Below are 72,089 nucleotides of genomic sequence, written 5' to 3'. Positions count from 1 at the left end.
AGTACGCCTCTTCAGTGATGCCTAGGCCATCTATGACAGCTGATGGCGGAACTGTTGAGGATCCAACCAGCCTTCGGGCTGAGGACTAAACATACATACATATAAGTATCTGCTAAGACCCCAACTAATAGTACAGTTCCAGTGTATGGGACCCTCAATAGAATTACTTGATTTTTAATAACTGGAAAATTTTCAAATAAAGCAGCTCGATTCGTTCCGAATGATTTCCGACAAAAGAGTAGCGTTACAAAAATGTTGCAAAGTTTAGGCCTGGAAGATTTGCTAGAAAGAAGACGAGCTGCTCGACTAAGTGGTATGTTCCGAGCTGTCGGTGAAGAGATGGCGTAGAATGACATAAGTACACGAATAATTTCGAGTGGTGTTTATAAAAGTAGGAAAGATCACAATATGAAGATGAAGTTGGAATTCGAGTGGACAAATTGGGGCATATATTCGTTCATAGGAAGAGGAGTTAGGGATTGGAATGATAATTTACCGAGGGAAATATACAATAAATATCCACATTTTTTGCAATTATCTCAGAATAGGTTAGGTAAACGACAGATAGAGAATCTGCTACCTGGGCGACTGTGCTAATTCCAGATCAGCGGTGATTGATTGATTGATTGATTGATTGATTGATTGATTGATTGATTGATTGATTGATTGATTGATTGATTGATTGAAATTACGACACTTGCTGTGAGGTCGTCGTGCTTCTCACGCACTAAGTTTCGTCTGTGTCACATTCACGTGAAATGTCTTTCAAATCGCGGTTTAGAGGTCTCAAACGAAAAGTCAATGAAAGGCTTTCCATGAAACATTTCAAGGTATTATAGCTCAAAATGTATCACATAACCGGGAATTTTTTGTATATTATTTGAAAGTAGAAAGATAGGTGTACAGGACGTGATAACCGTAGTTGACGTAATGCGTATCATGCCATCGTAATATGGCCGCCAAATTTAGGAATGTTTTTGACAGTCAAAGGTCAGTTAGTGTGCAATGTAACTTGGCATGTAGATGTACCAGTGGTGGTGGGCTCTCAGGAGTGCATTAGCATGAGAAGTTACATTTTATACTTCACCCCTATGAACCACCCCGTCTCCCCCGCTCTCCACCTCACCCCTAGGGCTGCAAGTGGTGTCTTCATCCCCACAGTATTTTTCTTCGGATAGTGAGCCATGTGTGTACTAAGTTTGGATTGAGGCTATGCTGCAACCTACACACACAGTTTGGACATATTAATCTCTTTTCAACCCTCATGATGATGGGGACTAAAACTATGGCTTCGACACTGATATCGGTCATTTTTCGATTATGTTTATATTTCATCACCTCCCCTCAAACGGTTGCTAAGGGTGTCTTACCTCCACAGTAATTTTCCCAGATAGTAAGTCATATATATACCAAATTTAGTTGAGATGTATGCTGGAACTTACACACATTCATCCGTAATCTCGGTCATTTTGGACAATTTTCACCCCACCCTCTCTCATCCCACGCCGATTTAGGCTGAATATTGACTTAAAAGTCATCCGGAGTGTCACTATGCATCTCAGCGACCCCGATAACTATGGGTTCTTCATGGTCGTTCACTATTATTATTTATTTCACCCCTTCCCATCACCTCCCTAAGAGGTGCACTTTCCCCCAACGTAATGTTTCGAGACAGTAAAATATATATGTATCAAGTTTGGTTAAGAGCTGTGATGGAACGTACATGCATTCATCCGTAATTTCGGTCATTTTGGACATTTTCTTTCTAACCCCTCCTAACCTTCGTTCCAATTGGGGTTGAACTTTGACTTACACGGCATCCAGAGTGTCACATTTCATATCAGCAACCCCGAAAACTGTGGATTCGACGCTAAAATCGGTCGTTTTCTATTATTTTTACATTTCAACACATACCTTCGGGTTGCTAGGGCTATCTTGCCCCAACAGTATTTTTCTCCAGATAATGTCTTATTTGTACCAACTAAGGACAAGAGGTATACTGGAATATATACATAAATAAATAAATAAATAAATAAATAAATAAATAAATACATACATACATACTTAATTACATAATTTCGGTCATTTTGGACATTCTCCTTCAATACTTCTCAACCTCCATTTCGACTGGGGCTGAACTATGACTTAAAAGGCATCCAGAGTGTCACAGTTCATCTCAGTGTCCCCTAAAACTATAGATTCGCCACTGATATCGGTCGTTTTCGATTATGATTATTATTATTATATTATTATTATTATTATTATTATTATTATTATTATTATTATTATTATTATTATTATTATATTTAATCCCATTCTCTGCGGGTGATAGAGGTGTCTCATCCACACAGTAATTTTTCCAGATAGTAAGTCAGTTGCTTTAACTTACAAGATTCATCCGTAAACTCAGTCATTTTGGACAATCCTTTTACCCCCCATCATCTCATGCCGATTGACGCTGAACATTGACTTAAAAGTCATCCAGAGTGTCACAGTTCATCTCAGCAACCTGATATCTGTGGGTTCTATATTAAAATTGGTCGTTTACTTTTATTAACTTATTTATTTATTTATTTATTTATTTATTTATTTATTTATTTATTTATTTATTTATTTATTTATTTATTTATTTATTTATTTATTTATTAATTTATTTATTTATTTATTTATTTATTTATTTATTGTTCAAAAGGTATTTCTGCCCACTTAAAGAACATTTCCGTTTCTTACTTCTAATTTTACAAATAATTTACAATAAAAATTAAAATATGAAACCTAATACTATACTTATGAACTATGGACAGTGGTAAGTGTGTGTTTCAAATTATTTTAATTCCTCCGAAATTATACATTGTTAATCTAAATTAATCTAAGGACTAAACTATTCATGGTACACAAGTATGACCCTCTATTTAATTTATGTCCTCTCTCTCTGTGTGAGTTCCCCTCTGACTGACCTTAACAAGACACTCTCCTCGTGAAATATATCCAAGTTTGACATTTTATTAATTGACTGACATATTCTGTTCAATGGTGAATTCATATGGTGATTTGTGTTTGACCTTTTAACAAAGAAAGTTTAAATTATTTCTATTACTTCCAAACGGTGCATACAGGTTTATTTGGTGGAGTAGCTCTCGGTCATATGCTTTACCTTTGAGAATTCTATGTAGGTATTTTACACTCGTTAATGTTCTCTTAATATGCAACTCATCTCTCCCAAAATTTGTTAATAAGTCAGTATATGCCACATATTTTAAACTATTTTTAGAAATACAAAAATACAGATTTCTTAGAAATTTAGCTTGAACATTTTCTGTTTCTTTTATACGTTTAATGCATGATGGATTCCAGATTATGGGTGCATATTCTATTACTGTTCTAATTAGTGAATTGTATACCTATATTATGGCTTTGATATTTTTGATTTTGTTTGTGTTTATAAATCCTAGGTTCCTATAGGCCTTATTTACGGCGTTATTTATGTGTATATTGAACTGAAGTTTACTATCAAATATTACTCCTAAATCCTTCTTTTCTTCAACTCGTTTTAGGCTGATACTGTTCATTTCATAAGAATAGATTTTTGGTTCTCTTTTTCTAGTTAAGATCATTGATTCACATTTTTTAACATTGAATTGAAAGGAATTGTGTTTTCCCCATTCAACCAGTGCTGGGAGGTCTTGTTGTAATTTTTCGTTATCCTTGTTTGAAGTAATCTGCCTGTAAATATTTATATCATCGGCATATAACTGAAATTTAGAATTCTTCAGTACAGAACAAATATAATTAACAAACAGACTGAACAACAGTGGACCTAATTTTGAACCTTGGTTTATGCCTGAAACTTATCCCTTTGAAAGTAACAAGCTGAAATCTATTCCTGAAGTAGGAGTTGAAGAATTCGACCAGTTCACGGCTAAAACCAAAACTGTGAAGCTTGTTTAGAAGTTTATGATGATCAATCCTATCGAATGCTTTTATCGTATCCGTGTATATGACACCCACTTGTCCTCCTTGATCTAAAATAGATGACACATAATTTGTAAAGTTTACTAAATTTGAACTTGCTGATTTCTCTTGCATAAAACTATGTTGCTCTATGATGGCTTTCTCAACCTGTTGATAGATATTGCAGTAACGCATCTCCTCAAACACGTTGCATAAGACTGATAGTATTGATACTGGTCTATAATTATGTATGTTTTCAATATTACCATCTTTGTGAATTGGACACACTCTTGCTATTTTCCACACATCAGGAAATATTTTTTTTGCAGAGATTTGCTGATAATTATACAAACTGGATATGCAAGAGCGTCTCCGCATCCTTTCACTACATATTGGGGTATATTATCTGGACCAGCACTCCTTTTAGATTGTAATCGTTTTATAGCACATTTAACATCATTAACAGATACCACTGAAATATTTAGCATGTCAAGCTCCTAATATTGCAGTTCCTCTAGAATATACTGCTCATTATTTACGGTGTTATATTTTGTGTATATACTTTTGAAGTAAGAGGCAAATCCATCAGCTATTTCTGTCTGAGAAATTAAGGTGATATCATTCAGTACATATCTGTGACATTCTTGATTATTGGTCCTCTTTTGCTTTAAAAAGTGCCAGAAGTTTTTGCTATTATTAGCTATACTACTTTCTATACCTTGAATGTATTCTTTATACGCTATTCTTATTTCCTTTTTTACGGATTGCTCTCTTTGTTTTGAACTCTGTCATACTATATTCACTACGATGTCTTCTTCTCCTATGATAGTCCTTATTTCGAATTAGACGTATTATTTCTTTATTATACCATATTGGATAAGATCTTTTACTATATTTAGTCAGAGGAAAGCAATAATCAATAATCTCATAGAACTTATTATAGAAGCAATCTAAAGCATTGTTAACGTCCACAACGTCATTCAATTCTGACGAATCACAAGTAAATGAAAATTAGCTCTATTATAATTATGATGCCTACAAGTTGATCTTCTGTCCAATGTACTAATTTTTATTAGATTAACTTCTATTGAGAGAATCAGTGCAGGATGATAGTCATCTTCAGGTGAAAAAAAAGGCTGGTCATCTCGCTGAATGTGAATTTGCTCTGTTGATGAGGCCAGAACTAAATCTAAACAGTATCCAAATTTATTCGTGACAGTATTTCTAGACGTTAGAATCATGAGATTTAGGAAGTTTTGAAGCTGCATTGCTGCCGATCTTGCTTCACTTGTACCAGCATCCTGATTTGTTTCTCTCAAATTGAAGTCTCCTACAATAAAAATAGGACTTTTATTTCCTGGATTAATTGCTGAATAAACCATTTTAAAAAATTCACAGTTTTGATCAAGGTTAGAATCTGGTATAAAATACACAACATCTATAAAATATGACCTACATATAAACTAAACTTCAACCATTACAAATTCGAATTCACGAGAGTAGGAAATAATCTGATGATGAGTTTTAAACATTTTATCAACGGCTATAACCACTCCACTATTATTATTTATTATTATTACTTATTATTATTTATTATTACTATTATTTACTTTTATTATTTATTTCATCCGTTTCCAACATTCTCCAAGGGGTGCCCCACACCCAAGTAACTTTTCCAGACAGTAAATCAGATATGTACCAAGTATGTTTAAGAGCTGTGCTGGAACGTACACACATTCATACGTAATTTCAGTCATTTTGGACATTTCCTTTTTAACCCCTTCTAAGCCCCATTCAAATTGAGGCTGAAATTTGACCTACACGGCATCCAGAGTGTCACATTTCATATTAGCGCTTTCGAAAACTATGGTTTGACGCTAATATCCTTCGTTTTCGATTATTTTTATATTTCCCTTCGGGGTGCTAGGGCTGCCTTGCACACGCAGTATTCTTTTTTCCAGATAGCAAGTCATATTTGTATCAAGTTTGGTTGAGAGCGATGCTGGACAAGATTTTTACCTGGAATGTAAGTTTCCCTTCGCGTGCGTGTGTGTGTCTCGCCATAAATTTCAGCTTCCTCAACTACCGTACTCTGTATGGAGGTTAGCGGTAGGTGGTGGATATTGGGACGAGTCTTCGTTGCAGTGTTGAAGGGAAAATCCCTCCCGAATCGAACTGGCACATTATCGTTTGTTAATTAGTGTTGTAGGGGGCGCTATTTAAAGTCTGCCCAGGGCGTCATAAACCTTAAATGGGGCCCTGGTTGGTGGCGATCTTTTTTTGAGGGCAAGTACACGAAAACAACCACGTCATCTTCTTAAGGCTAATCACCAGAGAAAAAGTAAGGGGTCCAATCCTCTGAGGATTAAAGATTTCGGCCGTGAAGCGCCTGAAGTTGAAAGAATCCGTAGGTCTAGCAAGGCTAAGGAGTTGGGTCACAAGAGAACAGAACTGATAAGGAAGATAAGGTAGGAAACTGAGAAATAAACAGCTCGGCACAACTAACTGGGAACAATAAAAGACGCGGCAATGTGGTGGTCATTATTGTTTCTTTACTTTTCCACGTCCAATTAACTCATATCGGTTGTCGACGACGAGGGGTGAGGACAGGGATAGGATTGGAAAAGAAGCGCTCGTGGTGTTACTTAAGGTACAGCTCCAGCATTTGCCTGGAGTGAAAATGGAAACCATGGAAAACCTTCTTTAGGATGCCAACGGTGGGAATCAAATTGACAATCTCCAGAATCCAAGCTGTCAGCTATATGGCTCGTACCACGCAGCCAGCTCGTTTGTGATTATTGTTTTAAGGGAAAGTATAAGTTGGCAACCATGCCTCTCAACTCCAAAACACAAGTGAAAGAGAAAGAAATCCAACTCTTCGAATTATGAAAAGTAGGAAGAAAAAGGGAGCGAAAGGCGATGTAGGGAGTAGAAATCAAACACATTCTTGGCCTCGTAACGTAATAATGTTGCGGTTAGAAGAGACAAGTATTGTCCAAGTGAGGTCGGACTGGAGTTTGAAGGTGTGAAGCCTGTCATAAGATAATGGAAACAAAGCATAACTCGGTTAGATAACCCGTGGTCGCTAACGCAGGCTCACAAGTTGAGAGTCTGAGAGTTACCCCTATTGATGTAGGAGGGTATTTTGATTATGAGTTAGATTTGAAGACGACTGGATTCAAATGGTGGAAAAGGAGAGCTTAGAACAGAGAGGATTGCTTTAGAAGGGGTGAAGGCTAAATTAAGAGTGTACAGCAATAGACAAGAAAGAGAAGTAGCGCTGATATGATAACTCCGTGATTCAGATGCGGCCTGTGTTGTGATTTCTTTACTCTGTACATGTAGCACGTTACGTGTCATCCACCTGGAGTAATATAAAAGTGCAGCGTGCCTGAGGCAAGGCATCTGTTTCTCGAAGAGATCAGCACCATGAACAGCTACAACCTAGCACTCCTCTTTGGCTGTGTGCTCTACCTGAGCACTGTAAGTAGCATATCTCTATATTTTTGAAATGCAACCATTAATTTACAATAGCTAGTAACTTAACTTCTCTTTCTTCTTGTGCAAATTCTCACAGTCAGCCTTCACCTTGTTGGTTTTATCGTATACATCATCCTCCTAGATGTGATTTATTCGACATCTTTCATTACACATTATTACTTCAAGTATTTGTAGGTAGTCTGAAAATTTACCTCATATATCGTTTCATCGTTCCAGTGATGTCAGGGATTTATTCAAATTATTAAAAGAATACTCTCTCTAAATTTCTTTGCTGGCCATAGCTAGTGTTTACAGTGCATTATGCCTCCTGGTATGGGCTAGAACAAATTTGATACTTTCATTGACCTGTCTCAGTCACTTCCTTGTCCTTTCAAGTACGGAAATGTCTGACATATGAGCGTTGACAGTAAAGCCACTTCGTAAGCAGACAGTCCTGTTAATGAATGCTGTAAAAATGCATTTCGACGGACTTGGCTCTAAAATGTACATAACAATTTCTGAGAGAGGAAAGCAACGGAAACTACCTTACTCCTTATTTCCCTTGTACGCCTCTTGAGTGATATCTTCGCCAACTATGGCTAGAGCCCTGCGCGGAAATATAAAATAATATCCGCATCAGCGCAGCATCCGCTTCGCACCCGCACGTCCTTCAAACACACCCGCATCCACGAATGGTTATCCTCATCCGCAAATAGTGATACGCAGATATTGTAAATATTTAACTATACTATATTACACTCAAGGTAATGAAACGGATAGATCTGTTAACATAATACAGTAGGCCTGACACCTAGTACCAGAACCCTTGCAATCACAGGTTATTGAGGGATTTTCTCTTGCGACCACTACCGACATATTGACATTCGTTCCTTCTTCCTTTACTTCTGGGCAGGGGCCAAGTAGGCTTAGGTCAGATTTATGGCTGTATTGTCTCGAGACTCCTTATATCTCACCATTCTCATAACCACAGATAAAAATAAGAGTATACGTTAGGGAAAAACCTAATTATTTAGAAATTATCAGCAAAATTATCTGCATTGACATAGAGTTTATATCCATCAAGACTCCAACTTCGGATCCGTGCAGGACTCTAGTTATAGCAGCTAATGAGGATCCAACCAGCTTTCAGGCCGAATATTGAACGTACCTACCTTCTTTCTAAACCCTACAACAACGCTCTATCTGTGGATAAGTGGTAGAGTAGCCATCTCCTTAGTATAACTGTTAGTGCTACAGGCAATTGTCCTCGGAGGTTCGCAATCGATTCCCGGTACCAGAAAATAATTAAATTGAAAAAAAAGTCGATATGTGGTTACAAAAGGTATATACAGCTCTTCTTCACAGGGGACGTGCCTGAAAATATCTGCACAACCTTGCGACCACTTTCTAGTGGTGGACTGTCGAGCTCTGAGCCGCACTATAACCGCTCCTGAAGAGGGGCGAAAACAAAAAATGAACAATTCGACACTGAACGTCGCAAGATTTCAAGCGTGTAGAAGGTCTATGGCGACACATTCTATCTTAATCCACCAACAATTTTTAAAAAGTGCAATAGGATGATAGCCTATGAATAACGGCTCCTCAGATCTATTAGTGTAAAATGGATGCCTATATTGATAAACACTTAGACCCGGCCAATCAAAATGCCCGGAATATAAAATTATTATTATTATTATTATTATTATTATTATTATTATTATTATTATTATTATTATGATTATTATTATGATTATTATTATTATTTCGAATGGGCCACCAGAGGACCACGTGCCAATTTCAATTCCTTCTTCTTTGTTGTTTCCTTTTCTTCCAGTACGCTTTCATCTGTTCACTATGTTTCTTCTTCCTGTCTTCAGACCACTTTGAACCAGTCTTTTTTACTTTCCTACCTTGGAATCCTCCTATTTTCAATACTTTTTCCCGAAAGCCTTCTCTATTATTTATTTCTGTTGTTATATTGTTTTTTTTTAATCCTTTCTTACTTCATTGACCCAGCTTGTCGTTGATTTATTACCCCACAAATATCTGAAAATCTTACTGGTTAATCTACTATCTTGCATTCGATATAAATGTCCAAAAAACATAAGTCTCCTTTTCCTCATTACATCTGATATATTTTCTATTTTTTGATATATTTCAGCATTACTTCGTAATTTCCAACCTTCTGCTGTGTTTTGTGGGCCTAATATTTTCCTCATGATTCGTCTTTCTAGTATTTCTAGTTTATCTAAATTATAGTTTAATGCCAGACATTCGCTTGCATATAGGCATTCTGGCTTCACTACTGTGTTGTAATGCCTTATTTTTGCATTTTTGGATAGGCATCTTTTATTGTAGATAGCTTTGGTGACACCATAAGCTCTCTCCATTTTATGTACCCTCTCCTCTACTGCAGATTTTTCTAAACCATTTTCTTGGAATATTTCCCCTAGATATTTGAATTTTTTTACCCTCTCTATTTGGCCAATATCTGTTTTCAGAAATTTTGGTGCATCCCAAATATTTGTTAAAAATTTTGTTTTTTCTGCAGAAATTCTTAAGCCAGTTCTGCTGGCGATTCTTTCCAAGACATTTACTTGGGTTATAGCAGATGTCACATTTTCAGAAAGTACTGAAAAGTATAAAATGGAGAGAGCTTATGGTGTCACCAAAGCTATCTACAATAAAAGATGAAATGTTGAGTTCAATAAGTTTTTCGTTCCAAATTCTCACTATTTTCTCTAGGACACAATTAAAAAGAATTGGGGATAGTCCGTTGCCTTGTCGTACGTACACCAGTTTTTATTTTGAAAGGCTGTGATATCTCTCCCAGCAATTTCACTTTAGAGACTGTGTCTGTAAGTGTTTCACGGATTAGATTTGCCAGTTTAGACTTTATGCCAAATTCTCGAATTATTTTATATATAGTTTCTCTGTCAACAGAATCAAAAGCCTTTTTGAAATCTACAAACATGACTACAATGTCCTTTGAATTAAGTAACCTGTGGCGAATTATTGACTTAAGATTAAATATTTGTTCTGAGCATGATCTTCCTTTCCTGAAACCATCTTGATATTCACCTAAATGATTGTCTAGTGTTGTTTCTACTCTGTTTAATAAAATCTTGGAAAATATTTTATATGCCACTGCTGATAAAAATATTCCTCTGTCGTTATTAACGTCCTGTTTATTACCTTTTTTGTGGAGTGGATGTTTCAAGGCTACTTTCCATTCCTCAGGAATCTTTTCAGTTTTCCAGATTTCTTCAAAGAGTAATTGTAGCTCATTTGCTATATTTGGCAAGGACCACTTCAAAAGTTCCGTTGTAATAGAATCTTCTCCGCTAGCTTTGTTGTTTTTGAGGGTTTTAATTACTTCTTCAATTTCTTTTATAGTTGGTGGTATGTCTTCTTCCAAATTTTCATCATTATCTTGAAATTCTAATTTATGACTTGGTTCAGGACAGTTCAAAAGTTGATCAAAATATCTTGCTAATATCTCACAATTTTCAGTATTGCTTAGTCCAATTCTGCCGTTTTCATCCTCAAAACTAACATTTGTAGTTTGGTACCCCTTTAATTCATTCTTAAAAGTCTGATAAAAGTCACGGGCGTTATTTTTTATAAAGTTTTTGTCCATTTCTATAAGTTTCTATTTTGAAAGGCTCGTTTAGTACTTCTGATTATCCTTGCTGTTTCCTTGCTTTGTTGTTTAAACTGATCAAAATATTCAATTTTCTTTGAGCATTTCCATTTTTTTCCATGTTTTAGCCCTCTCTGCTAAAGCTTCTTCACATATTTCATTCCACCATATTTTCCTTTTATTTTTTATTGGCCCAAATGTTTTCTGTGCTGCATAATTAATTGCTTTGGATATTTCTTGCCAGTTTCCTTGTTTAGCCACTTTAATTTCTTCTTGGTAGTTTTTAATTGATTCTTTTGTTATAGTAAGTCTGTCTACATTATATTTTATTAACCTCTGTGGCTTTCTTTGTTCTTTATTAGGTAGGAGTTTGGCTTTAATTTTAGAGAGAGAAAATGGTCAGAATCAAATTCACCATTCCTTACTACTTTCATATTCATAATTTCTTTTGTACTTTTTTTTTTGAAACAGCCACATCATCTAACTGAAATTCTCCTAACATTGGGTTTGGAGATATCCATGTTTTAGCTTTTCTGGGAAGTTTTCTAAAGAAGGTTGACATTAGTTTCAGGTGATAGCTTTGACACAAACTGATTAGCCTAATACCATTTGTATTTGTTCTTCTGTGGGCTGGGTAATGTCCTACTACATTTCTAAATTTATTTTCTCTACCTATTTGTGCATTCAAGTCACCTAATAGTAATATGGTGTTCATTTTCGGAATTTTGGATATTTCATTTTCCAAACGAACACAGAATTCCTCTGTTTTTTGAGGGTTTTTCCTATTGTCTTCATTTATTGGTGCATGGCAATTAACAAGTGTGTACGTTTTGTTTTTGCATTTAATTGATAGGAGAGATATTCTTTCTGAGTTGGATTTAAATTCTGTTACATTTCCTATTATACTTTTATGAATGTAGAAAGCTGTACCAAGTAGTGGCATCCCCTTCATAATTTTGATTGCTGGTTTGCCTTTAAAGATCCTGTAGTTACAAGTGTCTATCACATTTTCATCTAGGAATCTAGTTTCTTGAACTGCCAAAATTTGAATTTTGTTTTTCTCTAGAAGTATTTCTAGTTCTTTTTGTTTACCAGTCTTGAGTGGAGAATTTACATTTAAAGTGCCAAAAAATAATTCCTTTTTGAATTTTATTTTAGAAGGATTCCAAGGTTGCTCCGACTCAACCTTCTGATTGCAGTTGTTGGGACTCCCCAGAACCTTTAGTCCCAATGCATTGCGTGACGCAATGGTGGATTTCTCTTTCGAGTTACCACCTGGGGTAGTGCCTTCATTCAGCGGACTTTCCATACTGCAATTGAAATTGTATAAAATACAAAGTGAGGAATTAGATTCCAGGATAAGATCGGATTGTTAGTCCGAAATTTATTATTATTATTATTATTATTATTATTATTATTATTATTATTATTATTATTATTATTATTATTATTATTATTATTATTATTATAAACTTGATTTAATTCATCGATAGAGAATATTATTCAAAAAAATTGCTAGTATTTTGTTCCAGTGTGGTAATGTCATGATTGTAAAGTGCTGAAGAGCTTGAACACTTCCTTGATGTTATTAGTATTATTATTATTATTATTATTATTATTATTATTATTATTATTATTATTATTATTATTATTATTATTATTATCATTATTTATATTTATATTATATTATTTATAATTATTATTATTACGATTAGTAGTAGTAGTAGTAGTAGTAGTAGTAGTAGTAGTAGTAGTAGTAGTAGTAGTAGTAGTAGTAGTAGTAGTAGTAGAAGTATTCACATCTCATATTTCGTTATTCTCTTTAAGAGCGGCTTCAAGTAGGAGTCTTTGGATGCTCACGCCTTCTGTGAAGAGGATGGTAAAAGTTCACTGTGAGTCCTTACATGTGAGAGAGTGGCCTATCAGTAGGTTTACCAGCATGCGTAAATTGATATTTCAGCGTTTCTCCATTCATACAGTGATTTTGGATTGGAAAATTGTGACCTCTACATAAATTGACTTGAAAATTAATTTCTGCTTATTAGGCTGTGTTGAATTTGGGTGGAGTAGATATTGGTGGGAGAATGTGGGGAGGTCATGATTTCACAGGAATAATTGGATATACCTGTCTCAGTCTGGGTCTTGGTAACTTTGTATATGGTGGTCATGGCTTGGGAAGAGTTACCGGTTTTTCTGGTCTCGGTTCTTTGCTGACGAGATGTATAACAAAAATATATTACCGGATATCAGGTGGAACCGAGACCACAATCTTCATAAAGAGCAATTCATGCATGAGGTATTAAACGATTAGGGATATAATTATAACGCTATTACAGCTGTAAATCAGAACTGTTATTTCAGTAAGTTTACGACTCAAAGAACTGATATTATTCTTCTATATTTACAGGCTTCAGCAAATCCAGGAGTCGTCCACGCCCATGGTCATGGACCTAGCCTAGGAGGAGTTGTCAAAACCGTTGTTCCTGGCAAGGGTGTTCTAAGAGGAGTCACCCTAGGAGGAGTTGGCTTGGGAGGAATCATCGGAACTCACGGTTTTGGTGGAATCGGTATTGGTAAGGGCGTATTGGGAGGTTATGGCTTAGGAGGAAATGGCCTGGGAGGAATTGAGGAGCGTTTTTTCAAAACTCGACATTTGCAGCAAACATCATTTTTCAGGAAATGTGTTTCTTTATTTCCAATTAGAAGCATATACATGAAAAATTTCAAATTTTCGTCGATGTTCGTTCCAATAGAGACAAGCACGATGTCTGAATAGAACTTGTTGAAACTTAAGGCGGATGAGGTAAGATTAGAAGATAATTCTCTCAAGTTTTTTCAAAAGTCGATATATGCAAATATTCTGGTAAAATGGAACTTCACATTAATACCCTAACTGAATGATATACTTTTGTTTATGGAATTATTTACTTATTTTTATTTTTGTTATTTTGTGAATGATATTTTTTGAAAATTTATTTATATATTTTTGAGCTCCATTGTCATACATTTTTAATATAGGCTACTTGGTATTGTAAGCTTACATAATATTATTAGATTCTAATATACTGAGCATCAAGCAGTGTAACATAAAACAAAATAAGGTATTTATTGTAATGAACGAACACATTAATATCACACAGGTTAAATTAAAGTCTTACAAAATAAAGTCTACTCAATTAATATTTAAGAACTCATCAAAACACTTAGCCATCAGAAGGCTGTTACTTGTCTTCTAACACGACCCTGTAGAAATCCACAGCATCATCCGGTATTTCAAAAAACTTCAACAGAGCTTGAACATCCTTCTTCTTTTCTTTGCTCATCATATTTTTCTTTGGTAAAACAGAGGATTTTAGCAATACTTCATGGCTGGATTTCATTTTCAGAACTTCAACTTCCACTGGGTATGCGAAGTAGATATCCTGTAGCCTACTGATACGGAGACTCTTTTATGTCTCTTATTATATGTGATAACACGTTGACTATTCATTTTAAATGGCAACCTAGCTCGTAGTACCTTCTGTGAACTCTCTTTTAGATCTTTGATTTCCCAGTCCCTGCTCAGAATTTTAAGGGTGCCATGATTCCCTAAGATATCATAGTATTGTTTGGGAGACAGTATGTTTTCCTGTCTTCTGTAAGATTTCTCAATTCTACCGAACACTCTGTCTGGAGCCATGTAGCTGTGTCCTCGAATAGGGAAGAAATGTAGAATATTACTGAATTATGTGCTTTTTTCCAAGAAAGCAGTAGGTGTGCCCAGAATGACACTGTTTTTGTTTTGGCTGCTACAAGAGTCTGAGAATAAATGTATCGTGGTAGGGCTATTTTTGTGCAGTTTCTTTTCCAGGTTAAAAAGAAAGTCCAATAAAGCCGAAGCAACTTGGTTGAAACCTCTTGAAGATTCTGTTTCTAGCCAAGTATAGAATAATATGTCTTCCTTTCTCTGCTCCTTTGAGTGAATCATGATGCAGAGATTGTATAACTACACTTGTCTAGCATAAAAAAACCTCACTCACTGATAACTTTGGAATTGGTTGATTCTGTTGCATGTCAAAACATAACTTGATGACACCTGGGTTTTCTTCTTTCATTATTTGATAAAACCGCTTTGCACGAAGTTTATGCAATCTATAACTTGTCCTCAATTCATTCTTCTTCTCTAGGCATGTTTCTGTCTTTATTTTCACCAGACTAATTTTACAAGTGGAGCAGGTATCAGTGTGAGGAGTTTTGAATGACAGATTGAAATACTTATAGAATATATACTTGTATTTTGACAGCGAGCACAGTTTCAATACAGAACTTTTCCTTTCTTCGCAGAATGTCTTCCACATTTTATTGACTGAGAGATATGACGGTAAGTATCCTCTCTTGGACTTTCCTCTGCCATGATGGCTCTCTCTGCATTTATACATTTTGATGTGATTCTTAATGGCAACCGTTATGTCCTTGTGTTCCTTGCCTGTTCTGTCACCACTTCGATTTTCCTTAGGTAACTTCCCAGTATGATGAAACCTACTTTGACACTTTATCCTTTGACATCCCAGAAATTCCTTGAAAAGTTGCAGCACAGACAGGAAGTATTTCACCAGTTTTCTTCCTAATGCTGTACTTCACAGAAACAGTTTTCTTCTTCCTAGCACTTTCAATGGTCACTACCCTGCGCTGAGGTGTGGAAATGTGCATATACATCAAAAGAAACTTGTCTTGATCGATCTTGTTTAAAGAAGTCACATGATGATGGAATTCTGTGATATCTTCATAGCAGAGTTCAGCAGCTTTGCATTGTTTCCTCGTTTTAGCTTCTGTACTTGTGGGCAAGTCTTTAAGTCCATGAATGCATTTAATATTAGGTTAGCTTTTAGTTCTAGCCAACTTTCCAGGTACTCTCTTCTTGTATCTAGACTTTCTTCCACCGACACATTCCTGAACCGGCACGCCAGCTTCAGAATCTTCAGATTCATTATTCATACTGTTGTAAAGTGAAATAGTTCCTCACGCAGTAACTTGCTTAAAACTTCTCAAGAAGTGAGTTTTATTCTGTCGACGACAATGAGGGCTAATCACGGGAATATGTGGCATGCAGTTCCAAGAATATAGTACATCCTTTCAATAAAGGAGTCCGGCGTTTCATTGTTCCACACAATAACACTTCCGATTATCCATGAGAATGCCACGTGATTAATAGTTAACTGCATTTATCGAGTTTTGATTTAACTTTCCGAGAGCATATATCGACTTTTGCAAAAACCTAGTGATTTCAACCACTTCTATACACGGCAAATATCGACTTATGCAAATGATGATTGCACAGGATGGTGAGCAAGGTCGAACTGATAACATTAGCATGCATAACTCAATTTCGAAAATTTTTGCATTTATCGAGTCTTGAAAACAACGTTCCTCAATTGGGTCTGGAGGATTTGGCCACAGTGGAAACATGGGAAATCACGGTTTTGGTGGAATCGGTATTGGTAAGGGTGTAGTTTGAGGTCTTGGCTTGGGAGGAATTGGCCTAGGAGGAGTTGGCTCTGGAGGAGTTGGACTGGGTGGATTAATCGGAACTCATGGATTTGGTGGTATCGGTATTGGTAAGAGTGTATTGGGAGGTCATGGCTTCGGAGGTGTTGGACTAGGAGGACTTGGCCCGGGGAATCATGGATTTGGTGGAATTGGTATTGGTAAGGGTGTATGGGGTCATGGCTTCGGAGGAGTTGGTCTGGAAGGAGTTGGCTCTCGAGGAGTTGGAATCATCGGAACTCACGGTTTGGGTGGAGTCAGTTTTGGTACGGGTGTGTTGGGAGGCCTTGGCTTTGGAGGAGTTACAGGCTTTTCTGGTTTGGTCCTTAGGGAACTGTTGGTTCTGCAGGTATTGGAAAAGATCTCGTTGGTGTGGGACATCATTATTACCATTAGAGAGCTAAGAATTTATTGAAATGACTCATCGATTAAGTAACCTATTAATTGCAAACAGTGTTTCAAATGCAAATTTTTGTGTGATTTCTAACAAGGCTCGGACCTATGGGAGTAACGGAGTCCCACTCCCATTTGACAGGCGAGGGACTCCTTGGAAACAACTTGGCGAACGAGATGGAATTCGATTGGGAACTATCAATATTAATGGGGCGTATGGAAGAGAGAAAATAGAACTGGCTAAGTCAGCAAAGAGAATGCATCTGGATGTGCTAGGAATAAGTGATATTCGGGTAAGGGGAGATAACGAGGAAGAGATAGGAGATTATAAAGTGTACTTGACGGGTGTTAGAAAGGGAAGGGCAGAGTCTAGGGTAGGGCTCTTTATCAGGAATACCAATGCACGCAACATAGTTTCTGTTAGGCATGTAAATGAGCGAATGATGTGGGTAGATATGTTAGTTGGAGGAATTAGGACTAGAACTGTGTCCGTGTATTCACCATGTGAGGGTGCAGATGAGGATTAAGTTGACAAGTTTTATGAAGGATTGAGTGACATCGTGGTCAGGGTCAACAGGAAGGACAGAATAGTGCTAATGGGCGATTTCAATGCGAGAGTTGGGAACAGAACTGAAGGATACGAAAGGGTGATTGGTAAATGTGGGGAAGATATGGAAGCTAACGGGAATGGGAAGTGTTTGCTGGACTTCTGTGCTAGTATGGGTTTAGCTGTTACGAATATATTCTTCAAGCATAAGGCTATTCACCGCTACACATGGGAGGCTAGGGGTACCAGATCCATAATAGAATATATCTTAACAGACTTCGAATTCAGGAAATCTGATAGGAATATACGAGTTTGTCGGGGATTTTTCGATGATACAGACCACTATCTGATCTGTAGTGAACTAAGTATCTCTAGGCATAGGGTAGAGAAAGTAAAATCTGTCTGCAAACGAATAAGGGTAGAAAATCTCCAGGACGACGAAATTAGACAGAAGTACATGGATATGATTAGTGAGAAGTTTCGAACAATAGACAGTAAGCAGGTTCAGGATATAGAAAGAGAATGGGTGGCATACAGGGATGCTGTAGTAGAAACAGCAAGGGAATGCCTACGAATAACTGTGTGTAAAGTGGGAAAAGGCGAACATCGTGGTGGAATGATGAAGTGAGAGCAGCTTGTAAACGTAAAAAGAAGGCTTATCAGAGATGGCTCCAAACGAGGACCGAGGCAGACAGGGATTTGTATGTAGATGAAAGAAACAGAGCGAAACAAATAGTTGTTGAATCCAAAAAGAAGTCAAGGGAAGATTTTGGTAATAACTTGGAAAGGCTAGGTCAAGCAGCAGGGAAACCTTTCTGGACTGTAATAAAGAATCTTAGGAAGGGAGGGAAAAAGGAAATGAACAGTGTTTTGAGTAATTCAGGTGAACTCATAATAGATCCCAGGGAATCACTGGCGAGGTGGAGGGAATATTTTGAACATCTTCTCAAGGTAAAAGGAAATCATCCTGGTGGTGTTGTGAACAGCCAAGCTCATGATGTTGGAGAAATTATGCTTGAGGAAGTGGAAAGGATGGTAAATAAACTCCATTGTCAGCATTGTCATTGGCAGCAGGAATAGATAAAATTAGACCTGAAATGGTGAAGTATAGTGGGAAGGCAGGGATGAAATGGCTTCATAGAGTAGTAACATTAGCATGGAGTGTTGGTAAGGTACCTTCAGATTGGGCAAAAGCGGTAATTGCACCTATCTATAGACAAGGGAACAGGAAGGATTGCAACAACTATCGAGGTATCTCATTGATTAGAATACCAGGCAAAGTATTCACTGGCATCTTGGAAGGGAGGGTGCGATCAGTCATTGAGAGGAAGTTGGATGAAAACCAGTCTGGTTTCAGACCACAGAGAGGCTGTCAGGATCAGATTTTCAGTATGCGCCAGGTAATTGAAATATGCTACGAATGGAATAGGCCGTTGTGTTTATGTTTCGTAGATCTAGAGAAAGGATATGACAGGTTACCGAGGGAAAAGATGTTCGCCATATTGGGGGACTATGGAATTAAAGGTAGATTATTAAAATCAATCAAAGGCATTTATGTTGACAACTGGGCTTCAGTGAGAATTGATGGTAGAATGAGTTCTTGGTTCAGGGTACTTACAGGGGTTAGACAAGGCTGTAATCTTTCACCTTTGCTGTTCGTAGTTTACATGGATCATTTGCTGAAAGGTATAAAATGGCAGGGAGGGATTCAGTTAGGTGGAAGTGTAGTAAGCAGTCTGGCCTATGCTGACGACTTGGTCTTAATGGCAGATTGTGCCGAAAGCCTGCAGTGTAATATATTGGAACTTGAAAATAGGTGCAATGAGTATGGTATGAAAATTAGCCTCTCGAAGACTAAATTGATGTCAGCAGGTAAGAAATTCAACTGAATTGAATGTCAGATTGGTAATACAAAGCTTTTTTTTTTATTTTTATTTTTTTTTTGCTTTACGTCGCACCAACAAAGATATGTTTTATGGCGACTATACAAAGCTAGAACAGGTCGATAATTTCATGTATTTAGGTTGTGTGTTCTCCCAGGATGGTAACATAATAAGTGAGATTGAATCAAGGTGTAGTAAAGCTAATGCAGTGAGCTCGCAGTTGCGATCAACAGTATCCTGTAAGAAGGAAGTCAGTTCACAGACGAAACTATCTTTACATCGGTCTGTTTTCAGACCAACATCGCTTTATGGGAGCGAAAGCTGGGTGGACTCGGGATATCTTATTCATAAATTAGAAGTAACAGACATGGAAGTAGCAAGAATGATTGCTGGTACAATCAGGTGGGAACAATTGCAGGAGGGATCCTCGAAATGAAGAGATAAAGGCTAATTTAGGAATGAACTCGATGGATGAAGCTGTACGCATAAACCGGCTTCGTTGGTGGGGTCATGTGAGGCGAATGGAGGAGGATAGGTTACCTAGGAGAATAATGGACTCTGCTATGGAGGGTAAGAGAAGTAGAGGTAGACCAAGACGACGATGGTTAGACTCGGTTTCTAACGATTTAAAGAGGTATAGAACTAAATGAGGCCACAACACTAGTTGCAAATCGAGGATTGTGGCGACGTTTAATAAATTCACAGAGGCTTGCAGACTGAACGCTGAAAGGCATAACAGTCTATAATGATAATGTATGTATGTATTTATGTCTTACATGATTCATTGTTTCAATTACTCGATTTGAAGAACCATCCACGTGTTCGACAAATGTACTTCCGTTGTGGACAACGAAGTGCCAGGACTATATGCAATAGATGTTTTAAAATCACTAAATCTTGCGGAATTTACTGACTGAATGTTACTCTGGTAGGATCTTCCTGGATGCTTCATTGTTCGCATGTGATTTGTTTCCATATCAGCATAAAATTGTGTTTAATATTCAAATGAACTGCCAAACCCGAAGTTATAAGCAAGTAGTCAAAAAAAATTGATACTTTAACATGTGAAAGAAAAAGGAGAATTTGTCTACATAAAAGGACTAAATATGTATCAATATTGAAGAATCATGAAACATCAATAAATGGAATTCATCGTTTGAACTTGTCTTGATTCTCCCAGAATACCTTTCCGTCCGAACTCCAGGTATCACTTGTTTCATTTAACAAGCTATACCTCTGAACCATCTTAATATATACTGGAATACTTTGGATTATTGTAGTTGTTATTTATATCAAAAAGAACGATTACAGTGAGAATTACTGAATTTGCAGATACATACGGGTAATTAATTCAGGAAGAGTTAAGCAAACCGTTACTGTACTGTATGTAAGACGTTTTGGCTCCATGGCCAGCCTAGCAGCTTTCCTTTCATAGGGCCACGGTTTCGTTCCCGAACGAAACATGGTATGTTAGCCACGTCCGGTTCATTCTTCGGGCCAGGCCCTGGGTGCATGCGTGCATACCCGTTCATATACACATAAAGCACACCATACAATCAACCACCACAGAGACACGCAATAGTGATTACAACCCTCTACATAAGGTTGGAGTCAGGAAGGGAACACTGCCCTGAACCTGGGCTAACACACATGTTGTGGCAACCCCAGATAATTAGTAAAATAATCAGGAAGACGCATTTTCTGTTAATTTAGTGGATGAAGATGCTGTCTCATGCCCTTGGGGCTAAGAGACCTATCCCATGATTCAATAATCTGTGTTGTTCGTATTAGTACGTGTAAATATAATAGTCGAGAAATATTTTTGTGAAAGAACCATTCACATGGAGTAGATCTGTCATTTTGGCTCTTTCCGGATTGCTCGAGTCGTTTACTGGTTCATGCATAACATTTATTCTGGTTTGAGAATAGGAATTAGATTCACTCAGCCCCGTGTGTTTCTATTTGATGTGCGAGTCAATACAAAAAAAAAAAAAAAAACGCTAAAGTAATTGTTACACTGACAATGTGACCGTTATTATCCACAGGCCATACAATAGTACGGTACTAGATTTATCAGACACTATAACCAATGCAATGAAGGAAAATAAAACCACAACATTAAGAAAGTGTTGTGCTGGGTAAACGAAACTCGGGAGGCGCATTTGCACATCTGAAAGACGACCAGTATTGAAATTTTCACGCTAGTCGACGAAGAGTGGTGCCAGTAGCGCCACTAAAACCGTGCAAAGCGAGTTTCTTTTAAATATGCGCTGTACACTTCGTGCGCATTAGACATCGCCCGGGGCGAGCAGCAATGACCTTGCATTATGAGTAGTGGGTTCGAATCTCACTGTCGGTATACCAGAAATTTTTTACCATGGTTTCCATTTTCACCCCAGGCAAATGCTGGGGTTGTAACTTAATTAAGGCCACAGCTGCTTCTTTACAGCTCCTAGCCCTTTCCCGTCCCATCGTCGCTTTAAGACTTATCTGTGTCGGTGCCACGTAAAGCCACTAGCAAACAAGACATCGTCCTGTGTGGTTCCGATCTCGTTGACCGACACAGACAGAACGAAGACGTCTTATAGGCCGAGTATTAATATGATTCTAAGTAACTCTAACCACAGCGCCCAAATATTGCACAATGTTATGTCATTATGCATATGGCTGCGGTTTTTATCATTGTAGTGGTTATAGTCTCTTTTCCCATCCTTCATGGGGACGTAATTTTCAAAGCGTTACTTGCTAATTTACCCGCGATTTGATGCAATATTACCACGCGCTGATCACCTCCTGGCGTTTGACTGATGAAACCCCTGTATGTATATTTTAATAGATATGTTTTCCTTTGAGCTAAAATTTCGGAATATCTTCTCAAATACATTTTAATAATTTCCCTTTTAGTACAGGCCTAATATCTCAATGTTATCAGTTAATACTGAAATTTTACTGTATTTGACATCCGAATATGCTCCGAATCTCTTCCACCTTCATCGATGATTCGGGTCATCCGTCGCGCAGCCAAGAATATCAACATACAAGGATCTAAAATATCAATTTTCTTGCTCGCTCTAAGATAACAATGGAGACCCACTGCGCAACTCACACACGTATTGCGACTCACAAGATACATGTAGGAGTTGTGTTCATAATCCACTTGCAACGACGAAACGTTACACATGACGGTGGAAACATTTACATTTTTAATCATAAATTTATAGTACTTGGAGTAAAATATTGATAGAATCCAAAATAAACCATTATCCTGCATTGATATTTTATATAACCTAAGACGCCTCAGTCGGTCTCGCTTTCGACGAAGCAGTTCGTTTTCTTGACGTACCATCCGTTTCTCTTGCATGATTATTATGATTTCCGGGCATAATTCACGATGTTCTCCTGGCTGTTACAGCAGTGTTCCATTAGCCCCTGTTCTTGCTCTCCTTCTGCGAGGATGTGTTCTACTTGAATGGTGACGTTCACCGGGATTCCGTCTTCCGGTGGATGGTGTACCTTTAAATTTGTCGCATTGACAGTTGACTGATTAGTTCCATCCAGGTTCTGAATTTTGCAAGAATTAGTACTAACTCTTTGAATTATCCTGAACGGTCCCTCGTATAATAAGGCAAAATTGGAAAAATAATTCCCTTCTGGATTCGACGTCGTTGGCCGCCTAAAAATCACCAGTTCGTTTTCTTCTAGGGGATGGTGGAACTTTCTGCTTCTCACTCTTCTCAGACGAAGGTCTAACTGCTGACGTGGGTCTTCCGCAGTACGTGGAATGCATAACTGTTGGGATGGTCTAGGGTCATCAGGTCATTGAACAACACTATGCCATGGTCTTACAGGGTATCTATTGAAGTGGACAACTGACGGAATCCTTCCGATCGACTCATGCACGTTGTTGTTGTTGACGCAGTAGACCATCCAATGTTCTTGGTTGTAATAAATCTGACAGAAATTAGTTATCACCTGCATTACACGTTCTGAAGAATTTCGCTCCGGATGTCTCATGGACCTGAGGATGTGGTAAATATAGAGAAGTTGTATGGCTGTTTTTAATTGTAACGACGCAAACTGTGACCCATGATCGGTCAAAAATCTTTTACGTTTACTCATGTCCGGAATGATGTTGCGAGTTATTCAGTTTAAAACAAGATTCGTGCTGGGTTTCTGCATTGGAAACAAAGTCGTAAATTTGGAGAACAGATCAATTGTCACCAGACCGAACTTGCTGCTGCGTATTGCCTTCAGGAGGGGGCCGTAAATGTCCATGGCAAACACCTATTTTAGGCTTAGATGGTGAGAAAGGAATAGATGTCTGTCGGATCCGGTATGGATTAACATTGACACGCTGATATCTGTCATAGGTAATCTAATTTTTTTAAGTTGACTCACTTGAAAGTTTTGATATCGTTGCCGCTACCTTGTCGATTCCGCCGTGACGATGTACATGCCAGACTAGTCATTTCTGTAATTTCGGTGGTACCAAATTCGGTATTTCGATGGTACTTATCAACGAATTCTAAATGTGTGCCATTTATATACACGATGTTTGCGACGATCTTACGGGTTTCCCGAGTACTGAGGATTATCTGCTTGAGGTGTGCTTTGAGGTAGACGATTCGATTGAAGTAAGAAGTCTCGGTCTTGCTGTACCAAATTTACGTGGTTGAGGACGTTCTAATTTTCAGTGGGATTTTGGATTAACAAATACGCTAAGATAGTGTATTTCCCTGAACAATGTTCGGTACTGGTTTGATAAAGCACTCCATGCCACCCAATTCCGTGTTAGCCCTTTCATTTCTTCCTAACTGCATCCTACATTTGCTAAATCTGTTTGCCATATTCATTACTTTGTCTACCCCTACCACTCTTTCCGCCTACACTTCTCTCAAAAATGAACAGAAAAGGTCCTGGGTGTCTTTTAAGGTGTGGCCTTCTGGTCATATTTAGCCAAATCGATCTCCTCCCACCAACTAGATGCAGTACTTCAATATTCGAGATTCGATCTACCTATCTCACCTTCAGAATTTTTCTGTAACACATTTCAAATGATTCTCCTATCTTTCCTTCTTTCTGAGCTAGTTATCGTCCACGTTTCACTTCCATACAACGCCACGCTCATGACGAAAGTCTTCAAAAGCATCTTCCTAATTCTTATACTAATAATCAAAATGAGCAAATTTCATTCCTAAAGAAAGGCTATCCTTGCTTATGCTAGTTATTTTACTACCCAAGTGAAGTCTTCTTCAAGACTTCACTTCCCAACCTAATATTTAAGCACAGAATGGCAGTGTATGCATGTTACTGTTAAAAAATGTAACATCCCCCAAAGAAATAAAGAATGTTATTGCCTTTGTGCTAGAATTTTTCAATACACAATGGGCAATCCTTGACTCCACGTAGTTCTCAGACGAAGCTTGATTCCATCTAAATGGTACTATGTTTTCCCAGAGTGCTAGGATATGGGAAACTTAGAAACGTTTTACTGACGACGTTAAATTGGCGTATGGTGCTCTTTAACAGTGCGCCAAAATAGTCCCTTCTTCCATAGCATTACAATGGATACTACAGTCTGCACGAGAATCTTCACTGGGTTTGTAAAACAGTGGAATGGAGAGGTGCTCATTTCTGACTATTTTCAGCGTGATGACTCCAGCTGCTACACTTTAAATAATAGCATGGAACAAGCTTTGTTAATCCTTCAAGATTATGTCATTTCCAATATTCTTTGGCCACCAAGGTCTTCGGATCTTATCCCACTTGGTTTCTTCCTATGGAAAATGCTGAGAAAGTGTATTGCAACAAGCCACGGTGTATTATAGAAGTGAATTACAATATAAGATGGGAAATTGGCGCAGTGACTTCCGAAATCTTGGCGGTAACCTTCTATAACACGGAGAGGTTTATGGAGGCGTGCCTTGATATTAATGGCGAGATAGTGAGATGGACAACTGGAAAAGTTACGATGATAAATGGGGTCTAACAATCAGGTTGTAAGTTTCGTTAATAGCAAAATTCCTCTCAGTTTCAATTACTGCGGTTTTGGGGTGAAAGTTCTTTATGACGATCACTGTAACTACGTAGGTGTTAATATAACGAAAGATCTTCATTGAGGTAATCACATAAATGGAATTGTAAATATAGGGTACAGATTATGAGGTTATGATATGAGATTGTTGTGAAAGTATTTAGGTACTGTAGAAAGGACGTAACGGAGAGGGCATATAAATATCTGCTAAGACCCCAACAAGAGTTCGGTTCCAGTGTAAGGGACCCAAACTAGAATTACTTGATTTGAGAACTGGGAAAATTTCAAAGAAAAGCATTTCGATTTGTTCTGAGGAATTTCCGATAAAAAAGTAGCGTTACGAAAAAGTTGCACAGTTTAGGCTGGAAAGGATTGGGAGAAAGGCGGCGAGTTTCTCGACTAAGTGGTATGCTCCGAACTGTCGATGGAAAGGTGGTGTGGACATTAGTAGACGAATAATTTCGATTGGTGTTTATAAAAGTAGGAAATGTCACAATATGAAGACAAAGTTGGAATTCAAGTGGACAAATTGGGGAAAATATTCGTTCATAGGAAGAGGAGTTAGGGACTGGAATGATTTACCGATAGAGGTGTACATTTCCAATTTTTTCATATAACACAGAAAAGATTAGGTAAATAACGGAAAGAGTATCTGCCACCCGGGCGATTACCCTAAATTCAGATCAGGGGTGATTGATTGATTGATTGATTGATTGATTGATTGATTGATTGATTGATTGATTGATTGATTGATTGATTGATTGATTGATTGATTGATTGATTGATTGATTGATTGATTGATTGATTGATTGATTGATTGATTGATTGATTGATTGATTGATTGATTGATTGATTGATTGATTGATTGAACTTATGACACTTGCTGTGAGGTCGTCGTGCTTCTCATGCACTAAGTTACCTCTGTATCACATTCACGTGAAATGTCTTTCAAATTGGGTTTGGAGGTCTCAAGCGAAAAATTAATGAAAGTTTTTCATGAAATATTTCATGGCTCAAGCGAAAAATCAATGAAAGTCTTTTCATGAAACATTTCAAGGTATTATAGCTCAAAACATATTACATAACAGGGAAATTTTGTGTATTATTTGAAAGTAGAACGATAGGTGCACAAGACGTGATCACTGTAGTTGATCTAATCCGTATCACGCCGTCACTAGATGGTCGCCAATTTAAGGAATGTTTTTTTACAGTCGAAGGTCACTTAGCGTGCTATGTAACTTGGTATATAGATGTACTAGTGGCGGTGGGCTCTCAAGAGAGCATTGGCATGTGAACTTCTATTTCATACTTTACACCTATCAACCACCTCACCTCTCCGCTCTCCACATCGTCCCTAGGGCTGCTAGTGATTTCCCAACCCCACAGTATTTTTCTTCGGATAGTGAGCCATGTGTGTAGTGAGTTTGGATGAGAGCTATGCTGCTACATACGCACATTGAACCACAACCTCAGCCATTTTGGACATATTCTCTATCTCTTTTCAAGCCTCATTCCGATCCGGGGCTGAAGTTAAACGGCATCCCGAGCGTTGCTATTCATCTCAGAAAACCAGAAATCTAATGGATTAAACATTAACGCTGGTCGTTTACGATTATTTTTACATGTCTCCCCTCCTCACCCCGGTCCTAAGGGATGCTAATGGTGTGTTACCTCACAGTAGTTTTTACCAGATAGTAAGTCACATGTGTACCAAGTTTATATAAAGGGTATAGTGGAATATACACACATACATCCATCTGTAATCTCGATCATTTCAATACTTTCAATACTTCTCAATCTTAATTTCGACTAGGGCTGAACTATGGAATAAAAGACATCCAGTTATCTCTGTGGCCCCTAAAACTATGGATTCAACACTGATATCGGTCATTTTCGATTCTTTTTGTGTTTAACCCCCTCCCCGCAGAGAAGATCTAGGGGTGTTTTACTGACCCCCACAGTAATTTTCCTAGATAGAAAGTCACATATGTACCGAGAGTAGTTGAGGCATATGCTCTAACTTACACTCATTCATTCGTAATCTCGGTCATTTAGGAAATTTTCTTTTTAAACTCTTCCAACCCCCATTCTGAGTGGGGGTGAACTTCGACTTACACGGCGTCGAGAGTGTCACATTTCATCTTAGCAACCTCTACAACTGTACATTCGACGCTACTATCGCTTGTTTTCGATTATTTTTACATTTTACTGTCCTCCCTTGGGGTTGCTAGGGATGTCTTGTCCCAACAGTATTTTTTCCAGATAGTAAGTCATATTTGTACCAAGCTTGGATAAGAGGTATACCGGAATATAGGTACATACATCACCAGCTCCAGGCGCGACAGAGTGCTGTGTATGAAATCTAACTTCACAAATATATCATCGGATGGAAAAACTAATGGAAGAAGAACTTCGGAAAAACAAACCCGGGCATCGAAGTCCCATCCTACCTACTTTCAACCAGTAGAACGTCTACTCTCGGGAGCATACGGGTCAGTGGTCCTGTTCGTTAAAATAAAGTGGACATGTAACTTAAATATACTGAAAGTAGGGCACTATAGTAAGAGGAATACGCTAATCTACCAAATAATGAGAATGGATTTTTAAAATTCAAAGCCCCAATTTTTATCACTAAGAGAGACATTTGCGAAAATTTTACACACACGGGAAATTCCATATAACTGCCTGCGTAGCAATTTTCAAATATATTACATTGGACTTTATCGTATGAGTAATGCCGTTAAATGTCTGTCAGTTCGTTGATCTATCCTGAATCTCATTCTGGCATTCCCAAACCAAATCATTAAACACTGCATGTATACACTTTCACTATAAACTGACGGGGATCTGTCCCTTTTACTTCACTATTGGTATCGCGTGGATACCCACTATATTATAACATAAAGTATATGGAAAAGATGGCATTTTTGTTAGGAATGAAAAATATTTTACATATTTTTTTAGAACACACGACACGTATATTCCCTCTCTTCTACCTAATTATCTAGTCATCAAAATCACGTCGTCGCTTGTAGCTAATAATGTCTACATTATCATATTAAGTATCATCACACGTGTTCCTCCGCGGTATTAACTTATTCTAATACTTACAGTGTGGATACACGACGTTGGTTAGTCTGTGTTTCCACAGAAATCAAGATACACTTACACAATATATAAAGAGTAACTAGAGCCCGGAAGGTAGGCATTTATGTTTGGTTAAAATAGGCAGGAACAAAGGCACTTGAAATACTTAAAATAGGTAGTACTCTAATTAAAATTTGTTAGGAGTGAAAGCAAAGAGGTATCTCCATCATTATTAATGAAAATGTGTATTTTAAATACTCATTCATTTCTTTATTATCAATTCATCACATGATTAGCGTACTTACTCTTACTTTCCTTGGTTACAAGCAACAACAAGGTGCTTTTTTCAAAGTATCAACTGTCATAGACAGACGCTTGTCAGAAAGAATGTTTTTCATCATGGAAAAGGAACGTTCTACTTCCACTGATGTGATTGGCGCAAATTTGAAACAAGCTATTTCGGTATGACACATGCTAGTTAAAACAGAATTTTCACCTTTCAGAACATCATGAATGTTCTTCAATTGTTTTAATGTGCACATTAGCACTCAGACCTCGTTTACACTTTTCACTAACACTGCTTCCTTTTTCTCCTGGTGCTTGCAGCAGTTGATTTACTGCATCTTCGAAGATCGCCATAGATGATACGAGCGAATCATCTCTTTTCTCCAACTTCAAGATTGCTTCCGGTATCACACTATAATGTGCTATTATAAATGCCAGATCATTGCTGAGCTCTTCATAGTCCAACAACATATTTACCGCGCTAACTGAAACAACTTCATCTACTGATAGGCATGAAGTGCCTCACGTATCTTGTCCAAATTGTTACTGTAATACATGACTGCTGAGATCCAGGTTCCCCATCTGGTGAGAACTGGCTGTGGAGGTAAGGGGAGCTGTGGTGCCATGTCCTTGAAAACCCGGATTCGGGAGGGTGAATTTAGAAAGATTTTCTTGGTATTCGAAACTAACTTATCCACGTGAGGATGCAAAATTCTTACATCTTCAGCAATTCTGTGCAGTCCATGGGCATGTGACGTGGAGCATTTTAGGAAAGAGAATTTTCAATGCTGTAGCTGCTTTTTTCATGTAAGGTGCCGCATCTCTGACAAAAAGTAGGACATCATCATGCCGTATTCCATCCGGCCAGAGTAACATTAATGAATTTGTGAACAACTGTACCACTGTGGAACCATTTGCTCTCTCCACCTCTTATGCCGTCAAAAGAAATACTGATGATAGGTCAGTTCGCTTTGCTTCCGTAGTTCAATGATGACGTTGGCCAAGTAACGTTCGAATGCATCCATAGTTTCATCAATGGAGATCCAGATCTTCTTTTCTGCAACTCTGCTTCGAATCCTCTGCAGGGTCTCTTCAAAGGAGATATTCAAATACGTTTTTCTTAAAGTGGATTCTGACGGAACTTCTTCTTTAGTGTACTTCTGCAGAAACGTCCTGAGGGATTGATTTTCCAGTTTCCAGAACGGAATTCCGGAGTCCAAGGAAACATTACATAGATGCAGGGAAAACTGAGATTGCCTGCTGGATGTTGTAACTGTTGATATTAAATTGATCTTAGGGACAACAATATTTAACCTAGAGTTATGTTCCGTTGTTGTGAAATGTTGAGTTATAAAGTAATTTTTTTCGTGATTAATAGATTTTTCACAGATTTTGCAAAATAGTATATCTCCATCAGTAGAAAGCGTATCCGAACCGAATTCGCGAACATAGCCATGTAATTTACCACGCAACGATGAAAATTTCGGCATGATAAATATCTGCGCGAACACCCGAGTTGCCTTTAACAAGTTCAACAGTAGACTAACAGCTTCTTTTTTGTCTGACCTGTTAGAAGTGATTTCCTCCCTTCCTCTGCATTATCTTATCACTTCGAAATCGGGAATACCAGGTAATTCCGCATTGTCACAGCAAAAAGGGTGTGATAAAGGAGAAGAGACTTACTTCCCCCATCCTCTCTTTTTCCTGGTATTCATTATGCTTGTGCATTCCTTTCACTAATGAAGGTTCTACTATTTACAGAGGTTAAATGAATGGGTTGAGAAAATAAGCTTTCGAATGCCTGAAAACAAATACACGATTGACAGGGAACAATATTCTTAATAGATATTTGTGACGGCAGTATGTAATTTAATTTGCTGTCTTTGATGTGCGGGAATTCATTATGTGCTATTTTTTAAATGTGTAAATCCAAGAAAAAATAGCATAACGATCAAAAGAGGCAAAAAAAGGCTTTAGATCTTAAAATAGGCAACGGAAGCAAAAGTAGGCAAAAAAGCAACATAAAAACTGTCTCTACATTTGGTAAATGAACGAAAACATATTTATCTCTACCTGATTCTTCAATATATCCAGTCAGATAAAAAACTCCTGGCTGTAATAATAACACACAATATGGTGGAGAATTATCCTTTTAAATACTAAATACACACACTTTAAAGCTCTTCAGAAAATCTGTGACCTCTTCAAGTCTCCTGGTGTTGATACAATGACGTTGATACCAATCGGGTTTCGAACCACGCCATCTTGACTTCGAGGTGCTATCTGAAAATCCCTGTTACGATCTTATTTATATAATCCTATTAGGAGGAGTACATCACCTATCGGCTCGATGAACCTCAGAGCCTTGCGATGGGAAAACAAATTATTAACAAGTGAATATTCAGTACAATGTGAAATGAGCAACACTCTACCTGCAGATTTTTGTGCAGGCTGCCGACATATATATATAACGGTACAACAGCTGAGGATTTAGAATTCACCTTCTCCTACCCTCATTTCTACAACCATAAATCTGGCGCTTCAAAGACTGCCGAGCTTTCCAACACAGCTGAGCAGATATAACACTTTCATCCGGAACAAGCAAAACATTCTTAATTCAATTATGTTGTGCTTTCCGGACATAAACCCCCGTGTGCACTATTCGTATATAATCATTTTATCTCAATATCTCGGGCAATTTCACTGCTGGCTTATCTTAATATTTTTTTATTATTACTGTTACTACCAGTTACCCACGGCTTCCCTCGCGTGGATTTTGTAATTTGATAAAATAATCGATCCTCGGCACTGTACTAAGACATTATCCATAAATCTCTAAAGTAAAAAAATCAGCGAAAAATTGAGGTTCATTTCTCCCAGAAACTCTTTGAATCCACGTTTGTGGTGTTGCCTTTTGGAGCTAATACGACCATGCGACATAAAGCAGAATAAGTGAGAACATCTCATCTCAAGTAGAAAAAGGTTTCTTTATTTTTAAAGGAGATTGCAAATACCTGCTTTACACATCTGTAACATCTTCAGGTTTTGAGATATAAGTATACCCATAAAATAATTCATCCTCCTTATCAACCCTTACTCCAACCCCAACTGAGCGGATTTTCCAAAACAAAATAGACAGGTTTCTTTATTTTTAAAGGACTTTCCAAGTACCAAGTTTCATGTCTCTAACATGTTAAGTTTTTTACATACGCTGCAGATATCCCGGTACTAATTTTAAAAATTCAATTTCGTTTTCAATTCTTTTCAGCCCCTTAAGTGGTTTCCTGAAAACAAAAAGTACCTATTTCTTATTTTTAAAGGAGATTTCATATACCAGTTTTTACGTCTGCAACATCTCCAGTTTTTAAGATATAAGTAATAAAATGTTCACTTTTTCCTCACTTCTTTCCACCTCCCTCCTCTTAAGTGAATTTTCCGAAAACAAAAATACTTGTTGATTTATAAAGGAGCTTCCGTATACCAATTATCACCACTGTATCATCTTCAGGTTTTGAGATATTTGTATCTTCATAAAAAGAATTAATGTTCTATTTCTCAACCCCTCCCCACAATGTGAATTTTCCACCAAAAATGAGTGTTGTATTAATTTTAAAAGAGATTCCAAATACCAATTTTCACGTCTGTAACTTCATTGGGTTCTTTAGATGTAAGTAAATAATTCTACTAATATTTCAATCCTTTCATCCCCACTTAAGTGGATTTTTCGAAAACAAAAGAAAATGTATTTCTTTCTTTTTAAAGAAGACTCGAAATACCAATGTTCATGTGTGTAACATATTCAGTTTTTGAGATATCAGTTTCCTAATAAAAATAATTCAACCCCCCTTTTCAGTCCCTCTTACCCGCATGTTAAGTGCTTCTTCCAAAAACCAAATAATGCCTGTTTTTGTTTGTAAAACATTAAAAATACCAATTTTCGTATCTGTTACATGTTACGTTTTTGAGATATACTGTAGATATACTCATCTTAAAAATTTACGCTTACCCACTTTTCAGTTCTTTTACCCTCCCCCTAAGTGTTTTCCGAAAACAAAATAATACATGTTTTTTTTATTTTAAAAGACATTATAGATACCACTTCACGCCTGTAACATGTTAAGTTTTTGAGATATAATGGATATATGCTCCGGCATTATGTGTATCAATTTTGGTTGGCAGCTATGCCAAACATACACGTATAATATCACTGCTGTAAAATCCTGGAGTTTCCATGGTTACGGTGGTTCATTCCTTTATCCGATTCCTAGAGCAGGGGTAGCTTGGTGCCAATATCTCCATATCGGTTGGTTTTAGTCCCTTAAAACATAGTTTTCTGACCCGTACGGCTTACCGAGTTTTGTTGTTTGCTTTGAGGGCTTAAAATGAGCTTTGTCTCGTCCTTGTACGACAAATTCAACATTTCGTCTGTATTAGCCTATTATTTCATATTTCTCTTCGTCGCTCCCTCCCCCACGGAATTGTTTTAAAAATAAAATATAACCTATACCACCCAGGGATTAAGTATCTTTCTATCAGTAAAAGAATTTTCAGAATCGGTCCATTCGTTTTTTAGATTACCCGCTAGATATACATACTCACAAAATTCGCACTCTCTCTTTATTATATTAGTAGAGAATATTATGTCCTTCACGTTCCCATATATCTGGTTTGTCCTTAATTTTACTCACGTGTACATTGCATCTACATTATTCATGCATATTTAGATGATCCTGCCGATAATGACTTAACATCTAAGTTATCACTCACTCACGTATGTATCTAGATGAATAATTCGCACCTCGAGTCGATCGCTTCCTCTCTCCACTCATCAGTATTCTCAAAGTAAAGGAGGAGTAACTGTAGTTATGAATCAAAGTTGTGAAGCACTTGAACAACCTACATTAGAAAAATTGAGAAGATCCCTATCAGATGATCAAAATTGGAAAGGCTTATGAAATCCGCCGAAATATATAAGTCCATCCCTACACGAATGCTCCTCTAAAATACGTAACAAACCATGGGAACCTTATACAATAGTTGATGAAAATTCTCGGAATAACTTTGCGATTACCCAATAATCACAGAGGACAAGGAAAATAAAACTACTGAAGGAAAACTTTACCCCATTGAAACACGCATATTGCGTTACCTACACGTTATTTAAAAAATCAAAATGAATGATTCTAAATATTATTTACAATGTTGAATTTGCATCTTAATGCGACACGGGCTGATTTTCATACTTAGATATCATTCCAGTATACTTACCATATTGGTGTGTAACCTGCTATCATCTGGCGGCACCCATATGGATTTAGTAATCCATAGCTGCCGTCTCGTTAGTAGAGGGTTCATCTCGTTCCGTGCTGACTTCATGATGTCTTGGGCCTGCTACCTCCAGCTGCTGAATGTTCCCCTCTGTCTTCACACAGAAATTCCGCAGGCACACAGGCGCGATCTCGATGTTGTAAATCCTGGGTTCGAGGGGCATTCACAAACATGCGAACATAATTTGGAATCGGGTTACTTGAAGCAAGGCATTGACTTCAAAACAATACGATACTGACAGATCCACTCATAGACTCAGGACGGACTACCACAAGTGGCGAATACTGCCCCTGAAGTCCGCTACTCTATTACCGTTTGTTATAGAGGGAAATATTCAATGATATATTTATTCCTAATTGAGCTACAACATTCATTGATGGTACACTTTTCCTGGCTAATCTGGCAACCCTTGTTTTGTTACGTTTATTTCCTATGACAACTACACGTGTGTTGATTATGGTATAGTCCTGGGCACGTAAGGCCATACACTAAGGGTCCAACCTTACCCTTTCTCCCCTGTAAAGGTGGTGATTTAGTTTTCTTGCTGTTAGGTATTTTGCAGTTCTTTTTCAGTGTCGGTAACCATACAGTATAGGGACCCTACTTGCCGATACGACGTCTTACATTTACCGTTAATCTGGCACGTTGGCAACGTTCAGTCACAGTTCTAGCCTGAATTACGAACTGCTACTGCATTGCTGTTAAAGTCGCTAGTGATACATTTGCGAGTATATTTAAGGCATATTTTCTTTTTCTGTGGGATTATGAATCTATTTGGCTAATACCAGGTAAGTAGAATTGTGGCATATTCGGATAACGCTTTTAATAACATAGTTCGTGTGAATTGATGAACAGATCATTTTATTAATTACGTTCCCATACTTACGTACATAATTCGATTGGGATGTCTAAGAAGGAAAAATGTGCAAGAACTTCTCCGAAAAGGAAATCAACGTTACGTCTTTTACAAAAATCAATACAGAGATTGCTACGAGGTACTGAAATAGGAAGACGATGAGTTATCTCTCGTAGTGATATGGACCTTATGACAAGAGTTTCACAATTAATTGGGTGTAAGTGTTCATTTAAATTTAAATTTTGTTTCTATGATAAGATACTGACAGTGAGAATCAGTTGAAATGGAAAATATTTCGTTATGAGCCTAAACTAACCTAAACATGTCTTGTCTCGACGTCGGTACGGTTTACAGACCCAGCCTTCGTGTATTCTTATTGACTTACGGTTTCATTTCAGATTTCTATTCTGTTTACTAGGTAATATCTGCCACCTGGGCGACTGACCTAAATGAAGATCAGTGATGATTGATTGATTGATTGATTGATTGATTGATTGATTGATTGATTGATTGATTGATTGATTGATTGATTGATTGATTGATTGATTGATTGATTGATTGATTGGTTCGAATCGACTGGCATGATGTAGGAAGTGGCATTTTAACTTACAGCTTCAATCTGCATTTAGGGCGGTGGCAGATTCCCTATCTGTTGTTTCACTGCGTTCTATCAGTGGTTCTTGAATTTGTCTTCTCCACTGTTAAGGGGTCTGTTGGTTATGAAAAAGACCTGTAGTTATTCACTTATGGCCAACGATTAACTTTAGAGATGCACTTCAATTAAAACTTGTACTATAGGCCTACTTATTAGGTTCATTCTGTATTGTCAATCTCCACCTGTATCAGTGTATAGCTGACAATTGCGCACCTTCCAAGCTTCTTATTTCTTAGTGCTTGATAGAGGTTCGGTGTTCGTAGCAATTACATTTCTTCTAAAGTATTAAACATTATTGTTTATAGTAATATCATTAATACAAGTGATCATGGACTTCTAGTCTAGATATACCATATTGATGTTAAATCACTCTATCAATATACTAGATATACTGATACATGATAAATTTTAGCATGGAGTAGTGTAAGTAGCAATTCATTAACTTCATCATCAGGTGACTGTTGCATTGTAATTGCTTTCACTTAAAATCAGACATCTTTTTCGATCATTCAACAGAAATGACAATTTTTGTCTGTTAATATTCATGAAGAAGGTGGTTTCATATTTTTAGGGAAAAGAAGAAATAACTCCATGCTAAAACTCAAAATTCTTACAGGTCCTGATTTGATATTTGCCACAAATTTGAAGAGAAGTCAAGATTATCATGGTGCTATGAACAGTGAGAAATCTCAGATGTTGGTGGAAACACAATTAATCATAGGATTAAGAAATATGGGACCCTGTGAATTGTGATGGATAATGTAGCATATCACTGTAAGCATGTGGAGCATCAACCGACAGCGAAATGGAGGAAGGATCAATTAGTGGTAATTATAATAGATTGCATATTTTCTACTACTGAATTATATGTATCGATTAATGATGTTACAGAATTTTAGTTTTATTTTTCCTAATATATTTATAGTCATGAGTGAGGCAGAACTGGGATGACTCCACCACAAAACTCAACAAAAGATGAGCTGCAAAGGATGTGTCATATGAATCAAAGTCACTTAAAAAGGTACAGTAGCATCTAAACAAAACTTTAGGTATGCTAATGTTGTTTGCTTTCATGTAAGCATATCAATATCCCTTTGTTACCTACCAGTACAAATTTGTACCAGGTATTCAATATTTAGTTATAAATCATACGCATATATTACAGGCCTCTGCAGCCTACCGGTACATATTTGTACCTTCTACTTCTAATACGAACTTTATGGAAATAATTTCCCGGTGTAGCACTAGATGGCAGGGTATTTACCGCCAAGATGTCTTACAAGCTGGTATCAAGTCACGGACTACGATTGAGTGTTCATTTTTCATCCATCTCAATGCAAATTATGCAATATTATTGCCTGAATTACATCATTAGTCCTTGCTATGCTTCACCAAATGGTAATGTAACTGATTTCTCACACATGAGAGAAGTTATGTATTGTAATGTTTGTAGCACAAATTTGTACCGTCAGGCTTTAGTGTTGCTTGCCTGTAAAACACTTCAGCCAAACGTTTACATTGTGAAAGTGTGAGTGGCACTGCTCCGTGTGTAAGCCAACTGGTTTGTTTTGTTATAAAGATGAATGAATCTTTGAAGGAAACGGATATTTCAGTTCTGTTGGAGACATTACCGAATACTGATGGCTGTTCTGATGTGAGTGATGCAGATGATGATGATGATGAAGGTGCGATTTTGCCTGGACCTACAAACTATGATAAAGTGTTTTTGCAAGCGTTGGGGAATGAAGAAATCGTGAGTGATGACGATTCTCCTCAAAATAAGGAAGAACTTGTATCTGATCAGCCATCCGGAGGTTTGAGTCAAATAATAACACATAGGGAAAGGAATGAAAAGGACTGTTGAACCTCAGCCTGATCGCAGACGGAGGAAGAGAGATCTGAACACTACAATTCCTATACATTCTCTATCACAAGGTATGTCTCTGAGAATGGCATTCTTTCAAATAATTGGTAGAAACGTGATATTGTCCTTCCGGTCATCAACCCTTAGCTATAATATACTTTCCATTACTATTCCATGTAATGTGTACCTCAGCATTAGTATGTGTTTTTTATTATTAGGAGAAATTAATCTATTTCTAAGGTCTAACGAAATGTCTGTTTCAGTAGAAATGATTAACCTTTACTTTGTCCAGGTGCTGCTGAAAACTTCTTTGTTGGTTGTACAACACCCACGGATGTATTCTTGGCGCTACATTATCCAGTAATACAACCTATAACGTTTCAAAGCAATCTGTACGCTACTCAGAAGGGAAAGAATCTGGACATGAAACAAGATTAACTTTTGTCATTTATTGGCATAAGCTTCCTAATGGGGTACAACTGTTTGCCATCTTGGAGACAGTATTGGGATATGTGCCGTGACCTCAATGTGTCAGTTGTAACAGGAAAAATGCCTAGGGATAGATTTGCTACAATAATGAGTTACCTCCATGTGAATGACAATAATGCTATGCCTGCAAATAATACTGACAGCACAATAAGCTTGTTGTAAAAGATGTTATGTTCAGTATAAATTACGGTACACATTTAGCACAACTTGTTCATGGAAATAAGGCTTTTGATGTTTCAGTATGATAACTTGCCACCTGCAGGATGGTCACCCCATCTACAAGGTAGGCTCGTCCTTGGGGTCAAGTGGGTTTCATAACAAGAACCCCCAATTTCCATGGGCAAGTAATCGTCAATTTTTAATATCTTTTGTCCTGGAGCCAATTTTGTACCTAAATTTAGTCTATATCGTGTTGTAAAAATGGATTACAAAACTGTTACTTAGAAGCCTATCGGTACAAATTTGTACCATGGCTGTATTTTGAACATTGAGCATCATATCGAGCTGAAAACAACAGGACATCTTATTATGTTCACAAATAAATATAATTTCTTGTAAAAAGTGTTTTTCGTTGAATTTCAAGTTTCTTAGGTAACAAAGGGATATTTCTCTTTTTTAACCAGGTATATTTTTAATGAGATTCTGCACAATCAAGGACATACTGAGAATCAGAGGAAGAAGAAAAAATAAGAGGAGGAGCTGAGGAGTTAGCTGTACCATTGTAAGAGCTATTCCATGAGATTAAGGGTTTTCCAACTTTGCTGGGAAATAATACATTTCTAATTGCCATGTCCTTTTGGATATAACAGCGTAACATTCGGAAATTGTAGGGAAATGTTACCTTATGCAATAATCTCATTTCTTCATTTGTTCTGATTCTCCATAAGTCTCCCTCCTTCACTGGTCCAAATATCTTCCTCAGTAGGCCTACTTTCCTTTCCCACACATTTAATCTCCTCCCTGTGGCCTCAGTCAATACCCATGCCTCACTCCCATACATAAGTACTGGTTTAATTATTGTTTTGTAGAGAGTCAGTTTCAAAATTTTTACTTCTCAGAAGGGGGTACAGTGCTCTGTAGGATCTGTTGGCAGCCTTAATACGATTTACAATATCTGTCTCAACTTTATTTTCTGTTGTTATTACTGAGCCTAGATATACTGCCTCAAAGGTGTAATCATCTACTTGGAGGTTTTCGGTGTTCCTTCCACTTCTCTTCGTTACAATATAGGCTATTTAGATTTAGCCTCAATTATCTCTAAACCCAAAGTTCCAGCCACATGTTTCAGCTCAGTTGTAAGTGCTTCGTTACTCCTAGCAGTTACCACCACACCATCTGCATAAGCCAAACCTTGGATCAGTCTATTGTAAATATTACTACCCGGATTAGTAGTTGTTGATCTTGCAGCTTTCTCCAGCACTATATTAAATAACACTGGTGATAAGGGATCTCCTTGCCTTAGGCCTTCATCGGTTCTGAAAGATCTTGACAGACTTCCCTGTACTTTTACCTGACTTCTGCTGTTCTCCAGGGTCATCTCAGTCAATTTTATTAACCTCTGAGGGAATTTAAAATACTTCATTGTTTCCGATGTTAATCTATTTAAGGCTTGTTTAAAATAGATAAAAAGCTGTCCTAGTAGAACGTTGTATTTGTATGTCTTTTCCAGAGCCATTCTCGTGGTGAAAATATGGTCCGTCGTCACTCTTCCGGGTCTAAAACCAGCTTGGTCCTCCCCTATAATTCTTTCTGCTCTGCTACTAACTCTCTTTGTTATGTCTAGAAAGTATTTTGTACACTATACTCAGTAAGGATATACCTCGATAATTCTTGCATTGCATGCGTGACCCCTTCTTATGTATAGGGCATATATTTGCTAGTGTCCAGTCCTCTGGCATTTTACCTGTTTCCCATACCTTTTTAATTATCTCATGTATTCTCCTCATCAACACTTCTCCAGTTTTACAATTTCTGCCGTTACGAGGTCATTCCCTGGGGCTGTACTGTACTTCAATTGTTTTATAATTTCACTTATTTCTTCAACCGATGGTGATCCCACATCGTCTTCATCATCACTTCCATTCTCATTGTTCCCCTCTTCCCCCTTACACTCATCTCTCTCTGAAGTTTCCATGCTGCCTGATCCTTCTTTTGTTTCATTTATTGGTCTGACAGAAAGTAATGTTTCGAAATATTTTGCCCATATTTCCAGAATTCGTTCTTTCCCAACAATCAGTCATGTCTCATCCTTAAGCATATTCACTCTAGGTTGATATTCCTTCTTTACCTGTCCAACCCCATGGAATAATTTTCTACCTTGTTTTTTTTCAAAATTCTTCTGCATTTCATTCACTCCCTTATATTCTTTTCTTGTTCCTTATCACTGTCTTTGCTATTCACAATTTCTCTTCAAAAACTGCCATATAATTTTGAGTGGGTCTCTGTAGCATTCTTTGTCGGGGTAGATTTCTCTCTCCTAGGAACCTTACCCACTTCTTTGTCATACCATTTATTTCTGTTCTGTTTCTTTCTCTCTCCAAGTACTTCCTGCGCTGTTGTATTTATTGCTAGCTTGGTTTCTTCCCACATTTTATTGATGTCCACATTCCCGTTTCTGCCCATCTGTAGTTTTCTTTATAGCCGGTCTCTATACTCTTCCTCTTTCTTCTCACCCCTTAACAGCTCTACATTATAGACCTTGCTCTGCTCAGCTCTGTCCCTGGGTTTAATTCCCAGTCTTTCTTGGAACTTGATCCTCACTAGTATGTGATCTGAATCACTGTCTGCACCACGCATGCTTCTCACATCCATAATATTGGAGGCATGTCGCGCATCTATCAGCACATGGTCTATGAGGTTTTTTGTCAGACCATCCGGTGATATCCATGTGTCTTTATGGATCTCCTTAGGGGGAAAACATGTGCTCTTAATCACCAGCTCCTTGTTAAAGACAAAATCAATCAAAATCCATCCGTTCTCAGTGGATTCTTGGTGTTTACTGCGACATCCTGCCACAGGGTGGTTTTCTTTCTCTTTGCCTACTTTGGCATTGTAATTAGTGTTGACTACTGAATGCTGATTCGAAGCAGTGTATCGATTCATTGAAGTGTCCGAGTGAATCGATTCACACGAACGGCGAACTCACGGCACACGATTCAGCTTACTCCCAGCGAACAGTGCTGAGTGGCGCACTCACTGCTCACTAACGGGACACTGGACGTTGGCGGAGAGCCGAGCTTTCACTGCAGCGAGACAGTGAATCATGGCACATCGAAAGAATGGTGCGCTAGCGCGGCTCAGTGAGATACAAGATACACGAGGCTCCTTATCGGCACACTGGACACCGGTGGAGAGCCGAGCTTCCGCTGCAGCAAGACATACTGTGAGCCATGGCACACCGAAAGAATCGTACGCAGTCATGGATCAGTGAGACACAACACACACACGGTTCATTATCGGTACACTGGAAATTGGAGGGGAGCCGAACTTCCTCTGAAGCAATACACATAGAGCGACGGTACACTGAAAGAATCGTATGCTACAATGGACTCTCGAGCTCAGCTCATTGGAAATAGTACCCACTTGCATTCACTGTCCTCTTCTCACAGGGAGGTTTAAATAATAGATGGATTTATTTGCAGTGTTAAAAAGATAGTCAAAACATAATTCTAAAGTAGCTAGTAAGTAGGTAGGATATTAGGTTATAATATTTATTAGTTTAATGAATCTTAGTATTATAACTTAGTTGACATTTAACAATTAATTAAACTCGACTCTAGCCTGCCCTATGACTATGAGCCATGCTCATGACTACTCAAAAGTACCTGTTTTATATTGGAAATAACGGCTCAGTATTCTCTCAGTGCGCATGTCACATCGTTGCACAAGACTTCAATCATATGTGGGACATAAGTGAGCCGACTGACGCAATAACATAACCAACAGTATATATGTTTATATGTTGAATCAGAAAACCAGTGGGCTACTGTACATCACAGGTAGCCTATACAAAATATGACGATTTAAAATTCCTCTGCTGATAGAAAAATACATATTTTCAAAAATGACTCAGCGAGTTGGACGTGCGGTTAGTATCGTGTAGCTATGCGCTTGCATTCGGGGGATGGTGGGTTCGAATCCCACCATCGGCAGCCGTTAAGATGATTTTCCGTAATTTCCCCATTTCACACCAGGAAATTCTGGGACTGTACCTGAATTAAGGATATGACTGCTACCTTCCTAATCCCAGACCTTTCCCATCCTGCGTCGCCGGAAATCTTCGATGTATTAGAGTAACTAGCATTTTTTAAAAGAAAAGATTTCAAAGTATGAAGACCAGATGGCAGCAACGAGCATTGAATGCTGTTGCTGCTGTCTTACCAGTACATACTACGCAGATGCTGTACGAGTAGTGCGGTGACTCTAATGTGCCGTGAATCGGATCACTATCGATTCAGTAACGTGAACGAAATCAAATGAATCGAAATGTCCCATCACTAATTGTTATCCCCTAGGACAACTTAACATCATTCTTGGACATCTTGTCATATACTTGCTCCATTTTTCATAGAACTGTTCTTTCTCTTCCCCTTCGGCATCCTCTGTTGGGGCATGGACACTAATTAGTGATATGTTGGCAGATCTCCCTTTCAATCTTAACCGGCATAGTCTGAGGCTTATTGCTTCATATTCAGTCATATTATGACTGATCGATTTCTTGACCATAAACCCTGTTCCTATTCTATTTTCTTCCTCCCCACTATTGAACAAAATGTAGTGCTGTAGATCTGCCACCTCGATTGTCTTCCATCTTATCTCCTGTAATGCTGTCACATCTATCTGATATTTAAGTAATTCCTTCCCCAATTTTCTAATAGCCTCAGCTTGAAAAATACTTCTCACATTCCATGTTCCAATATATCCCTATCGTTGCCATTTAGCACGCTTTAGTCATCGTAAGTTTAGGACCGTCCGGTTATCTCTATTTGGTTTCTGAACAATATATACTTTTGTGGTGGTGAAGTTGTTAGCCCCACGCACCAACCCCAACCTGGAGGATCAGGGTATCACTCTTAGCCTGGATCATCAGCTTAGACCTGACCAGCTTGTGTGGCCCTACCAGGAGCATATGCTCCCGCCGGCGTAGCCCTCAGGATCACTTGAACACGCAAGCCTCCAAAACACCCGGCAAAATGTATTTTGCGTTTGTCAAGGTGGTGATACCATCGGGAGGACGGAGATGACTTTGCTTTTCAAATACTAGTACTCATGTTTATTATTATCTTTGTTTATTCATACCCCCTGCTTTGTAATTCAGTGACCATGGAATGGCTCTTGATGTGTAAATTACAGTATATTTTTATTGCATACTTTTGTTGTTGTTGTTGTTGTTATTATTGTTATTATTATTATTATTATTATTGTTGTTGTTGTTGTTGTTATTATTACTACTACCCCCGTTTAAAATGTAAACAAACTAATATTTAGTATAGTAAATTATGCTTATTTCATTGCATATTGATATTGCTATGACAACATGACTTCTTTATGATGTAGATACAGTATAACAGTATTTCTTCCCAAATAGATTTGTTATACACTCCGCAAGGATGAGGGACGCAGGTGAAGAATACACCCTCGGTACCCCTGCCGGTTGTAAGAGGTGACTAAAAGGGGCTACGAAGGGATGATTGTATTAGAACCATGAAACAACTTGTGATTAGTACAATCACGTGGGGAACACCATGGGTCGCCTTTACTTGCGAGTAGTACCACTATTTTAGGTACACAATAGGTTTGTGATTAGTAGCAACATAATGTGAGTGTATGGGTTTTCCAGTACCCGTGATTAGTACCATTGTGAGAAACACCACGTGTCTGGGCGTTGCCTGTGATTAGTATCACTATATCAGCGGCACCGTGGGAGGAATACCATGGGAATACCGGCGCCCGTGATTAGTACACCTAGGTGAGGTACACCATGGGTTTGCGTTGCCTATGAGTGGCGCCATTATGTGAAAAATACTATCGGTCTGCGTTACCTGTACAAAGTAGAATACTTGTGAGTAGTACCATAATGTGTTGAACACCGTGAGGCTACACTATTTTTAATAGTACCGCAACATGACAAATACCATGGTTCAACTTTACTAGCGATAAGTACCATTATGAGGGGCTGTTGACCTGGATTTTGGATTCCTTTAGACATGACGCATCCTCGATTCAGGATTGTGCTTTAGAAGCAGTCCCTTGGTCAGTAATTCTCTTGTTTATGATAGTTTCTGAACTGGATCCACTGATTGTTTTAAATTCATATCCATCCATTCATTTTTCATCATCATGTTTTTTTTAAATTTTGGTCAGTGGATGGTTTTGAACTTCTAAATTGTCATTATAATTCGTCTCCTTTTGTACCATTAGGGGCTGTCGACCTAGATGTTAGGCCCCTTTAAACTACAAGCATTAACATCATCAGATTTGTTATACCTACACCAATCAAACTACAGACTAGGGAAGTATCTTTTATTAAGATACTGTTCGTGCATATATGCATAATTGAAGAACTGAAGATCCAAATTGAACCGTTCAGTTCATGGTCAAGTAATATGGATTTTGGCCTAATGTATTGGAATTGTATGAGACCACCATGCAAACCCTTTGTATAGCATTTTATTATGTAAGAGGATAAGAGATTGAGTGTTTCTCGTGGGAACATAGCATCAGAAGCGTGAAGAAAATTCCAGAGACTCATAAAAGGAATTTATTGCCCAAGCGAAGCCTCTTCAGAAGTGGCGTTGGACGCTAAACACTGCATGAATCTCTCGGGTTGATTGGAACTTGGAGGGAAGAGGAAGTTAATTTAATATCTCCAGCTCCATACGAGATGCACTGGATCTGATAGGAGAATTGCAACCTGCATAATTTCCCGTAAAATTTGATATGCGACACGGCTATAATTATAAATGCATACATTAAGTGAGATACTTGTCACCCTTTACGCGGTAGAAATTTCCATTCGTGGGCGCGCCTAAATAGACCTCCCACATTGAAGCTTGGTAACGCGTGCGCGAGCCTGATTATATATACACGGCCGCTGAGTGCGTCAGATTCATTCATCGACTGTACTGCTGCCAGAACGAGGTCATCACGCTACGAGTCGGCATACAGAAGAGCGTCTTTATCTTCGAGCTGCGTACGCCAAGTTCAAGCAATCCTAGGGGAAAGTAAGTAATTGAAATGCATAATTAAGATGTACAATTGAAATTACAAGCGTTGATCTGTTGCCTAGAGGAAATATGCTGCTAATTATATGCTGTTTGGCTAGTAACTTCACATTACTTGAGGTTCAAATTGTACCAAAAGAACGATACATATTAGTGTAGCCTCAGGTTATCGATTGGGTTAGAAAGTTCGGTCAGTGTGAAAAGCATGAAATGAAACTGCTATTATGTCTTGAGAGATGAACAATTTGAGGAGCATGTCTACACTCTGAAAGTGACTTGATTTACCGACCACATTAGATACGGTGGTAGAGGAAACAGGCATCAAACTACGGACAGTGTGTAATGGAAATTTCTTTACAGTTTTCCCTACATAATCCCGGAATGAGATACCGCTCGTTTACGATGGTGGAGCGGTAAACGGGAGCTGAAGCAGACAAGGCGTCTTCACGGCATCAGGAGTCGACCCAGAACCAGCCAGCACGTCTACTCAACACGACACCAAAGTGACGACCATTCAACCATCAGGGAAGCTGCAGGAAATGCAACCGCCAGCCAGGATGTCTCCCGCTACCAACGTGTGTGTGCCGTCACAATCTAAGCCCGTCATGATGCAGTAAATCAGGCTGTCCACAGAGGAGCCGTTACGTAATATTCACCATCACATGTCAGAGCTTTCCAATTGTAATAAGCATATTGTCATGAATTCCACTTGACAGGAGAATGTTGGCCGTCAGCCAACATGTAAATATCGTAGGAAATTGTCGTGTATTTTATGTCTATGCCCAGGACTCGAACTCAGTCGTGTGTTATTTATTTAGTGTGATAACCATGATACTCGGTATTGTTAGGATTGCGTATTGGTGCGACCAGCACTGTCACAACAGTTAGGTCGACAGCTATTGTTGATAGGGAGGTGTCATGTACGTAACTTTTTGGTTTAAAGGAGTTCATTTGTGTACGTTACTTATCCTTTAACTTACTCGGGTTGACGTGGCAAGAGGTGCGGGTCAGAACATTTGAGATATATGAGTATTGTATAACCAGCTGACCGTGTGTATCAATGTAAAGGAGGGCCCATTACTCAGTCATAAGGTGTCATATGAGATGCAAATGCCCTGTGGTGGCCAAGGATTAATTGCGCTGGAGATTGCACCATAGAATAGTAATAGACTAGCCCGTTGTAGGCAGCCGCGATGTATTGTAGATTTGTTAATGATGTAAATATGGTGGCAAGTAGCCCGTTCATAGTAATGAGAACGAGAAGGAAGCCAGATTTCTGAAGCTGCGGTGAGAGCAAAAGACTTCCGCAGTGTGTTTACTGTTCACAGCTGGAAGCTACTTTTAGACACAGAAGTATGGCTGACCCCTGTCACGTGCCTGTAGTAAGGGGAGGGAGAGAGTAGTATGACGTCACGACACAGGATCGCAGAAGGGAAATGCTAGTGAATGTCTGTTAAATGTTTAGGTAGACCAACGACCTTCTGTTACGGAACGGGTAGCGATTGTATTCCCAGTTGTAAATATTATCTCTATGCAACCAGCCCCCAATTATATGATTATTGGGTGATATATTAGAATTCCTAATGATTTGTCTTATATTTTGTGTCTTGCTCTTGGTAGGTCATGTGTTCGATGCCCCATCGGAGAAATGTAATTTCGTATGTTATGTTTGCCAGTTAGGATGTTCTGAGTTCTGTGGCATAGAGCAGTTTAGAGAGGATCAGGAAGAAATTAATAGCCTTGCATTTTGTGCTGATGTACTGTTAAATATTCCGTTACTCATATTATTGTTGATATGCTTGTTACAGCACGGAAGCCATGTGAAGGTGTTTTCGCGACCTAATGTAGGATGGTTATCGATGGCTCCATGTTTAAAAGTCCCATGTATTATACCTCAGATTTGACTTATATATTTGTATTTCTTCACTATCGATCTGATTGTAATAAATATTAGATTGCAGCTAGTTAATTTTTGTTATTTGGTAGGATTGCTCTTACCTTGCACTTTTCGTATCCTCTTTAGTTAAGTAACATTTATGCCCTGTTCTTTACCCACTACCCCTGATTCATGTTTCTACTGAGCTGCTGAGAGTGGATACCCATCTCAAGGTAAGCTATGTGCCATAGTACGCACTCTTGTGGTCGTTTTGGTAACTATGATGCACTTGGTTCGATTTCGGCGTTCGCCTGATGTGAACTAAGTCATTATAGGGCACAATATACAGGTAATTGGGTCGCCCTATGTTAGAAGTTGAAACTGTGTAATTTGGGAGAGAGCAAGCCCATGTGGTAGGCCTAATACGCATCATAAGAAACTGAGTGAACTGGCTGTGCAGTTCGATGACATTGTTGTGAGCTTGCTTTCAGGAGATGGTGGATTCAAGCCCCACAGTCGGCAGGTCTGAAGTTATATATATATATTTTTTTGTGGTTCCCTCATTTTCATTTCAGGTTAATGCTGTGTCTGTACCTTTATTAAGACAACAACCGCTTATTTTCATTTTAAGTCCTAGCCCCCTTTCCTATCTCATTCTTGCCTTACAACCTGTTTTCATGTGATTTAAGCCAATTTATATGTAAAAATCTGGTAATGTTACTTCACTCATTAGCGCCCCTGTACCTGTCCTGGGCTTCCTTAATGTTGTAAGCTTGAGGTACACCAAGTTGCAAGCTGAAAATATGTTTGAAATGCCCCCATCCCCTACTGCTTATTGAAGAAAGAAGACAACATCCAAGCAAAAGGAGGGACACCGGTCTGAGTGGCTCAGACGCCTGAGGTGCTGGCCTTCTGACCCCAACTTGGCAGGTTCGATCCTGGCTCGGTCCGGTGGTATTTGAAGATACTTAAATACATCAGTCTCATGTCCATAGACTTACTGGCACGTAAAAGAACTCCTGCAGGACAATATTCTGCCACCTCGGCGTCTCCGAATACCGTAAAAGTACTTAGTGGGATGTAAAGCTATCAGCATTATTATTAAGAGGAAGGACAGTTTGTCCTATGCGGTAAGTTCTTGAACTTAGAAATTGCAATGCATTAAACAATCTACATTATTTTTCTCTTTCCCCTCCCCCTTTCCGTTCCCTTTAATGATACAATTGTAGTAATGCGTACATCAGAATAAAGGCAGGTAATGTTTAAAATTAATTTAAGCGAGTGAAGGAGAGAATGTATGACTAGCTGAGGTTGGTGGGTTCGAGTCCGGCGGTATTTGAAAGCGTTCAAATACACCAGTCTCATGTCTAGATCTACCGGTACATAAAATAGCTCTTGCGGGACTAAATTCTGGCACCTCGGTGTATATGAAAACGATGAAAATGAAATGGCGTACGGCTTTCTGTGCCGGGAGTGTCCGAGGACAAGTTTGGCTCGCGAGATGCAGTCTTTTGATTTGACACCCGTAGATGACCTGCGCGTCGTGATGAGGATGAAATGATGTTGAAGACGACACATACACCCAGCCCCCGTGCCAGTGGAATTAACCAATTACGGTTAAAATTCCCGACCCTGCCAGGAATCGAACCCGGGACCCCTGTGGCCAAAGGCCCGCACGCTAACCATTTAGCCATGGAGCCGGACATGAAAACGGTAGAAGTAGTTAATAGAACTAATAACATTATTATTTTCAATTCCGCAGTGAGCTTGAAAGCTGACCTAATTTCCTTTCACGTAGCTTGGCGCATTAGTGCTTCTATATGGTGGGTTCGAGTCCGGCGGTACTTGATAGTGCTCAATTACACCAGTATCATGTCTAGATCTACCGGTACATGATATAACTCCTGCGGGACGAAATTTTGGCACCTCGGCGTATATGAAAACGATAGAAGTAGTTACGGTAGTAGAACTAATAACATTATTATTTTCAATTCCGCAGTGAATTTGGAAGCTGACCTAATTTCCGTTCACGGAGCTTAGCACATTAGTATTTCTATATGTTTCCTGGATAAGCTTGAAAATATGCCCAATAACCTCTCTCCTTACGGGTTATTGAAGAGAGAAGGAAATGTTCGCGCAAAAGAAAGGGAAGTTATTAATTTATGTCTGGAACTTACGAAAATTATTAAATAAATTCCATCGTTTAACACGCCCCTCTTTTCAAGACTACGGTTATAGTACGCCTACTGTGTATCAAAACAAGGACAGAAAAATGTAACATTTATTTGAGTGACAAAATGTGTTTATTTCCTTAATTCCTCATTGAGCGTGAAGATCTTGATTTATTTTATCTTAACTTGTATCATTTACTAGGGTAGGGAAACATTCATTATCGATGCTTACATTGAGGTTAGTTTGTTATGGTTATGTCTGGTGGTTTTAATATGTAACCAGACAGGTTGGCAGCAGTGATCAGCCATTACAAAAAAAGAGAAAAGAAGAGAATCGGGCGGCGATATTTACGTTCTAGTGTATTACTTTACGTGGCGATTACTATACAATAACCACTGGTTTTCTATACACTAACTCACTATGTCATGACGACTGAAAATAGCACGATTGGCTCTTAAATGAAACATATTCATTTAGCCTGAAATACTATTACTTGTCTGCATTCCTTTACTGAATACTGAGATTGGTATTTCACCCATTGACATGCAATAGCTGTAACTTCACACAAACAATCTGTAGCTGCACTATAGAAAAAAATGCTTGTCGGACTAACACAGAGTAAGCCACTGGCTGGAACAAAACTGAGTATACTGAGGGTCGATCGTCCTCGGAGAGCTTTTTATGGATGTATTGGTTAGTCTGCTATGGAGAGCGAAACTCCTCCCACACTGGAAAAAACGCTCCGGTAATAATTATTGTCCTTCAAAGACGCATGGGTATTCCTTTGATAGATCTTGACTTCCAATATCTACTGATCTATTTTCTTTTAAATCGCATCACCAGTTTACTAGTAATTTCTAAAGGATTTCCTTTCATTTTAGAGTACGGAGGAGGGGGTTTGGGGAGTCCCGTTTCTGGGTTTAGATAGGTACTAGTAACATCTGGCTCCCATAACCGCACGTCTTTCTTAACTGCGTAATTCAGAATGTGCTCGATAAGTAATTCATCTCCTTACATTATCAAATACTACAAATGATGCTGAGTTTATTGATTCCTTACTTGTGAATTTCCTGGGCTTGTGACGAAACTTCCTTATTATTATTATTATTATCACTTAAGCATTGACATTTGTGAGTTGGTATCCGAGAATATGCAGGGAAACCGGTGGGAATATCAACGAGAGCCCTGCATCCAAAATCGCGCGACATCGTTCATATCCCGGACCGGGCATAAAATGCTGTTACAACCAAAACGGCACATACGTAATATCATAATGGGCTTCATAGCATGTCTATTAGCGTGGTATTGAACGGTTTCAATACATACATCCATAATTTCGCTCATTTTGGACATTCTCTTACAATACTTTTCAACCTCATTTTCGACTGGGGCTGAAATATGACTTAAAAGTCATCCAGATTGCCACATTTGATTTCATTGGCCCCTAAAACTATGTTTTCAACACTGATAATGGTCGTTTTCGTGTATTATTATTATTATTATTATTATTATTATTATTATTATTATTATTATTATTATTATTATTATTATTATTATTATTGTACCGTGAATTTCCTTTCCCGTCCATATCTTGTTTACTCTGCCTTATATTCATGCTTGCAAGCTGTCGTGTACTTCTATTTTTAATCTATGTCTATTTATTATGTCTTTATATTTTCAGGATTATATCATTTAGTTGATTAGTAGTAAATTATATTCTTCCTCCTTCCAAGTTATGACTCCAGGGCAAAAGGGATCTGATTTCCCGCTGTGGAGTACTTCCTTTTCCTGAGGTTGGCAGGCGTGCCACTTACCTCTATGTCCCTTGGCAACACGCCCCGCCTCTCCTTGGCTACCTATGAGGGTTTGGGGCTTTGCGTATATACATTGTCCTGGCTTCGGCAAGGGCCATTCTGCGTCCGATCGCCGTGATCATTGGACTTGACCTTGCACGCCTTATTGTGCGGGCTGGCCCCGCTCGAGGCACGATCTCACGACTAAGGGGCATGGAGGTAGGACGTTAAGTCTGATAGAGTGAATAAGGGATGATGGGAGGATTAAGATAATTTGTATGTAAACCAATTTAAGGGTGTTTAAAGGGCCCTGTAAAACATTGCATTTTTAAGGATTAATGTTTTTCATTATCAAATTTCGATGTCATTCTGATATCTTGTCACTGGATGTATGGACTAGTCGTTGTTATTGGCCACAAAGGTTTACTGGCCTTATTGAATATGCACTGCAGTTTTGAATTGCCTTCTAGGTCTTTTAAAGTTGAATGATTATCGTTAACTTTCGTATTCTCTTTTGAAGCCACTTGAGTCGGCTAGAGACAGTGTAAATCACTACCCTTAAGGTACTTGTAACGTACCAGCGCCTTCTGGAAGTTTTTGTTTCTCTTGGAACGCCCTCTTTTGGGCTTGAAGACCTTCCGCTCCCTGCGGTCTTCTGTGAATGCCATGCATTACATCGTAAGAGTATGCTAGGCTTGGAAACTATATTCGCATGTTACAATCTTTCCAGAATTACCTCGTAGTCTTCCCCATCTTGTAAATATTGGGGAACTCTCACCCTGGACTTGTTACTAGGCTCGAGAAATTTAGTTTTACGAGGGCCGGTCTCCTCTATCGCATACTGTGCGTTTATAGGTTAAAACCCCTGGAAAACATTTTGTAATATAATTGTATTAATCGGTATGTGCATTCTTAATCCTCCAAAGAAAGGGGGAAATATTAAGTAAAGCAAATTAATCCAACCGTTTGAATAAATTAAAGTGTTGGTCTTAGCATTGTGCTGTAATGTCCAGCTCCCCGGCCCGCACCTTCTTTCTAAAAGCTACCGGAATAATACCCATACAATTATTATTGTATGTATGTGTGTATGTATGTTGGGTATTCAGCCCGAAGGCTGGTTTGATCTTCATAGCTCTTCCAAAAGCCATAATGATAGCTTAGGCATCACTGATGAGGCATACTAAAGGAAATGAGGAGTGAGGTAGTTTCCCGTTCCTTTCGCCACCGAGTCAGAAGATGCATTTATATATCTCTCTGCCAAGCCCACTGAAATGCATGCACCAACTGACCCTATAAGCGATGTTTTCACACTATTCATAACAGGGTCTGGCTGCATAGGGAATGGTATTAATAGCATCGCTCATACCTCGGTCACTTTCGTATTGTCAAAGCCAAGAGATAGACTGGGAGAGATCAATGAAAGTAACAAATTTATTCAAGTACGTACCAGAAGACATAGCGCACTGCATACACTACATCTCACCAGCAAAGTCATATTATTATTATCATCATCATCATTGTTATTATTAATATTATTATTATTGTTGTTGTTGATATGGTGGATACCCGTGGAGCAGAAAGAGGTTAAAGAAGGTGCCGGGGTGAATGGGTCTATCTACAATATCAAAGTTGAGTTAAAACTTTAAAAGGTTATATTTCTTTTCCAAAAACAATGTTTTTCGCTGAGTGAACATAACAATATATCAGGTACAAAAGCAATCCTGAAAAAAGACTAGGAAAATCCACGATTCATAACTAACAACTTTGGGCTTCAAGCCCCTATTTTACAATGTCAGAGATACCGGATTCAGTTTACCAAAACTTTAATTCAAACTAAGGAATCATTTATCCAACGGTAGAAATCCCCTTAATTCAAGAGCACTTGCTCCCACAATTACAATGTCAAGCCTTTCAGAAGCACCCTTCACAATAACAAAACTTTGAAAAAGAGCTAACAAGCTCTCAGTTTCTTACGGCCCACTCAAGGCAATCATCAAAATTTTACACTTTCTGGCCTTCCATGGTTCAACTATAATTTGAAACAGGGATATCTAGTACCTAACCTATAGGGCCTTTGTGAAAAAGAACAGGTTAAGTAAACGGCCGGAAACACAAACTGAATGGAGGCGAACACTGCGCTCCAGATAATGAAATATCAAAATCTATAGGGCTCTCGGCCGATGAAGCAGGGGCTATTCCCAAACTACTGAGGTGGCTCGCATGGAAATCACTTTAACACATTACAGGAACAAAACCGTTACAAAACGAAGTCACCTCAAACCAAGATGAAGGGGAGCTCAAGAGGGTAACTCACTCTCTATCCCCGATTTACAATTAAAGATTTTATGTTTTGATATTAGTCGAAAGAAAGGTTACATTGTAGAAAAGTAGATTACATAGTTAAAGATTCGGACCTTCCCCTCGGAATAATTTGCGGCTACAGCATGAAAGATGGAATTATGTGCCCATTACCTTGTAGATGTTCTAGCTGCCGACAAAAGAGGCCGCCCGCCTCCTGCTTGAACACAAACACTCATATAGACGACGATCAATTGGCCAAGAAACGTGAAAAGCCGCAGTTTATAAACCCTCAGGGTAGGTTCGAGATCATTCAAGTTTAACCAGGACCCACCCTCTCAAATTTATTGGCTAACACAAGGTGAACAAGAAATGCGGGATTGGTTGAAAATTAATTACAAAAAATCCTGATTGGCTACATTCAAAACTGGCGGAAAGAAAATGAAATATTGCCAACGCAAAAATAAATGAACATAGATCAGTTATGGAAAACCTAGGAATACAACACTTCTTTAAGTTATAATTTCTTACACCTTGCACCAGGGTGCATGATCATAGTTTTTTGGTAGTGTCATCTATGAAAGAATGTCCAAACTTCTCGATGAATGGCAAAGAAAAGAAGGAGAAATTCAGTCAGTTTAGGAAACTGCACAATAACAAAATTACTTGATATTTCAGTGGAGACATCTTCTGATTTAAGTTCCAACTTGTTGAGTTATCAGTTTCACCTTTTGATTGGTAGAGGAGTTCATTAAGGCGCTTATTTTGAATGCGCGGCGTTGGGGTGTACCTCGCGGTGCAATTATTATTATTATTATTATTATTATTATTATTATTATTATTATTATTATTATTATTATTATTATATTTATATTTCACCCCATCGACTAGGGGTGCTAGAGGTGTATCGCCCACACACTAATTTTTCCGGATAGTAAGTCACATAAGTACGAAGTTTAGTTGAGAGGTATACTGAAACATTTATACACATTCATCCTTAATCTCGCACATTTTGGACAATATTTTCCCCGCCTCTAATCCCATGCAGATTGACGCTGAACATTGAATTTAAAGGCGTCCTGAGTGTCACAATTCATCTCAGCGACCCCGATAACTATGGGTTTTACATTAATATTTGTCGTTTATTATTATTATTATTATTATTATTATTATTATTTATGTCACCAATATCCAACCCTTCCCAAGGATTACCTTAAACCCACACTGAATTTTCCATACAGTAAATCAGATATGTACTAAGTATTTTTCATTTTGGACGTTTTATTTTTAAACCCTTCTAACCCCCATTCAAATTGGGGCTGAAATTTGACTTATACGGCATCCAGAGTATCACATTTCATATTAGCAACCTCGAAAACTATGATTTGACGCTAATATCGGTCGTTTTCGATTATTTATACATTCCTCTCTGGGTGCTAGGCTGTCTTGCCCACACAGTATAATTTTTAAATAGCAAGTCATATTTCTATCAAGTTTTAATGAGAGCTATGCTGGACCATACACTTCACATCTATAATCCTCGTCATTTTTGTAGGTATTCTTCTCACCCCCTATTGCCAATGGGGCCTGAGCATTGATTCAAATGGCATTTAGACTGTCACTGCTCATCTCAGCGACCCCGAAAACTATGGATTCGACATTATTATCGATTATTTTTATACTACAACCTCTTGCCACTTCCACCCCTAGGGGTGTACCAAGTTTGGTTGAATTGCTCCAGTGGTTTAGGAGCCGATATGGAAAAGTACTTCATGCAACATGGCGACGTGTTTCCGTCCTATATACAGCACTAGCAAGATACCCGTGCTTCGCTACGGTATTATACTGAAATTTATAATTGAATGCTTATTGTTTTAGATATATAATCCGCCGAAATTCGCGATCTGACTCGTTTTCTGCGAGAATCCACCAAAATTCCCGATCTGACTGGTTTTTTCTTATTTTACGGCACGTTTCCTCCCATTTTTCAATCTTCCTTTCCAGCAATCGAGTTCGTACTTCCCGGGCTAGGCTCAAGTAATCCTCCCGGTCATTTGGGTACGTAAATCTTTGCCATATTTTCCTATAATCATTTTTAATATGGATAAAATCCTTCAGGAGATCCGGCGTGCTGTTATATTGGGTGCCTTGGCGGCACTGGACCGGCGGCCGGACTGCATTCTTAGTCATTACCCGTCCAGTAGCCGTTTCCAGCGCGGTCCGCATATTTGATGACGGTCCGGAACATTATTATTATTATTATTATTATTATTATTATTATTATTATTATTATTATTATTATTATTATTATTATTATTTGTTGCTGGAATGGCTGATGACAGGGAAAACCGAAGTATCCGGAGAAAAACCTGTCCCGCCTCCGTTTTGTCCAGCGCGAATATCACATGGAGTGACCGGGATTTGAACCACGGAACCCAGCTGTGAGAGGCCGGCGCGCTGCTGCCTGAGCAACGGAGTAACAGTAAAATCAATATGTCTCACCTCCTTCTACACCCTACCGCCGGTAAGTGTATTTACCACCCCCCCCCCCCAAAAAAATTAAAAGAAGGCTTGTTTCTATATGTTTAAGGGAGATTCCAAACACCAATGTTCACGTCTATTACCTTCAGTTTTGAGATATAAGTATCCCCATAAAAATAATTTACATTCTTCACTTCATTTCACACTACTCCCCTCCCCCCGCCCCACTAAGTGAATTTTCCCGCAAAAAATACTTGTTTCTTTAATAGTAAAGGATCTTCTAAATACCAATTATCACGACTCTAACTTCTTCAGTTTTTGATTTATGTGTCCTCATGAAAGGAATTCAACTCCTTTACACTCCCGCCCTCCAAGATGGTTTCCCCCCAAAACGCGTTTTTCTTTGTTTTTAAAGGAGATCCAAATACGAATTTTCACGCCTGTAACAACTTTAGTTTTTATTAGATGTATGTATTCTCATACAATTAAGTCAATTAATTTTTCAATTCTTTCATCCCCCCCCCCCAACCCTTCATTGGATTTTCCGAGAATACGTGTTTCTTTACTTTTAAAGCAGATTGCAAATATCAAATTTCACGTCTGTAACATCTTCATTTTTGATATATCAGTAGCCTAATTAAAAGAATTCAACACCATTTTCAGTCACTTTAACCCCCACTCCTCCCAAGTGGTATTTCCGAAAACTAAAAATACACGTTTCTTTATGTTTAATAGAGATAAAAAATACCATTTTTCACTTCTGTAACATGTTAAGTTTTTTTTAGATATACTGTAAAAATTCTCATTTTAAAATTTCACTCCTTTTGAGTTCCCCTTAAGTGGAGTTTCCAAAAACAAATCACCTCTGTTTCTTTACATTTACAGGAGACTCCAAACACCCACTTTTTACGTCTGTAACATTTTACGTTTCCAAGATAATCTGTAGATATAGTCTTTCAAAAAATTCACCCCAATTTGTCACTCCTGTTTAACCGCCATTAATTGAATTTTCCAAAATCTAAAATACGCGTTTCTTTATTTTTAAAGGAGATCCCATATACAAATTTTCAGTTCTGTAATATCCTTCGTTTCTGAGATATATGTATCCTCATTAAAGGCATTCAACCCATTTTTCACCCTTTTACACCCCTCCTATTAGGATTTACAGGAAACAAAAAAATACGTGTTCCTTTATTTTTAGAGGAGATTCTAACTACCAATTTTTACATCTGTAAATTTTAAAGTTTTAAGATGTAGACACACTCATTTAAAAAATTCACCCCCCATTATTTGGATTTTCAAAAAACGAAATATACGTGTTTCTTTACTTTTAAAGTAGATCCAAAATACAAATGTTCAGGTCTGTAATATCTTCAGGTTCTGAAATATAAGTAGCCCCAATAAAGGCATTCAACCCATTATTCACCCTTTTCCACCCTTCCTATTGGGATTTTCCGAAAACAAAATAATATGTGTTTCTTTATTATTAAAGGAGATTCTAAATACCAATTTTTTCATCTATAAACTTAAAAAGTTTTGAGATATAGATACACTCATTTTAAAAAATCACCCCCTTTTCACCCCCCCCCATTATTTGGATTTTCCCAAAACGAAAAAATACCTGTTTCTTTATTTTTAAAGTAGATCCCAAATACCAATTTTCAGGTCTGTAATATATTCACTTTCTAAGATATAAGTATTCTCTTTAAAGGCATTCAACCCATTTTTCACCCCTTTTCACCCCTCCTATTGGGATTTTCCGAAAACAAAAAAATACGTGTTCCTTTATTTTTAATGAAGATTCTAAATACCAATTTTTACATCTCTAAACTTTAAAACTTTTGAGATATAGATGCACTCATTTTAAAAATTCACCCCCTTTTCACCCTCGCATTAATTGGATTTTCCAAAAACAAAAAGTATGTGTTTCTTTATTTTTGAAAGCGATCAAAAGTACCAATTTTGAGGTCTGTAATATCTTCAGTTTCTGAGATATATGTATTCTCTTTAAAGGCATTCAACACATTTTTCACCCCTTTTCACCCCTCCTATTGGGATTTTTCGAAAACAAAAAAATACGTGTTCCTTTATTTTTAATGAAGATTCTAAATACTAATTTTTACATCTCTAAACTTTAAAACTTTTGAGATATAGATGCACTCATTTTAAACATTCTCCCCCCCCCCTTTTACCCTCGCATTAATTGGATTTTCCAAAAACAAAAAATATTTGTTTCTTTATTTTTTACAACGATCAAAAATACCAATTTTGAGGTCTGTAATATCTTCAGTTTCTGAGATATAAGTAGCGTATCCGGATTAAATGCATTCAACCTCTTTTTCACCCTTTTTCACCCCTCCTATTGGGATTGTCTGAAAACAAAAAAATACGTGTTTCCTTATTTTTAAAGAAGATTCTAAATACCAATTTTCACATCTGTAAACTTTTAAAATTTTGAGATATAGACTCACTCATTTTAAAATTTCACCCCCCTTTTCACCCCCTTACCGACGGAATATCCAAAAATCCTCTCTTAGCGAGCACCTACATCTTAATATGAATCTATGCCCAAAATTTCATTTCTTTATGTCCAGTAGTTTTGGCTCGGCGATGATGAATCAGTCAGTCAGTCAGTCAGTCAGGACAAGCTACTTTATCTATCTATATATATATAAAGTAGCTTGTCCTGACTGACTGACTGATTCGTCATCGCCGAGCCAAAACTACTGGACATAAAGAAATGAAATTTTGGAGATATATTCATATTAAGATGTAGGTGCTCGCTAAGAGAGGATTTTTGGATATTCCGTCGCTAAGGGGGTGAAAAGGGGGGTGAAATTTTAAAATGAGTGTGTCTATATCTCAAAACTTTAAAAGTTTACAGATGTGAAAATTGGTATTTAGAATCTTCTTTAAAAATAAGGAAACACGTATTTTTTTGTTTTGAGACAATCCCAATAGGAGGGGCACAAAAGGGTGAAAAAGGGGTTGAATGCCTTTAATCGGGATACCGGTACTTATATCTCAGAAACTGAAGATATTACAGACATGAAAATTGGTACTTTCGATCTCTTTTCAAAATAAAGAAACACGTATTTTTTTGTTTGGGGGAAATCCAATTAATGGGAGGGTGAAAAGGAGGTGAATTTTTAAAATGGGTGCATCTATATCTCAAAACTCTTAAAGTTTACAGATGTAAAAATTGGTACTTAGAATCTTCATTAAAAACAAAGAAACACGTATTTTTGTGTTTTCGGAAAATCCCAATAGGAGGGGGGAAAAGGGGTGAAAACGTGGTTGAATGACTTTCATGAGGATACTTATATCTCAGAAACTGAAGATATTACAGACCTGAAAATTGGTGTTTAGGATCTCCTTTAAAAATAAAGAAATACATATTTTTTGTTTTTGGAAAATCCAATTAATGGGGGGTGTGAAAAGGGGGTGAATTTTTAAAATGAGTCTATCTATATCTCAAAACTTTTAAAGTTTAAAGATGTAAAAATTGGCATTTAGAATCTCCTTTAAAAATAAAGAAACACGTATTTTTTTCTTTTCGGAAAATCCCAATTGGAAGGGTGGAAAAGGGTGAAAAAGCGGTTGAATGCCTTTAATGAGGCTACTTATATTTCAGAACCTGAAGATATTACAGACCTGAAAATTGGTATTTGGGATTTACTTTAAAAATAAAGAAACAGGTAATTTTTTTGATTTTGGAAAATCCAAATAATGGAGGGTGAAAAGGGGGTGAATTTTTAAAATGAGTGTGTCTACATCTTAAAACTTTAAAAGTTTACAGATGTAAAAAAATGGTATTTAGAATCTTCTTTAAAAATACAAGAACACGTATTTTTTGCTTTCTTTAAATCCCAATAGGAGGGGTGTAAATGGGTGAATAATGGGATGAATGCCTTTAATGAGGATACATATATCTCAGAAACTGAAAATATTACGGAACTGAAAATTTGTATATGGGAGCTCCTTTAAAAATAAGGAAACACGTATTTTTTTGTTTTTGGAAAATCCAATTAATGGGGGTTAAACAGGAGTGACAAACTGGGGTGAATTTTTTGAAAGACTATATCTACAGAATATCTGAGAAACGTAAAATGTTATAGACGTAAAAAGTGGGTATTTGGAATCTCCTGTAAATGTAAAGAAAGATAGGTGATTTGTTTTCGAAAACTCCACGTAAGGGGAAATAAAAAGGGGTGAAATTTTAAAAAGCGAATTTCTACAGTATATCTCAAAAACTTAACATGTTACAGAAGTGAAAAATGGTATTTTTATCTCTATTAAAAATAAAGAAACGTGTATTTTCAGCTTTCGGAAATACCACTTGGGTGGAAAGGGGGGGGGGTAAAAGTGACTGAAAATGGTGTTGAATTCTTTTAATTAGGCTACTGATATCTCAAAAATGAAGATATTACAGACGTGAAATCTGCTTTGGAATCTGCTTTAAAAGTAAAGAAACACGTATTCTCGGAAAATCCAATGAAGGGGGGTGGGGGGGGGTGAAAGAATTGAAAAATTAATTGAACTAATTGTATGAGAATACATACATCTAATAGAAACTAAAGTTGTTACGGACGTGAAAATTGGTATTTGAATCTCCTTAAACAAAGAAAAACGCGTTTGGGGGGCGGGAGTGAAAAGGAGTTGAATTCCTTTCATGAAGACACATAAATCAAAAACTGAAGAAGTTAGAGTCGTGATAATTACTATTTAGAAGATCCTTTACTATTAAGGAAACAAGTATATTTTGCCGGAAAATTCACTTACGGGGTGGGGGGGGAGGGAAGTGTGAAAGGAAGTGAAAATAAAGTGAATTATTTTTATGGGGATACTTATATCTCAAAACTGAATGTAACAGATGTGAACATTGGTGTTTGGAATATCTTTTAAACATAAAGAAACACGTCTTCTATTTTTTTTGGGGGGGGGGGTGTAAATAAACTTAACGGCGGTGGGGTGTAAAAGGAGGTGAGATCAATTGATTTTACTGTTCATAATGTACTTAAGGAGCCTCCGTTGCTCAGGCGGCAGCGCGCCGGCCTCTCGCAGCTGGGTTCCGTGGTTCAAATCCCGCTCACTCCATGTGACATTCGTGCTGGACAAAACGGAGGCGGGACAGGTTTTTCTCCGGATACTTCGATTTTCTCTCTCATCATTCATTCCAGCAACACTGTCCAATATTTCATTTCATTTGTCATTCAACGATCATTGCCTCAGACGTGTGCTTCGGCAGCCGGCACAATTCCTATTGTCGCTGCTAGATGGGGCTTTATTCATTCCATTCCTGACCCTGTCGAATGACTGGAAACAGGCTATATAGTTTCGATGTACTTATTCTGATCATAAACCGATCATTTTTAATCTTTCCTGGGCTGGTTTTCAACAGCCATCTTTTCCTTCGGAGAACGTTCTTAGATTACAGTAGATCCTCCTGGCATGTAAATAAAAATTTAAACACATTTGAAATAAACGATAGGAATGAGATGGACCGTCAAATTGTTCACCTCTATAATAAGGTCAACAATGCACGGAAGTATGTCATTGGTATCGCCAGAAATCCCGCACACTTGCCTACGCGCGACGATGGTGCTGGTCACATTGTAACAATGACACTGGCAGCAGATGTAATTTACCGCCAAGTAGCGATCTTGCATCTTGCTGTGGGGTTCAGAACATCTTTTAATAATAATAATAATAATAATAATAATAATAATAATAATAATAATAATAATAATAATAATAATAATAATAATAATAATAATAATAATGTTCTGGACCGTTGTCAAATGTGCGGACCCCCCTGGAAAATGGTCCTGGACGGGTAATGACTAAGAATGCAGTCCGGCCGCTGGTTCAGTACCGCCAAGGCACCTAAGACGACACCACGCCGGATCTCCTGAAGGATTTGATCCATATTAAAAACGCTTATAGGAAAAGATGGCAAAGATTTAGGGACCCAACTGACGGGGTGGAATATCTGGACCTAGCCCGGGAAGTACGAAATCGATTGCTGGAAAGAAAGATTGAAAAATGTGAGGAAACATACCGTAATCTATTAGAAAACGAGTCAGATCGCGAATTTTGGCGGATTCTCGCAGAAAACGAGTCAGATCGCGAATTTCGGCGGATTATATATCTAAAACAATTAGCATTCAATTATAAATTTCAGTATAATACCGTAGCGAAGCACGGGTATCTTGCTAGTATATATATAGATTTCTAACCGGACAATATTGTTACACAGTCAGTCGCTGTCGCCAAGTGACAATCTGTCCATCAAGGTTGGTCCAAATCTGGGCGAGGTTTTGTCATTAAATGAATTACAGAAAATGACTCATAAAAACCTACCTATCGGTTTTCGTTCAAACCACTTCCTAAAATGAGGAGTAACTAGAACAAACTGAGAAATATTCAGTGGAATCGGTCTAGTAAACCTTTAGCCCATTCGAGACAAACAAACAAACAAACAAACAAACAAACAAACAAACAAACAAACAAACAAACAAACAAACAAACAGGCACACATACAGTAGCTTTAGTTTTGTATATATAGACAGATTATTATTTTCAGCAACCCACAGGATTAGGTCAGCGGTAGGGTTTTGACTACTAGTATGGACTCCGAAGACGACATGGGTCGGAATCCCACCGTCGGCCTTTTTTGAAATAATTTTCTATGATTTTCTTTTTCATCTCCAGGCAAATTCCGCTTCTTGCCCAAATTCCTACTCAAAAATAGTTTCCTTCTTCAACTAGACCCCAAGTTAGTGGTCACCTCACATATTGGAAGAATGGGAAGTCTACCTCAGTAGCCGAATGGTTAACATGCTGGCCTTCGAACACAAGGGTCCCGAGTTCGATTCCCGGCTGAGTCAAAGGATTTTTACCTAAACTGTAAGTTTCCCTTCGCGTGCGTGTGTGTGCCTCGCGATAAAATTTCAGCTTCCTCAACCAATCTGTATGGAGGTTAGCGGTAGGTGTTGGATAATGGGACGAGTCTCCAATGTAGTGTTCAGAGGAAAATCCTTCCCGAACCAAAAATGGAATTGGCACATTATCGTTTATTAATGAGTGTTGTAAGAGGGGGAGGGGCGTAATTTAAAGTCTGCCCAGGGCGTCGTATACCTTAAACGGGGCCCTGCTTTGTGGCGATCTTTGTTTTAAGGTCAAGTACACGTAAACAACCATATCACCTTCTTAAGAATAATCACCAGAGAAAAAGTAAGGGGTCCAATCATTCGAGGAATAAAGATATCAGCCGTGAAGCGCCTGAAGTGGCAAGACTCCGTAGATCTAGCAACACTCAAGAGTTGGGTCGCAAGAGAACAGGACTGATACGGAAGACAAGATAGGAAACTGAGAAGTAAACAGCTCGCTACAACTAACTGGAAACAATAAAAGACGCGGCAAGTGGTGGTCATTATTGTTTCTTTACTTTTCAACGTCCCATTAACTCATTTAGGTTGTCGACGACGAGGGATGAGGACAGGGTTAGGACTGGGAAACACGCGATCGTGGTATTAGTTAACGTACAGCTCCAAAATTTGCCTTGTGTGGAAATGGAAACCACGGAAAACCTTCTTCAGGATGCCAACGTTGGGATTCGAATCGACAATCTCCCGAATCCGAGCTGACAGTATATATGGATCGTACCACTCAGCCAGCTCGCTTGTGAATTATTGTTTTAAGGGAAAGTACAAATTGGCAACCATGCCTCACAACTCCAAAACACAAGTGACAAAGAAATCCAACTCTTCGAAGTATGAAAAGGAGGAAGAAAAAGGGTGCGAAAGGCGACGTAGGGAGTGAAAATCAAACACAGCCTGGGCCTCGCTAACGTAATAATGTTGTGGCCGGAAGGGAACAAGTATTGTACAAGTGAGGTCGGACTGGAGTGTTGAAGGTGTGAAGCCTGTCATAGGATAGTGGAAACAAAGCATACCTCGGTTAGATAACCCGTGGTCGCTAACGCAGGCTTGCAAGTGAGAGTCTGAGAGTTACACCTACTGATGTAAGAGGAGGGTATATTTTGATTATAATGAGTTAGATTTGAAGATGACTGGATTCAAATGGTGGAAAAGGAGAGCGTAGAAAGGAGAGGATTGCTTTAGAGGAGGCGAAGGCTAAATTAAGAGTGTACAGCAAGAGACAAGAAGGAGAAGTAGCGCTGATATGATAACTCCGTGATTCAGGTGCGGCCTGTGTTGTGATTTCTTTACTCTGTACCTGGCACGTTACGTGTCATCTACCTGGAGTAGTATAAAAGTGCAGCGTGCCTGAGGCAAGGCATCTGTTTCTCCAAGAGATCAGCACCATGAACAGCTACAACCTAGCACTCCTCTTTGTCTGTGTGCTTTACCTGAGCACTGTAAGTAGCATATCTCTATATTTTTGAAACGCAACCATTAATTTACAATAGCTAGTAACTTAACTTCTTCTTGTGTAAGATCTCACAGTCAGCCTCCACCTTGTTGGTTTTATCGTATACATCATCCTACTACTGTAGATGTGATTTATTCGACATCTTTCAATTTACACTATTACTTCCAGTATTTGTTGGTAGTCTGAAAATTTATCTCATATATCGTTTCATCGTTCCAGTGATGTCAGGGATTTATTCAAATTATTAAAAGAATACTCTCTCTAAATTTCTTTGCTGGCCATAGCTAGTGTTTACAGTGCGCTATGCCTCCTGGTATGGGCTAGAACAAATTTGTTACTTTCATTGACCTGTCTCAGTCACATCCTTGTCCTTTCAAGTACGGAAATGTCTGACATGTGAGCGGTGACAGTAAAGCCACTTCGTAAGCAGACAGTCCTGTTATGAATGGCGTGAAAATGCATTTCGGTGGACTTGGCTCTAAAATGTACATAACAATTTCTGAGAGAGGAAAGCAACGAAAACTACCTTACTCCTTATTTCCCTTGTACGCCTCTTGAGTGATATCTTCGCCAACTATGGCTAGAGCCCTGCGCGGAAATACAAAATAATATTCGCATCAGCGCAGCATCCGCTTCGCACCCGCACGTCCTTCAAACACACCCGCATCCACGAATGGTTATCCTCATCCGCAAATAGTGATACGCAGATATTGTAAATATTTAACTATACTCTATTACACTCAAGGTAATGAAACGGATAGATCTGTTAACATAATACAGTAGACCTGACACCTGGCACCAGAACCCCTGCAATCACAGGTTATTGAGGGATTTTCTCTTGCGACCACTGCCGACATATTGACATTCGTTCCTTCTTCCATATAGATTTATGGCCGTATGGTCTCGAGACTCCTTGTATCTCACCATTCTCCTAACCAAAGATAAAAATAAGAGTATAGGTTAGGAAAAAACCTAATTATTTAGAAATTATCAGCAAAATTATCTGCATTGACATAGAGTTTATATCCATCAAGACTACAACTTTGGATCCGTGCAGGACTCTAGTTATAGCAGCTGATAGCGAGCCGATGAGGATCCAACCAGCTTTCATGCTGAATATTCAACGTAGCTACCTTCTTTCTAAACCCTACAACAACGCTCTATCTGTGGATAAGTGATAGAGTAGCCACCTCCTTAGTATAACGGTCAGCGCTACAGGCAATTGTCCTCGGAGGTCCACAATTGCATGCCGTTATGCATCAGTGAACTAAGCGCCATTTGACGAAAATTGAGATTTTAGCGCCATCTTGTAGAGGAAGGCTTGAGCAATTTATAAAAAATTCCCCACTGCATTACAAGAGGCCGTTAATTGTTAGAAAACCGAAAACCTAAGCGACTAAGTGGGAATCAGTAAAAATGTAAATTGCATCAGTAGACTATGCGACGTTCTAGTTTGCATCATTAGACCAAGCGCCACATTCCTCACATTGCGCGCGGATGACAGCGAGGGAGCCCGCGTTTTCGATAGTGTTGACATTTTTACGTGGTGATACATTGAGTGGTTTATCAAGTGACGAAGTTCAGCGATGTATCAAGTACTTCCAAAAGTAAGGAGAAGGACAATGCTACTAATGCAGCTTGCTAAGAAGGTTGCGTCCGAAAATCATTCTCTAGAATTTGATGGTGAATCTCAGGAGGTAAATCTAAATAAGTCAAGACAGGGACGACCACGGGAAAGGAGAGTTCCCTTTCATCAGGCATTAATACCTTTGTGGCCAAAAGGAAAACCTATCTCTGAAGCCAAACTAAGATACTTTTGTTTGCTGATGCACCTAATACCTGCAGATGCCAAACAATTTTACCAGAATCTTCAAGCAGATTATGACATTGTGGATGACGTAGATGGATTTAATGGAGATCCTGATTTCGAGATTGAATGAACTGAGAGCAACAATCTTATTACCTGTCCAGTGATTTGTGTGTATTTATGGGAGAAAATATCTTTAATCACATTTTCTGTCTCAAGCAGAACAAAACTTACCCATAGGCTTAAAAATATCGCGTCAATATTGTACTCTCAGAATATAATAGACCTATCGTGAAGGAAAATCCATACAAAAATTGTATAGACTACAATGGCTCATGTCTTACCATTTGTATTTGACTCAGATAAGTTTAAATTCCTCAAATAAGTCATAATAGCAACGACTTTAGAGAATAGCTTACCTTCTAGAATTTCTCCATCTAAAACTTAAATAATGTACCGGAGTTGTGGCGCGGCTCGTGGTGGATCAGGCAGTTAGCGGGCCTTTCCAGACAGTAGAAGATTCAGTTTTTAATCATGGCTGCCGCCACGTTATATTTTTTTATGTTTTACTCAGTAGATACTCAACAGTTAGGGGTTATTGGTGTAGCATCGTGATACATTATTCGCACTTAAGGAAAACCTTAAATTGCATCAGTAGACTAAGCGCCATTTCTTCAAGAAAATCTATGTAGTGCGAGTATAAAAATGTTGAAATTTGGTGAGAAGGTACAATCTATTATCCTACAACACCAGTAATACCATATTTAGCAAAATTATGTTCGCTCTAATTTTCACATAGAACCAAATTTAAACGCGATTATCTCGCAACCAACTTTTGGCGCTTGGTCTAGTGATGCATAACGGCATCCAATTGATTCCCAGTACCAGAAAATAATTAAATTTGAGAGAAGTGTCGCTATGTGGTTACAAAAGGTATCTACAGCTCATCTCCATAGGGGACGTGCCTGAAAATATCTACACAACCTTGTGACGAGCAGGAGTTTACTTTCTAGTGGTGGAGTGTCGAGCTCTGAGCCGGCCTATAACCGCTCCTGAAGAGGGGCGAAAACAAAAAAGGAACAATTCGGCACTGCACGTCGCACGATTTCAAGCGTGTAGAAGGTCTATGGAGACACATTCTTAATCCACCAACAATTTTTAAAAAGAACAACAGGATGATAGCCTATGAATAACGGCTCCTCTGATTTGTTAATGTAAAATGGATGCCTATATTGATAAACACTTAGCCTAAATGCCTCGCAGTCAAAATACCTGGAACATAAATTTATTATTATTATTAATATCATGAGTATTATAAACTTGATTTAATTCATCGATTGAGAATATTATTCAAGAAATTGCTAGCATTTTGTCCCAGTGTGGTAATTTCATGATTGTAAAGTCCTAAATAGCTTGGACACTTCCTTGATGTTGTTATTATTATTACTATTGCGATTAATAGTAGTAGTAGAAGTATTCACATCTCATATTTCGTTATTCTCTTTAAAAGCGGTTTCATGTAGCAGTCCTTGGATGCCCACGCCTTCTGTAAAAGGGATGGTAAATTTGATTGTGAGCAGTCAATTGGAATTTGAGAGTCCTTACATGTGAGAGAGTGGCCTATCAGTAGATTTACCAGCATGCGGAAATTGATATTTCTCGGTTTCTCCATTCATATAATGATTTTGAGTAAGTAAATTGTGACCTCTCCACAAAATGACTTGAAATAAAATTTCTGCTTATTCGGCTAGGTTGAATTTGGGTGGAGTTGATATTGGTGGGAGAATGTGAGGAGGTCACGATTTCACAGGAATAATTGGATATACCTGTCTCAGTCTGGGTCTTGGTAACCTTGTATATGGTGGTCATGGCTTGGGAAGAGTTACCGGTTTTTCAGGTCTCGGTACTTTGCTGACGAGATGTATAACAAAAATATATTACCGGATATCAGATGGAACCGAGACCACAATCTTCATAAAGGGCAATTCATGCATGAGTTATTAAACGATTAGGGATATAATTATAAGGCTATTACAGCTCTAAATTAGAAGTGTTATTTCAGTAAGTTTACGACTCAAAGAACTGATATTCTTCTTCTACATTTACAGGCTTCAGCAACTCCAGGAGTCGTCCACGCCCATGGTCATGGACATGGCCTAGGAGGAGTTGTCGGAACCGTTGGTCTTGGCAAGGGTGTCCTAGAAGGAGTCAGCCTAGGAGGAGTTGGCTTGGGAGGAATCATCGGAACTCACGGTTTGGGTGGAGTGGGTTTTGGCAGGGGTGTATTGGGAGGCCATGGCTACGGAGGAATTGGCTTAGGTAGAGTTGACCTGGGCGGAATCTTCGGAACCCACGGTTTTGGTGGAATCGGTATTGGTAAGGGTGTATTGGTAGGTCATGGCTTAGTAGGAATTGGTCTGGGAGGAATTGGGTCTGGAGGATTTGGCCACGGTGGAATCATAGGAAATCACGGTTGTGGTGGAATCGGTATCGGTAAGGGTGTAGTTGGAGGTCTTGGCTCCGGAGGAGTTGGCCTGGGTGGATTAATCGGAACTCATGGATTTGGTGGAATCGGTATTGGTAGGAGTGTATTGGGAGGTCATGGCTTCGGAGGTGTTGGTCTAGGAGGACTTGGCCTGGGGACTCACGGATTTGGTGGAATCGGTATTGGTAAGGGTGTATGGGGTCATGGCTTCGGAGGAGTTGGTCTAGGAGGAGTAGGCTCTCGAGGAGTCGGAATCGTCGGAACTCACGGTTTGAGTGGAGTCGGTTTTGGTAAGGGTGTGTTGGGAGGCCTTGGCTTTGGAGGAGTTGGTCTAGGAGGAGTTGGCTCAGGAGGAGTTGGAATCATCGGAACTCACAGTTTGGGTGGAGTCGGTTTTGGTAAGGGTGTTTTGGGAGGCCTTGGCTCTGGAGGAGTTACCGGCTTTTCTGGCCTTGGTTCTTTGGGTACTGTTGGTTCCGTAGGTATTGGAAAAGGTCTCGTTGGTGTGGGACATCATTATTACCATTAGAGAGCTAAGAATTTATTGAAATGACTCATCGATTAAGTGACCTATTAATTACAAACAGTTTCATATGCAAATTAGTGTGTGCTTTCTTACACGAATCATTGTTTCAATTACTCGATTTGAAGAACAATCCACACGTTCGAGAAATGTATTTCTGTTGTGGACAACGATATGCCGGGACTATGTGCAATATGTTTTAAAATTCCTGAGTCTTTTGAAATTTACTGACTGAATGTTATTCTGTTTGATAGGATCTTCCTGGATGCTTCATTGGTCTCATGTGATTTGTTTCCATATCAGCATAAAATTGTGCTTACTTTTCAAAAGAAGTGCCAAACTTTAAGTTATAAGCGAGTTGTCAAATAAATTGATAATTTAACATGTGAAATAAAAAGGACAATTTGTCTACAGGAAAGGTCTAAATATGTATCAATATTGAAGAATAATGAAACTGATCAATAAATGGAACTAATCGTTTGAACAAGGTTGACTGTCCCAGAATAGCATTCCTTCCGAACTCCAAGTATCACTTGTTTCATTTAACAAGCTATACCTCTTAACACTCTTATATATACTGGGATACCGGAAATTCCTTCTGGAATACTTTGGTTTACTGCAGTTATTATTTATATCAAATCGAAAGATTTAGTGAGAATTATTGAATTTTCAGGTACATACAGGTAATTTATACAGGAAGAGTTAAGCAAACCTTTACTGTATGTAAGACGTTTTAGCCCCATGGTCAGCCTAGCAGTTTTCTGTTCATAGGGTCCCGGTTTCGATCCCAAAAAGAACAGGGTATGTTAGCCACATCCACGCCATTCCTCGGGCCAGGCCCTGGGTGCGAGAGTTCGTCTTAATGCATACCTGTTAATTTACACGTAAAACACACCATACTATCAACCACCACAGAGACACGCAATGGTGATTACAACCCTCTGGAAGGAAACACTGCCCTGAACCTGGGCTAACACACATGTTGTGGCAACCCCAAATAATTAGTAAAATAATCAGGAAGACACACTTTCAGTTAATTTAGTGGCTGAAGATGCTGTCTCATATTCTTGGGGCTAAGAGACCTATCCCATGATTCAATTACCCATGCTGTTCGTATTAGTACGTGTAAACATAATATTCGAGAAATATCTTTGTGAAAGGACCATTCACATGGTGTAGAGCTGTCATCTTTGTCTTTTTTCCAGACTGGTAGGGTCGTTTACTGGCTCATCCAAGAACTTTTATTCTGGTATGAGAATAGCAACTAGATTCACTCAGCCACGTGTGTTCAAATGAATTTCTATTCGATATGCGAGCCAATCAGAAAGCCAAGCAACAATACTAAATAAAATGTCATTATCCACAGGTCATGAAATAGTACAGTGCTCATTTTATCAGACACTGTTACCAATGCAATGGTGGAAAATGAAACCCCAACTTCAAGAATGAATTCTGTTTGATAAACGAAACTCGGGAGGCGCATTTGCACATCTGAAAGACGACCAGCATTTAAATGTTCACGCTAGTCGGCGAAAAGTGTTCCTAATGGCGCCACTAAGACCTTGCAAAGAGTTTTGTTTTAAATATCGGCTGTGCACTTTGTGCACATTAGACATCGACCGGGGCGCGCAACTGTGACCTTGCGTCCGGGAGATAGTGGATTCGAATCCCACTGTCGGCAGACCAGAAGATGGTTTTCCGTGGTTTCCCATATTCGCACCATGAAATGCTGGGGCTGTACCTTAATTAAGGCCACGGCCGCATCCTTCCAACTCCTAGCACTTTCCTATCCCATCGACCGCCATAAGATATATTTGTGTCGGTGCGACGTAAAGCCACTAGCAAAAATGACATTGTCCGGTGTGCCTCCGATCTCGTTGACCGATCCAGACAGAACGAAGAGGTCATATAGGGCGAGTAATAATATGACTATAAGTAACTCCAACCATAGCGCCCACATACTGCACAATGTTACGTCATTGTCCATATGGGTGCTATTTTTATGTTGTGGTTATAGTCTCTTTTCCCATCCTTCATTGGGACGTAATTTTCAAAGCGTTACTTCCTAATTTTCCCGCAAATGGATGCAATATTGCTACGCACTGATCACCTCCTGGCGTTTGACTGATGAAGCTCCTCTACGACTACTTTAATATATATATTTCCAATTGAGCTAAGGTTTCATAACATCTTCTCAATTTTATTTTAACAATTTCCCTTTTAGTATTGGCAAAATATCTCAATGTTATCAGTTAACAATGATTTACTACTGTATTTGACATCCGAATATGTTCTAAATCTCTTCCACCATCATCGACGGTTGGAGTGATCCGTCGCGCAGCCTAGAAAATCAACATACAAGGATCTAAAGTATCATTTTTCTTGCCCGCCCTTAAATAACAATGGAGGTTCAGGCTAGTTTGCGACTCACAAGATACATGGAGGATATGTGTTCATAATCCACTTGCAACGAAGAAACCTTTAAATGACAGTGGAAACGTTTAAATCTGTAATCATAAATTTGTTGTAGTTGGAGTAAAATATTGATAGAATCCAAAATGAACCATTATCCTACATTAAAATTTTTCATTACCTAAGTCGCCTCAGTCGGTCTCGCTTTCGAAGAAGCAGTTCGTTTTCGCGACGTATCATCCCATTATCTTCTATGAGTGTTATGATTTCCGGGCATATTTCTCTGGTGTTCTCCTGGCTGTTACAGCAGTGTTCCACAAGTCCCTGTTCTTCCTCTTCTGCTGAGAGGATGTATTTTACGTGAATGGTGACGTTCCGGGTTTCCTGAGTATTATTTGCTTGAGGCGTGCTTTGAGGTAAGGGATCATTTACCAACAAAAATGATCTCTTATATAACTATCTGCTAGACGATTCGAGTGAAGTAAAAAGTCTCGGTCTTGCTGTACCAAATTTACACGGTTGACGACGTTCCAATTTTCAGTGTGATTTTATGTTAACAAATCCGCTAAGATACTGTATTTCCCTGAACAATGTTCGGTACTTA

The 72,089-nt window shown here is 38.4% G+C and overlaps 1 protein-coding gene across 1 annotated transcript; it reads left to right on the top strand.

Annotated features, from left to right (window-relative positions):
• The first annotated feature begins 64,125 nt into the window (after nt 1-64,125).
• On the top strand, nt 64,126-69,561 carry LOC136857217 (spidroin-1-like). The gene is made up of 2 exons (XM_067135690.2): nt 64,126-64,244; nt 68,174-69,561. The coding sequence occupies exons 1-2, from the start codon at nt 64,191-64,193 to the stop codon at nt 69,077-69,079; spliced, it is 960 nt and encodes a 319-aa protein (XP_066991791.2). The 5' UTR covers nt 64,126-64,190; the 3' UTR covers nt 69,080-69,561.
• Nucleotides 69,562-72,089: the final 2,528 nt, after the last annotated feature.

The sequence above is a fragment of the Anabrus simplex genome, chromosome 1, assembly GCF_040414725.1.
Source record: "Anabrus simplex isolate iqAnaSimp1 chromosome 1, ASM4041472v1, whole genome shotgun sequence".
NCBI classification, from domain to species: Eukaryota; Metazoa; Arthropoda; class Insecta; order Orthoptera; family Tettigoniidae; genus Anabrus; species Anabrus simplex.
Note: the sequence above shows the minus strand (reverse complement) of the source record. Positions and strands in the feature narration are given on the sequence as shown.

What these genes read in the sequence shown, in the direction of transcription:
- LOC136857217 (XM_067135690.2), top strand. Translation starts at nt 64,191, where the DNA reads ATGAACAGCTACAACCTAGCACTCCTCTTTGTCTGTGTGCTTTACCTG. An exon ending in GTGTGCTTTACCTGAGCACT is followed by an intron (nt 64,245 to 68,173) that starts GTAAGTAGCATA and finishes CTACATTTACAG; the next exon opens with GCTTCAGCAACTCCAGGAGT.